This window comes from Protopterus annectens, chromosome 4.part1 (genome assembly GCF_019279795.1).
Source record: "Protopterus annectens isolate FY-2018-M chromosome 4.part1, PAN1.0, whole genome shotgun sequence".
Taxonomy (NCBI): domain Eukaryota; kingdom Metazoa; phylum Chordata; order Ceratodontiformes; family Protopteridae; genus Protopterus; species Protopterus annectens.
In genome coordinates this window covers 463342578-463414666 of record NC_056734.1, presented here as the reverse complement: position 1 = coordinate 463414666, position 72089 = coordinate 463342578, and positions in this window count along the sequence as shown.

Genomic DNA, 72089 nt, shown 5'->3' with positions numbered 1-72089 from the left:
TAGTGCACTTGTATCCTTCTTGTTTTTAACATCATATACGTGTTCATAGATTCTGCTTTTCAATGCCCTCTCCATTTTCCCAACATAGAATCCATTGCATGTATCACATAGAGCAAGGTACACCACTATGGTAGTAAAACAACTTCCTCTCCCTTGAATATAACCTTAGATGCCATCCTATTAGCTAGGTGGGTTTGAGGTGCTTTGAAAATATTAGTACATTGGGAGCACCTCCCACAAGGTGTTGTACCACAACCACCTTCTATCGGTAAACTGAACTTGTTTTCCATAAGATGTTTAATATTCATGCCCACCTTGCTGATAAAAACTGGTTTGTCTCCCACTGCAGTTAACAGATCAATATTTACCCTAAATATACTACAGTTCTTTTTTAATATGTTTTTCACTTCATATGATATAATAGGACTGTATTGCACTATACATGCATGCTCATAAATCTTCATTTCACCAGGATATGTGGGGGCTATATTAGTTAATGAGTAGTTTCTTAACAGGGGCTTATCTTTTTTTCCCCATCCTGTATAAGCCTCCTCAATAATTTGTTCCACCATCTGTTTAGGGTATCACCTTTCTAAAATCAGATCCCTTAATGTGAAAAATTCCTGCCTCACATCACTCAATTCTGAAGTCATGCATGCAGTTCTTATGCCTGTCCTTTGACTAAGCTCTTTTTCTGTGAAAGTGGATGGTTGCTCGTATAATGAAGGTTAATATTACAAAAAGTACTCTTACGAAATATATTAGATTTGAAACCTGTAGGTGTATGGGAAATTGCCGTGTCCAAGTAATGTATACCTCTAGTGTTGTAATTATAAGTAAATTCCAAAAATGAGGTAGTTTTCTCCAGGAAGATTTTGCAACCACCTGGAGAAAACTACCTCATTTTTGGAATTTACTTATATTTACGACACTAGAGGTATACATTACTTGGACACAGCAACTTCTCCTACACCTACAGGTTTCAAATCTAATATATTTCGTAAGAGTACGTTTTGTAATTCTTACCTTCCTTATATGAGCAACCATCCACTTTCACAGAAAAAGAGCTTAGTTAAAGGACAGGCTATAAGAATTGCATGCATGATTTCAGAATTGAGTGATGTCAGGCAGGAATTTTTCACATTAAGGAATCTGTTTTTAGAAAGGGGATACCCCAAACAGATGGTGGAACAAATTATTGAGGAAGTTTACACAGGATGGGGAAAACATATAATCCCTTGTTAAGAAACCACCCATTAACTAATATAGCCCCCACACATCCAGGTGAAACGAAGATTTATGAGCATGCATGTATAGTGCAATACAGTCCTAGTATATCATATGAAGTTAAAAAACTTATTAAAAAAGAACTGGAGTATATTTAGGGTAAATAATGGTGTCTTAAGTGCAGTGGGAGATAAACCAGTTTTTATCAGCAAGGTAGGCATGAATATTAAACATGTTATGGAAAGCAAGTTGAATTTACCGATAGAAGGTGGTTGTGGTACAACACCTTGTGGGAGGTGCTCCCAATGTACTAATATTTTCAAAGCACCTTAAACCCACCTAGCTAATAAGATGGCATCTAAGGTTATATTCAAGAAAGGAAGTTGTTTTACCACCAGGGTGGTGTGCCTTGCTCTATGTGATATGTGCAACGGATTCAATGTTGGGAAAATGGAGGGGGTGTTAAATAGCAGAATCTATGAGCATGTATATGATGTTAAAAACAAGAAGGATACAAGTGCATTATACAGGCATTCCCTCACTTGTTCTAATTTTAAAGGTTTTAAATTCGGTATTTTGGATACTGTGGGCATAAATTTGAGTGGGGGGGGGGTGACTGGAAGAATTTATTAAGTAAAAAAGAGTTGGTTTGGCAACTCAGACGAGCAGCTAATTTTCCACCAGGTATAAATGATTCCTTGACAATACTTCCAGCCATAAAGAAAAATCTATGAAACTTTAAGTATTTTAACATTTTTACATGCATTACTGTGCTTATATTTTTAAACAAATGCTGAAGGTATTTAATATATAACAGTGTTTTATTTGTAAAAAGCTATGTTGGCTTGAATATTGACATCCTGTTTATTTAATATTGCTCATGTGACCATTTTACATGTGACTTTTTTTGACAATACCATTGGCTCAATTTTATCTATTATGTAACATGTAAGAATACAAGAATGAGCCCAACAGCGTATAAGTCCACCGTCTACTCCAAAAAATACACTGCCATGGCTTTGATTCCTTCACAAAGTTCTTTATTTGAATAATTCTACACATATTGAAAGATTGAGCGGTTTCTTCCTTTTGCCCAGGGATTTCATCAGAATCTGTGTCTAATACCATTACCCCCCTTTATATACTCTATAACAATGATGACATCACTAATTAACCACTAAAAAAATTGTGCTTAAAGTGCATTTAAAGTGCACCATACCTCGATTTAAAACCTTCTATTATAAAAAACTTAAAACATTCTAATAAAATACATAACAATTCCCTAAAAAGCATCTTTTATTCACATAATATCTTCCATTCCTTTTTCAACCCTTTAAACTACTTCCAGTTAAAATTTTATTTCTTAAACTCCATTTTTTACACAACATAGGCTTGATAGATATTATTTCACTTAACCCTGGGGTTTGGCTTGCTTGTAGCTTAATTTGCCATCTTGTTTCTCTTTCTTCTATATGGCTTCTATAATCCCCACCCCTAGGGTTTTGTGACACTTTTTCTAAAATGCCAAAACTAAACTCTTTAAAATTCAGGCAGATTGTGGAGTGCCTATATAGGGCATTATTAACATTCTTAGTAGATATTTGGTATGTGTGTTCATATATCCTGTCCCTCAATCGCCTTTCAGTTTTACCTACATAAAAACTGGGACAGGATTTACACATAGCCAAATATACTACTCCTGTAGTCTGACAGTTTCCCTTTTCAAATCTAACTGTAGTTCTTAATGAGTTGTTAATGGTAATGTTCTCTTTTGTATAAATGTACCTACATTGAGAACAGTTTCCACATTTTGTAGTGCCATACACACCCTTATTTTTTGTGACCATTTCAAAAGTCTTTTTTAAATTAGGACCTATTTTATACAAAAAAGTTGGTTTTGAACCCCCTATAGCCCATAGCTTCGGATTATTTCTAAGAATAGCCCAATTTTTGTTAACAATTTTTTTCTACCTTGAATGCTTTACTCCCATATGGAATAACCATAGCCTTCTCATATCTATTATTTTCTTCTTCTGTTTTATTTTTATTTTTACTTTCTTCTATAGCACTGAAATTCCCTAATAGGGGTTTATATTTCCCCCCCATTCACTTCTTACATATCCAACATATTCATCTATAAGTGTTGTTGGGTACCCTCTCTCTTGAAATAATTTTGCTGCTGTCAATAATTCTTTCTCTATGTCCTCTTCCTTGGAAGTCATTCTTGCTATTCTTATTAATTGTCCTTTAATAATACCATTTCTTTGTCTTATTGGATGGTCACTTGAATATTGTAGGTAGGAATTACTAAAGGATGGTTTCCTATATACCTTAGTTTATAAGTATTATTATCTTTCTCAATGTGTGTATCTAAGTAATTTATCTCATCCTCGTTATATTCATATGTAAATTTCAAATATCCTGTACTTTCATTTAGATATTGAACCAATTCTTTAATTCTATTTTCTGAACATTTCCACAAAATAAAAATATTGTCCAGGAACCTAACATATAGATTCATATACTGGAAAAAGTTACTTTGAAAAACTTTACTTTGCTCCCACTCTAACAGCACAAGGTTAGCAAAATTTGGAGCACACAAGGCCCCCATAGCTACCCCCTTGTGTTGCCTGTAATATTCTCCATCAAAAATTATGTAGTTGTTGTCCAAGACTATTTCCATGAATTCCAAAATAAGCTCTTTTTTGTCTTGTCCTAAAGTGGTGTTCCTGTCTAGACTCTCTAGGAACCAATCTATACCTTCTTTTTTTTGGGATAAATGTAAACAAATCGACTACATCTGTAGTTAAGAAAATAATTTCTTGATCCCAAAGCTCATTCCTTATCCTTCCTAGAAAGTCCCATGAGTCTTTGAGAATATACTCTGCATTTATTACCTGCTGTTTCAACCATCTGTCTATTATGACACCAAAGGGATATGTTTTCGACCCACGTCCATTTACAATGGGACTGAAAGTTAAATTTTCCAACCCTTTGTGTGTCTTTGGTATACCTAATATAGTGGTCACTTTTGGATGCCTTACTTTTAAATAATTGTGTAATTCTTCTGTTATTTTTTGTTCTATCAAATATTCTTCTAAATAAAAATCTATTCTTCTGTGGCTGATATTTATCTCATTCACTGAAGATGGTTGGTATGTATTTGAATCATTGAGCATCTCAAATATTTTTTGGGAGTATTCTAAAGCATCATAAAAAACATTCCTCTCCCTTTATATGGCCGCATCACCCTAATAATCTTGTCCTCTTTTATTGATTTTAACACTTCATTTTCTTTCTGACTCAATTTTTTGTTCATAGGTACATGTTGTTCTTTACTTTTCATCCTGTAAATGTCTTCCATTATAGCTTTTTCCAATATATTCAATGTTGGGTCTAATGGTGGGTTATATACACTTTTGTTCCTAGGTTCTATACTGCTGAATCTCCTTTCAATTCTTTTTTGATCTTGAAACAAATAGGCTAAATTTAATTTTCTCAAAAACATTTTTAGCTCAATAATTGTTTCAGTATAATCAAATCTCTTTGCAGGTACAAATTTTAAACATTTCATACACAGATGAAAATGTTCTTTACTTAATTCTATCCCTGCATAATTATATATATGATATCCTTGCATTGTGTATGTTATTCCATCCTGAACAATATTATCTACCATCTCTGCTTTTGTTCCTGTTCCTTTTGTTCCATCCACTTTCCCAATACTCTCTTTCTTCTTCCAATCCCACATCCCATTCTTGTTGATATTGAAAAGATTGACGTTCATAATTTTCTCTATTATAATGTTCATTGTTGTGGTGGTGCTGCGGTAGTGTTGTCGCCTCACAGTAGACACTGTGCGGTTCGATTCTCAGCTAGAGCGTCTTCTGCGTAGAGGCATGCGTGAATGGGCGTACCTTCGTTGAAGGTTGTGTGTCAGGCCTGGCAAGCCGGTATGTAAGAATCAACTGCCAATCATTAACAGACCAGAGTTTCGCTGTGGTGACCCCTAACTGGGAAAAGCCGAAAGACACAAACATAATGTTCATTGTTGTAGGTTTTTCCTTTTAACCCATAGGTTTGTTTCCCTTTATGGCTGTTTCTATTCTTACTCATTAAGTCTCTATTTCCATTTCCTTTTTTGTCTTTCTTTAATACATATGCCCTAATTTCCTTGTACTCATTTAAGTCTCTTTGCATTTTCTTACATTTTGTTTCAAATAATTTATTACATCTAAAATCAATATTGCCCATTTTCCTATAATATAAACCTTCATATTCTAAAAATAAAAGATCATTCTTAATTATTCTATCTAATGTTTCTGCTTCCCCTATGAGCATACTCAACTTTTTGTCATTATTTTTATGATCTTTTCCATCATTTCAATTCCACATCTATTAAACATCTCTACAAATTCAGCAATTAAGTTGTCATCATATTCTAAACCAAAGGGGAACTTGTACACCCTTAGTCCCCTAGGTACAACTTTTTTCATGACACATTCTGATAAATATCCATTTTCTAATTGCAATTTCTTAATTAAAAACATTTTTGTCTCAAAACTAAAAATCATGTCTTTAACACAACCTTCAGGTTTATCAGTTTTACCATAGGTTTAATTTTGTGCTTTATCTAAAACAACCTTGTCTGAAAAAACATACTGTTTTGTTAATAAATTATCAAATCCCTTTTCATGTCCAAAGTCATTATTTTGTGGAACAGTTTTTTCAGAGTTACTCATGTTTTTGAGATGTGTGAATGTGTCCATTGTTATTCCACACACTTCACTCCTTTCTGTATGCCTGACTAGTTCCACAAAACGGATTCTCATCATATCTCCCCTTAGGGAGAATTTCTTTTGGTCTCGCCCCCGTTCTCCTGGCTTCAAGTACCTTTTCATTGCAAATCATTGAGCCTTCTTGCTGTTGTAGGCTCCTAATAAAGCTCCCATTTTCGTTTCCTTTGGCATTCACCTCACCTTCGCCATTCTCTCCTTCCAGCTGTTTGTCTCTCGTCTCCCTTTGAATGACGTTACTAAGTGGCGACGAATGACACTTTCTTTTCAAATGAACGCTTTTACTTTGTTCTCCTGGTTGAGTAAGAAGCTCTATCAACCTAGCAAGCTCCCCTTTCACAATTGCCAACTCAGATTGAACTTGGTTTAATTCCTCTCTTGTAATGGGGAAAAAATTGTCGGTATGTCGTCCAGGGAATCCATACCACACAGAGGGCTCTTCAAATCAACTAAGAATACAAGAATGAGCCCAACAGTGTATAAGTCCACAGTCTACTCCAAAAAATACACTTCAGAGGCTTGGATTCCCTCACAAAGTTCTTTATTTGAATAATTCCACACACATTGAAAGATTGAGCGCTTTCTTCCCTTTGCCTAGGGATTTCATCAGAATCTGTGTCTAATGCTATTATCCCCCTTTATATACTCTATAACAATGATGACATCACTAATTAACCACTAAAAAAATTGTGTTTAAAGTGCATTTGAAGTGCACCATACTTCGATTTAAAACCTTCTATTATAAAAAACTTAAAACATTCTAATAAAATACATAACAATTCCCTAAAAAGCATCTTTTATTCACATAATATCTTCCATTCCCTTTTCCACCCTTTAAACTACTTCCAGTTAAAATCTTATTTCTTAAACTCCATTTTTTACACAACATAGGCTTGATAGATGTTATTTCATTTAACCCTGGGGTTTGGCTTTCTTGTAGCTTAATTTGCCATCTTGTTTCTCTTTCTTCTATATGGCTTCTATAATCCCCACCCCTAGGGTTTTGTGACACTTTTTCTAAAATGCCAAAACTAAACTCTTTAAAATTCAGGCAGATTGTGGAGTGCCTATATAGGGCATTATTAACATTCTTAGTAGATATTTGGTATGTGTGTTCATATATCCTGTCCCTCAATTGTCTTTCAGTTTTACCTATATAAAACCTGGGACAGGATTTACACATAGCCAAATATACTACTCCTGTAGTCTGACAGTTTCTCTTTTCAAATCTAACTGTAGTTCTTAATGAGTTGTTAATTGTAATGTTCTTTTTTGTACAAATGTACCTACGTTGAGAACAAAAGGAACAGGAACAAAAGGCAGAGATGGTAGATAATATTGTTCAGGATGGAATAACATACACAATGCAAGGATATCATATATATAATTATGCAGGGATAGAATTAAGTAAATAACATTTTCATCTGTGTATGAAAGGTTTAAAATGTGTACCTGCAAAGAGATTTGATTATACTGAAACAATTATTGAGCTAAAATGTTTTTGAGAAAATTAAATTTAGCCTATTTGTTTCAAGATCAAAAAAGAATTGAAAGGAGATTCAGCAGTATAGAACCTAGGAACAAAAGTGTATATAACCCACCATTAGACCCAACATTGAATATATTGGAAAAAGCTATAATGGAAGACATTTACAGGATGAAAAGTAAAGAACAACATGTACATATGAACAAAAATTTGAGTCAGAAAGAAAATGAAGTGTTAAAAATCAATAAAAGAGGACAAGACTATTAGGGTGATGTGGCCATATAAAGGGGAGGAATGTTTTTTTATGATGCTTTAGAATACTCCCAAAAATATTTGAGATGCTCAATGATTCAAATACATACCAACCATCTTCAGTGAATGAGATAAATATCAGCCACAGAAGAATAGATTTTTATTTAGAAGAATATTTGATAGAACAAAAAATAACAGAAGAATTACACAATTATTTAAAAGTAAGGCATCCAAAAGTGGCCACTATATTTGGTATACCAAAGACACACAAAGGGTTTGAAAATTTAACTTTCAGTCCCATTGTGGATGGACGTGGGTCGAAAACATATCCCTTTGGTGTCGTAATAGACAGATGGTTGAAACAGCAGGTAATAAATGCAGAGAATATTCTGAAAGACTCATGGGACTTTCTAGGAAGGATAAGGAAAGAGCTTTGGGATCAAGAAATTATTTTCTTAACTATAGATGTAGTCAATTTGTTAACATCTATCCCAAAAAAAGAAAGTTTAGATTGGTTCCTAGAGAGTCTAGACAGGAACACCACTTTAGGACAAGACAAAAAAGAGCTTATTTTGGAATTCATGGAAATAGTCTTGGACCACAACTACATCATTTTTAATGGATAATATTACAGGCAACACAAGGGGGTAGCTATGGGGACCTCGTGTGCTCCAATTTTTGCTAACCTTGTGCTGTTAGAGTGGGAGCAAAGTAAAGTTTTCCAAAGTAACTTTTTCCAGTATATGAATCTATATGTTAGGTTCCTGGACGATATTTTTATTTTGTGGAAAGGTTCAGAAAATAGAATTAAAGAATTGGTTCAATATCTAAATGAAAGTACAGGATTTTTGAAATTTACATGTGAATATAACAAGGATGAGATAAATTACTTAGATACCCACATTGAGAAAGATAATAATATTTATAAATCTAAGATATATAGGAAACCATCCTTTAGTAATTCCTACCTACAATATTCAAGTGACCATCCAGTAAGACAAAGAAATAGTATTATTAAAGGACAATTAATAAGAAAAGCAAGAATGACTTCCAAGGAAGAGGACATAGAGGAAGAATTATTGACAGTAGCAAAATTATTTCAAGAGAGAGGGTACCCAACAAAACTTATAGATGAATATGTTGGATATGTAAGAAGTGAATGGGGGAAAAATATAAACTCCTATTAGGGAATTTCAGTGCTATAGAAGAAAGTAAAAATAAAAATAAAACAGAAGAAGAAAATAATAGATATGAGAAGGCTATGGTTATTCCATATGGGAGTAAAGCATTCAAGGTAGAAAAAATTGTTAGCAAAACTTGGGCTATTCTTAGAAATAATCCGAAGCTATGGGCTATAGGGGGTTCAACACCAACTTTTGTGTACAAAATAGGCCCTAATTTAGAAATGACTTTTGAAATGGTCACAAAAAATAAGGGTGTGTATGGCACTACAAAATGTGGAAACTGTTCTCAATGTAGGTACATTTATACAAAAGAGAACATTACCATTAACAAATCATTAAGAACTACAGTTAGATTTGAAAAGGGAAACTGTCAGACTACAGGAGTAGTATATTTGGCTATGTGTAAATCCTGTCCCAGTTTTTATGTAGGTAAAACTGAAAGACGATTGAGGGACAGGATATATGAACACACATACCAAATATCTACTAAGAATGTTAATAATGCCCTATATAGGCACTCCACAATCTGACTGAATTTTAAAGAGTTTAGTTTTGGCATTTTAGAAAAAGTGTCACAAAACCCTAGGGGTGGGGATTATAAAAGCCATATAGAAGAAAGAGAAACAAGATGGCAAATTAAGCTACAAGCAAGCCAAACCCCAGGGTTAAATGAAATAATATCTATCAAGCCTATGTTGTGTAAAAATTGAGTTTAAGAAATAAAATTTTAACTGGAAGTAGTTTAAAGGGTGGAAAAAGAAATGGAAGATATTATGTGAATAAAAGATGCTTTTTAGGGAATTGTTATGTATTTTATTAGAATGTTTTAAGTTTTTTATAATAGAAGGTTTTAAATTGAAGTATGGTGCACTTTAAATGCACTTTAAGCACAATTTTTTAGTGGTTAATTAGTGATGTCATCATTGTTATAGATGGACGTGGGTCAAAAACATATCCCTTTGGTGTCGTAATAGACAGATGGTTGAAACAGCAGGTAATAAATGCAGAGTATATTCTCAAAGACTCATGGGACTTTCTAGGAAGGATAAGGAATGAGCTTTGGGATCAAGAAATTATTTTCTTAACTACAGATGTAGTCGATTTGTTTACATCTATCCCAAAAAAAGAAGGTATAGATTGGTTCCTAGAGAGTCTAGACAGGAACACAACTTTAGGACAAGACAAAAAAGAGCTTATTTTGGAATTCATGGAAATATTCTTGGACAACAACTACATAATTTTTGATGGAGAATATTACAGGCAACACAAGGGGGTAGCTATGGGGGCCTTGTGTGCTCCAATTTTTGCTAACCTTGTGCTGTTAGAGTGGGAGCAAAGTAAAGTTTTCCAAAGTAACAGTATATGAATCTATATGTTAGGTTCCTGGACGATATTTTTATTTTGTGGAAAGGTTCAGAAAATAGAATTAAAGAATTGGTTCAATATCTAAATGAAAGTACAGGATTTTTGAAATTTACATGTGAATATAACAAGGATGAAATAAATTACTTAGATACCCACATTGAGAAAGATAATAATATTTATAAATGTAAGATATATAGGAAACCATCCTTTAGTAATTCCTACCTACAATATTCAAGTGACCATCCAGTAAGACAAAGAAATAGTATTATTAAAGGACAATTAATAAGAAAAGCAAGAATGACTTCCAAGGAAGAGGACATAGAGAAAGAATTATTGACAGCAGCAAAATTATTTCAAGAGAGAGGGTACCCAACAACACTTATAGATGAATATGTTGGATATGTAAGAAGTGAATGGGGGGGGGAATATAAACCCCTATTAGGGAATTTCAGTGCTATAGAAGAAAGTAAAAATAAAAATAAAACAGAAGAAGAAAATAATAGATATGAGAAGGCTATGGTTATTCCATATGGGAGTAAAGCATTCGAGGTAGAAAAAATTGTTAACAAAAATTGGGCTATTCTTAGAAATAATACGAAGCTATGGGCTATAGGGGGTTCAAAACCAACTTTTGTTTACAAAATAGGCCCTAATTTAAAAAAGACTTTTGAAATGGTCACAAAAAATAAGGGTAGGTATAGCACTACAAAATGTGGAAACTGTTCTCAATGTAGGTACATTTATACAAAAGAGAACATTACCATTAACAACTCATTAAGAACTACAGTTAGATTTGAAAAGGGAAACTGTCAGACTACAGGAGTAGTATATTTGGCTATGTGTAAATCCTGTCCCAGTTTTTATGTAGGTAAAACTGAAAGGCGATTGAGGGACAGGATATATGAACACACATACCAAATATCTACTAAGAATGTTAATAATGCCCTATATAGGCACTCCACAATCTGCCTGAATTTTAAAGAGTTTAGTTTTGGCATTTTAGAAAAAGTGTCACAAAACCCTAGGGGTGGGGATTATAGAAGCCATGTAGAAGAAAGAGAAACAAGATGGCAAATTAAGCTACAAGCAAGCCAAACCCCAGGGTTAAATGAAATAATATCTATCAAGCCTATGTTGGGTAAAAAATGGAGTTTAAGAAATAAAATTTTAACTGGAAGTAGTTTAAAGGGTGGAAAAAGGAATGGAAGATATGTGAATAAAAGATGCTTTTTAGGGAATTGTTATGTATTTTATTAGAATGTTTTAAGTTTTTTATAATAGAAGGTTTTAATTCGAAGTATGGTGCACTTTAAATGCACTTTAAACACAATTGTTTAGTGGAAAATTAGTGATGTCATCATTGTTATAGAGCATATAAAGGGGGATAATGGTATTAGACACAGATTCTGATGAAGTCCCTGGGCAAAGGGAAGAAAGCACTCAATCTTTCAATGTGTGTGGAATTATTCAAATAAAGAACTTTGTGAGGGAATCCAAGCCGTGGCAGTGTATCTTTTGGAATAGTATGTAACATGTACTGGTGTAAAGATTGTTCTTGAATCAGTGTGCTTTATTCTGATGAAGTCTTCTATGTAAAAGATGAAAGTGCTTAATGTTGGTGTGCTTTTACTGCAATAAACAGAGTTCGTATACATGCTTGTTTGGTGCGTTTTCCATTATGTATAATACTCCCAATGTTTTATTGATGTGTGTACAGTGGTGTTTGTAGAGTCTTTGAATTTTAGTTTTCACACAAAGATCATTCCAAAATATATTTATCGTGATACCTCTTTTTATAGCCAGAGCACACAGAGGTTACAGATGCAGGAAAGTATTCAGAACATTTCAAAATTGCTTGATAATGGTCGGGAATCTTGTTTTTTTCAATCTCTTTTTCTTTTAAGATTAGAAAAGAACATCTTGAATGTAGGGTCATCTTTTTTCTCAAATGTTTAAGGTTTCTAATACCATGACAGGAATGGATTACATTCCAAAGTAAGTGACATGACTAAAGTTCATAACCTTATTTTAGTATCAGATCAAATTAAAGTAGAATAATTGCCACAATGAATAAATTCAGCATAATCAGAATTATGGACAATAGTGTTATTAAAAAAAAGGTGATAAGTAGAGTTCCCAAAATGAAAGACAGTGAAACTACAGCTACAATATGTTATGATAGTGAGCAACTTTGTTATCTGGTTGGTTTGGAAGTCATGTGTGTACAAATGATTTTAAACCAAATGTTATGTCTTTTTTTTTTTCTTTCTTTTTTTTGAAGCCACAGTTTTAACAAACTGGCTTGTCTACAGTACCGTAACATTATAACCAAAACAAAAGAAACTTCCTGTTGTGTGCACTATAATCTGAATTGTATTGGCCCACCTACAGTACCCTTCAGCAATAACCAAAAGTGCATAGGTAACCCCCATGCACTACCTCAGAGTGGATTCTTTTGGTGGTAGAAATCATATGGTTGTTTGTGACATCTGACACCACCTGCAGATTGACTTCCCTTTTCTCCATTTACCTTGACTATATCTAATTATGTTACACTGAACAAATGGATGTGACAAAGTACGTTTTCGGATTAGTGTTTGTTTTTCTTTCAGCATTTTGTGTTAGTGGTCACCATAGCCGAACTCTGGTCTGCTAATGATTGGCAGTAGATTTTTTTTTATGGGTGCCAAGGTGCCAGTTCAACACCCAACCTTCAATGAAGGCACACCCATTCTACGCATGTCTTTCAAACACCACTCGACCACAGGGAGGACATGCAGACTCCACACAGAAGGTGCTCCAGCTGAGAATCGAACAGGAGAACCTCTTGCTGTGAGGCAACAATGCTATTGCTGCACCACCGCAGCTTTTGGGATTAGTGTGCACTTTATATATTTATCAGAGCTTTAATTGCTAGAACAGCTACACAGTCATTGCCTATGGCCTTGTGAATCTGTTCTTATTTAAGACATAAGCAACTTCTTCTCTTCCCACTTCAACAGCTGTGTTAGAGTGATGTTCTAGAAGCAGGGCAGAAGAGCCCCTGAGTAGCCACAAACACTAGTGTATAATCTATGCCTTCCCACACATGTTTTCTGGATGTCTGTCTTTAAGGGGTCATTTGCATATATCCCATGTTACCTCTAATGCAAGAGAATTCAAGGAATAACACATTGGAAAGTCTAGCTTGGCTAGATTTTTCTTTTAGTTTTTGATGATTGGTTTTTCTGTGTGGCCTTGATACTCATTGTTTTGGGGTATCAGTAAGTGGGAATTTGTGTTTTTATCTGCTTCTGACTGTTGTGCTGACACTTACTGCTGTGTAATATTAGCTGTGGGAGTAAGAGCTTCCATGTCTCAAGCTGTTTGCACACTTCATCTGTCATGGAGATGAAAATCCTGCAGGTTGAACTAATCAGTTTAGCCTTGTTAACTATTTTATTTTATTGATTTATTTATTTTGTTTTTTGTTATTTTTATTTTGTTTGCTATACACATATTTTCCTATCAGTAAAAGAGTGCTAAAAATAACTAAATTTAACAGGTGAAGAACCTTTCATGGGAAAGCTTATATGTTGTTGATTTTTATTTAAATAGACTGTGTTTTTATTGGTATCTTTGAGCCAGTGGAGATTTATTCTGATTTTTATAAAATGATTCACTGCCAAGATTTTAAAATAGATAGTTTTATTTAAATAAACAAAGAGATCAGAGTTTATTTATTGTGGACTAATCATACCCTGGGATTCAATAAACTGAGCAGGAAACCGTGTCTGTTTCCTTTTAGCTTTACCAGCAGCATGCCCTGCATATTCATGAAGGCAAGCTACTGCTAAGGCTAAGTGGACACGAACACTATTGAGTGCAGGGGGCATGTTTAAGTAGTGCACGTACGTCTAACATGCCCTCTGTACTCAGAAAGTGCCATACAGCATTTTTTAAATGCATTTCAGTGTCCACAGACACTGAAAGGAAATAGAATAGCAAAAACAGTGTCTGCAGACATGAAATAGCTAGGAGATCCTGAAATAAATGCAGGGCCTATGTGACAGGTACTGTCACACACACCCTGCATTGTCAAAGTGCCAAATGGCACTTTGCAAGTGCTTTCAGTGTCTGTGGACACTGAAAGCAGGAAGTCTGGATAGGAAGCAATGCAGGGGGTGTGTAACAGGTACTGCCACACACCTCCTGCATTGTCAAAGTTCTGCACAGCACTTTACAAGTGCTTTCAGTGTCCACAGACACTGAAAGCAGCTATCCCAATAGGAAGCAATGCCACCCCCTGCATTGCGAAAGAGCCATATGGCTATACCCCTCAAATGTACAGGTTTTCACAGAATGCCCAGATGCCTGCCTCATATACCTCTCAACATCCTTCAGCAAGAAATCTGTACAAAGCCATAAATAATGGGGAGACAAAGGCCCAAAAATAGTGACACTTTTGAAATATTGCTCATACAAACTTGGAAAGTTGATAGAATAACAGGTTTTGCATTAGCACAGATTTTCTGAAGGGTATGATGTATGAAACTCAACCTATCATTATGTTCTAACTTAAACCCTGAGGGATTTGTCAATGATTTGCTAGAAAACTGCAGTCATATGATAAATGGACCAAATATATGAGGCAATAAGCTAGACATTCTGCAAAAATCTGTATAGTTGAGAGGTATGCTGCATCATATTTCTGGTGTATTCCCCCAAACATCTGTCCCTACCTGGCAAATAGCAGAGGATGTGAGTCATTAAATAATAACAAACATTTGATTTTAAGACTTCACATCCATCTGAAAACTCATGCTTATGCAAAACCTATTATTCTAACAACTTTCTAAGTTTGTAAGAGCAATAATTAACATCTGCCCCTATGTGTCTCCTTACAATTACCCGTACTGTGACTGACAAGGAGTATTAATATGTGTAAATAAAGTGGGTTTATTAACGTCCTTTCTTTTTTTTCCAGTCTAAGGTATGTTTAAGTGTAGCTGAGCGGGTTTGCACATTAGGGCCTTCTGCTCAGCATTGAATAAACATCTTATAGCAGTTAAATAAAAATGTGTAGCTTAAATCTCAATGATGAGATAGCATAAAGACCCGGCTTTGCATGCAAATGTTCATGGTTCAAGTACCAAGACAGGCACTTTATTTTTATATGGAAAAGCATTGTTAAAATTATTTTTTATGTTAAATTATATAGTAATTGATATTTGTTACCCAGGGTAGTGTAGCAGGTCCAAAATGGGAGTGTGAGTGCATATAACATGTGAAATCACCCATGTATACACAAGGGTCCTATACAGTATAGCCACACTCCAAGGTAATGTAATGAAAGCACATAGGGGGATGCCATGTAAAGTAAATCATATACACTGAAAAATATGTCACTAATGATGAATTAATCTACAATCCTGATATTTTTTTTTAAAACAAAAACTGAGCAATGCTAAGTATTCCTCAGCTATGCTTAGCCGGTGTAAGCATTGCTTAAATGTAAATGCTAAGCAGCAGTTAGCTCAACTAAGTGGATTTGCTCACTGTTAAGCAGTGCTCAGCATTTACCCCTTTAAGCTCTGTTCAACTCAGCTTAGTGAATTTGCGTACCACTTAGCTGAGCTTAGCATTTTCAAAATGGTCCAATAACAGCAAAGGGTTGGAATATGGCCTTATTTAAACTGCACAGGTGGGAATACAGCCAAAACCTGCTGTAGTTGATCTGTGCAGTTACTATGTTGGGTGTTGGTGAAGGAGCATGCTTTCAGGCCCAGCACTGGGGCATTCAGGAGTCCATTGTCATGGCTGGACTCCTTTTAGAAAACCACGATGAGAGACTGGTGCAGGGACAGTACCAGAACTCACAATACAAAGCGGTGGCCTGGGACCATCTTGCATGTGATCTCACCACTGGCATCCCCTGAACTGGTGAGCAAGTACAGCATCATTATGTTGACCTAAAGCAGAGGAAGTGGGTGCTCTTGGCCTAGTGTATCCAAAATGCATGGCACGGAATGCTCCAGCAGTCTGTTAATATCAGTATCAAATAGTTTGTACCAAACACTAGCCTGAGTATGTGATAGACAGGTATACATAATATTTATTTTTCTCCCCTACAGCTGCAGCAGAGAGGGCTAGCAACATCAAAGCCCATGCCAACAGACTGTTAAGGCTGCACCGACAGGCTGGTGAGTTCAAATCTGTCTTGCAGCATATAGTACAAATAAGAAAAGAAGGATTACATTGTTCACTGCCAGTAGGTATACTGTTACTGTGTTAACTGAATAAATAAAGTTTGTCCGACTAATATTGATTTACAGGATATGTAACACTAAAGCATTGTGTCATGTCAATGTAATAAAGTTCCATACCACAAACTGTTGTGTTTACTCTGGTATGTTGTTGTAGGAATATAATGTATACAAGTTCTCCACAGCAAAATATAGCTTTGACAGTATGCATTAACTGAGGTTGTTCAGAGAACCAGCTGTTAAGAAAAACTGTAGATTGTGGAGCTGTAAAACAAGATATAAATGAAATATGAAATATATACTGCACCAGGCTCTGAACCCTGAATAGTGTAATGTATCACAGTGTGTCCCATGCAGCACTGCTGTATGCTAACCTTTGCTTTCCAGATTGTTTTATTTCAAAGAATTAATGCTGTCATGCATGCATCTCAGGATTACAAGGTCAGACTGTCTAAACAAGAAACCAGTCAAACACGAAACAGCAGTGCCCCAGTAGCTCAGTGTGGTGAAAAATAGTTAGTTGTTAATTTTGCACACCCAGACATAGTTCGAATCCAGGGAGTGGTAGTAAGATGTGTGCATATGTACACACAGTGTGTCAGGAATAAATGTGGATACAGTCAGGTAGTGTTAACATATATTTTCTCCACATGTTTTACAGGTAAATAAATGTCGGTAGTAGCTGTATGAAGGATATGCTAATACACCGTGTACAACTGTTCCACTGTCCAAACTCATGCCTGCAAATGACAGCAGGATAGGTACATACAACATGCACTCTCTCCAATACATGTCTCTCAAGTGTCACTTTTTCACGGCTAGTAGTCACTGATGACAATAACCCTGGACACAGACATGAATCCAGGTGAAGTATGCAAGTAGAACACTCACATAACAGCAGTGCATGGTACCCATTCTGTGCCAGACATGTAACCCTGACAAGTACAAGTCCCCTCTCTAGTCATGTACCTACAGTTGTCAAAGTTTGCCCCATACCATTCCAGGTTGACAGTTTAACAGATATGTTTGTTGTTTGTGTTACAGAAGCTATGGGCCATAGGTAGATCTAAAGTGAGGACAGACCCGTAGAGTATTTACCAGTACTGTTGCGAAAAATGGAAGTCAAAACAGTTGTTAATGGACTTTTTGTCTCTCCCCCTACCCCTTGTCTGCATCAATAATTATTCATAATAAAACTAATAACACTGGTCTATGGAACATGGTGGACTCCACTTTAACTCAACTTCCTTTATTAATCACAAGTTAAGTGTTTTCGGTCATAAATAACTGTGGCATTAATCAGAACCAATTAACACTTAAAACAAACATCCTTTTATACTTTCCCTAATTAAAAATACCCAATCAGATGTAAGAACTTCTAAAAATATAAAACCAATAAAAACACCTATAAAGTCCTATACTTTAAAAAAAAACAGAAATGCGCATACATACTTACACTGGTATATGTTTGTTCATAGTCATACATTTTTTAAACACCATTGATGCATTTCATTTACACTTGTCATAATATCCTTTCCTATGCAAGACAACTTTGTAATTCACCCCAGCATTAAGTCCTGGTGCATTGTAAGCATTAAGCAAAATCTGCCACTTCAATTCTTTGTATTCCAATTCCCCTTCTTTATCACCATTAAAATATATGGGAACATTATCAATTACTGCAAAAAATACTTCTTGTTCCTGGAACACACTAGCATATGTTTATACAAAGCATTGTTCGAATCCTTCCTCCTTATGTCATAATAATGCTCATATATCCTCTTTTTCAACTGCTGATTTGTTTATCCCTACATAAAAGTGTCACAGGCTGAAATATATCACATAAGTAGAAGCACAAGAAAGAATCCCTGGAATTTTCAGTGTTTTGTTGTGTGTGTGTGTTAATGTCCACGTACTGTCTCTCTGTCATGTATCTGCATACATTGCACCTAATACATTTATACATACGTCTGAAGCTGCTATAACTACTCATTTGACCTCCTTCTAAAATTTATTTAAAATTCTTTGCTCTTTTGTTAATAAATATGGGTTCCATTCCTAAAACTGAACTGTTTGCTGCTAAAATCCTCCAATTGTTTCTTATAATATTTTTAATAGCTTCACTGTCTAGAGTAAAAAAACAAGGGCATTGCCATGGACCAGTCTTAGTTGTCTACTTGTGTGTCCTTGTTCTCTTACAACATCTGTCCCTAGCAGCTATTCTACTATTTTCAAGGGATACCCCCTATCAATAAACCTGGAATGCAACTCTACCACTAAACCATTCATTCTATAAACATCAGTTGTCAGCCTCTTTAATCTGACCAACTGCCCTTTAACTATATTATGTTTAATATATGTGGGATACATGCTGGAATAATACAGTAAACTATTGCTTGCTACATTCTTGTAACTGATTACTGAACTTAAATTGTGTGCCCCTACTTCCTTAAAAATTTCCAAATCCAAATAACTAACTTTAAAAATGTCCCATTGGAAACAAAAGTCAAGAAAGATGTACTATTATTCATTTTCTTAATAAATTCCTTCAATTCTAACTCTGTTCCCTTCCACAGAAAAAACAAATCATCAATAAATCTATAATAACACATCTTATTTACACCTTCGATAATGGATAATATATGAGTCTCCCAATAAGTCATAAGTAAATTGGTATTATTCAAGGCCATCCTTGCTCCCATAGCAATTCCCCTTGTTTGCAAAAAATGCTCCTTTTCAAAAGCAAAATAATTGTAAGTTAAAATGTTATCTATACACTCCATAATAAATTTACATTCTCCCACTTCAAATTGGTCACTACTAATCAACATGTTACCTACCCATTCTAACCCTACTTCATGTGGTATACATGTGTAGAGTGATTAAACATCCACTGTGACCAACAAATCATCCTTTTCCACCAACTGATCCATAATTTCGCTTAAGAAATCAAAGGAGGCCCAACTAAGGGACTGAGTTTTTTGTACCAATTTAAGAAGAGCTCTATCGACAAATTTTGATATAGGTTCCAGCTTAGAGATGCTTTTGCTGAAACTATAGGTCTATAAGGTTGATTCTCCTCATTTTTATGCACCTTGGGTATTCAAAAAAATGCTCTATTTTAGGTTTCAAAACCTGAAAGAAAGCCATTGTTGTTTCAGAAATAACCCCTCCTATTAAATTTTCCATAAGGCGTGCATCAATGCATTTGTATGCTTTAACAATGTCTAATTTCATAACTTTTTTGTATGACTGTTGGTCCGACAAAAGACTATTTGCACCTTTAATGTAATCAACAGAATTTACAACAACCATGGAACCCCCCTTGTCTGCATGCATCACTCTAATAGAATTATCATTTTTAATGGATATAAAAACATGCATTCTCCTTGTGGGTCATATTATAATATTTCCCACGACTTTTTTTATTTAACAGTTGTCTTATTTCCACTTCACAAATGACCTCAAAAGCTTTAATGCTGGAAATTAAGAGGTTTTTTGTGTGCTTCTACTTATCTGATATATTTAGCTAAGTGTTCAGCCTGTGATGCTTTTTATGTAGGAAAAACACATCTGCAGTTGAAAAAGATGATATATGAGCATTATTATGATATAAGGAGGAAGGATTCAAAGAATTCTTTGTATAAACATATGTTAGTGTGTTCCAAGAGCAAGAAGTTTTTTTTTTTGCTGTAATTGATAATGTTCCCTTAGATTTTAATGGCGATAAAGAAGGGGAATTGGAATACAAAGGATTGAAGGTGCAGATTTTGCTTAATGCTTACAGTGCACCAGGATTTAATGTTGGGGTGAATTACAAAGTTGTCTTACATAGGAAAGGATATTATGACAAGTGTAAATGAAATGCAGCAATGGTGTTTAATAAATGTATGGCTATGGACAAACATATACCAATGTATGTATGCACATTTCTATTTGTTTTTAAAGTATAGGATTTTATAGGTGTTTTCATTGGTTTTATATTTTTAGAAGTTCTTAAGTCTGACTGGGTATTTTTAATTAGGGGAAGTATAAAAGGATGTTTGTTTTAAGTGTTAATTGGCTCTGATGAAGGCCACAGTTGTTTATGGCTGAAAGCACTTAACTTGTGATTAATAAAGGCAGGGTTGAGTTAAAGTGGAGTCCACCATGTTCCATACAGCAGTTTTATTTAATTTTGGTGCACTGGACATTGAGACATAATTTATTATTTTTTTGTTAAATTATCATTCATATATTATGGGTATGTTGATCTCAAAACCAAATGTTGGCACTTGTGTTCTATTATTGTTTATATATTTGATTGGTTGCATGTTACCATACCTTGTTCAAATACCATTGTCGGTGACCTGTTGCCATCAATGTTTCTGGTATGCTGTTACAATGCATACTGTTGTTCCATTTATGAATGTGATCTGTTTGTTATGCAACTGTTTTAAATCTGTTGTATGGGGTTAACTGGAACACCCACAAATGCTGTTGTAGCTAATTTTGAAATGTTTTGTTCATGAATGACCAATATATATTGTAAAACCTCAACACCATTGCATGATTGCGAAGGCAGATCCTAGTGGAATCACCTGTCCTGCCGCATCTGGACGTGGGACCAGGCCCAGCACATCTGGGACCCAACCTGGAACTGCCTCCTCCTGCTTGTCCTGCGCCACCTTTGGGTGGAACAGCCTAAGGGAAGGGGGCCCATTCCCCCCAGGCACAGAAAGAAGAACATCACCCACCATGATTTCTGGGGTATGGTGCACAGTGTCATCTGCATGGAGTTGGATGGATGGCTGTGCCAGATGGAGGACCATCTGGTGCACCTCAAGGGGCAGGCTGCCCCTCCTGTCCAACCACCAGCACAGCCACCTTCGGGGCCATGAAGATGTAGTGGTCACTGCCCATGGGTGGGGACCTCAGTCCTACTGTATCCATTTGGGGGCTCATGGGCTTTGGATTCCCAACCACCCTCCCCATCAAAGATTTTAACCCCCCTCATGTGTCATATACCGCCCCTGTCTTGTCTGTATTGTCTGTCTATGAATGCAACCTATCCTACCCATCCTACCTCTGCAAATATACCTACAGCCTTTTCCCAACATCCCACTCTCACCTTAAAATAAAAAAGGGCATCTGTCTCACAAAAACATCATTGTCCCATACATAGCTCTACGTTTGGCCCATAGAAAGTAACATTAATCAATCTATCCAAACATTATTCTACAAATGTCTGTCAACAACACCCCTCCCTGTGGGGTGCGAGGCTGTAAATTCCAAATTCTACACATTATTCACTGTTGTTGCTGCAGAAGAAATGTAGATCTATGGTCCTTTCCTACACCCATCCTGCACATCTCTAGCTGGTTTTCCAAATGTTGTACCCCCTGCTTGCCCCCATTTCACCACTTTTCTAACATCCTTTTTTCTTTTCTTTAATTAAAATTAGTGGGAGTAAGCACTGCTAAGTGAAGCTAAGAGGACTTAAGAATCTGTTAGCATTGCTTAGCTTCTCGCAAAACAGCGCAAACCCACTTACAACTGATTAAAAGTGCTTTAATCACTCTGTCTCCATCAGCCCTTGTTCTGCCCAGTAACAAAATAATTAGCCTTGCCATGTCACAAACCCAGGACACTACAATCACATCAGCATAACTCTACACCATCTGACCTGTAGGAATGTACAATGTTTTTACAAACATCTCATCATATCATGTACCACACTCATTTAACATAAGGGAAAATACATATCCATAGTACTCTTATTGATATATATATATATATATATATATGTATATATATATATATATATATATATGTATGTATGTATTTTATATATATATATATATATATATATATATATATATATATATAGTCACACTGTATATATATATATCTATATAAACAACATCTTACTGCAAGACATCTGCAAAAAGCCTGACAAGGTGGGGGGATAAAGGGCAAACAATAGTGACATATTTGAAATATGGCTGTTATACACGTGGAAGTCTGCTAGAGTAGCATGGATTGATTTAACATATATTTTCTGATATATTCCAGGTCTGAAACACAAATGATTGTCATAATTTACTGAGATCAATGCTCACATCATCCCAGTGATTTGTCAGAAACCCACAACTGTTATGGGGAACAGACCAAACATATAATCCACACATCTGGATAGTGTCTGAACATCTCGATAATGGAGAGGTATGACTGCAGACATGTAACAGAAGAGAAAAACACTGAGAGCTGCCAACCATTTCACCCAGCACCTTCTGAACCAGAGTAAGACCAACACGACACTACCCCAAATCAGCTCTTTGGAATTACCTATGTATTTGCAAATATGTCATGCACTACATGGATGTAACTGTAGGGAAAAGCAGTCATTGGTGAGAAATTGTCCACCCACAACCATTTGCACCACAGTCACAGCAACATACCAGTACCCCAAATGACTCTTGAGAATAATGACTGTTTCAACAAACATATCCTGATTGCCAGTCACAGACTACACTGACATATACTGCCCCAACTCACAGTCTACTGGGAATCCTGAGGTGTTATAGGACATTTCTCAGTCTGCTCCTACAAACATATACACCTGATAGACCATCAGCATATGTAGTAGCATGTACAGCCAGATAGAAAAGGATCTATGACACTCACATCTGCAACTCTCCCTACTCAGCCCAACAAACATTTACACACAACCCTGGTACACAGTCTTGGCAGTCTGTTAACAAGGGCCAGACATACATAACTCTCACCTGTACAGATTTCCACAGAATGCCCAGGGTGCGGGACCATATTTATGGCCACTGCCACATACCATTTCTGGGAGTCTGCTAAGTCACTGGGATGATATCAGGAGTGCAGTCACTAAATAATAACATACCATACCTCTGAACCTCTTACTGCAAGACATCTGGACAAAGCATGACATACTTCATGGGGAGGGGGCCAAAAAGAAGGACATATCTCACATAATGGTGTTACAAACTGAAACAGTTGCTTGTGTTACAGGGTTTGTTGTAACATAACATCCCTGAAGGATATAATGTCTGAAACACAAATGGATGTCAACATTTACTGACTACAATCCTCACATTATCCTACTGATTTTTCAAAAACAGAAATTGTTTGAGGAACATACCAAACATAACAGGCAAATGTCTCGCCAGTCTGTGGACATCTGGATAGTTGACTGGTATGCCAGAGATATATCACTGTCAGACAACAAATCACACAAAAAATGCATGTCCAGACAAACCCTGTTGATCTAGCAATCTTCTATGTGTGTAACAGCAATACTTACTTACTTACAATCTGTACCCAATTCTGGAGCATTGTACCCCATGTTGTTGGGCTGTCTACACATTTCTTGTTCTGAGAGGTATTTCCACCTACAGTCTGTGAAGCTGTAGCCCCCACACCTCCATAATGTCCTCCACACACAAGGAAAAGGGACAAGGCCCACACGAAGGACTTAATTATAGCACTGTGTTGCTATGGCATTGACTAATGGAAAGACAGCACAGCTGCCCTGGATGCAAGTAGCAAGTGGGCAACACTGACTGGTGCACAGGTCATCACCTGCTCATGAGCATTACCTGCAAAAGGCATGCTGATGCCTATCCAACACAGGTCTGAACCCATCTACACAAAGACAGACTGTGACTACACAAACCTAAGCATTTGCATTATTCAGAGGAATATCTTCAGCATTATAACAGGTATGTCAATCACTTAAGCTTGTAATGGAATGCAGAAGGGGGAATGAAATAATGTGAAATATGAAGTTAAACACTAGGTCGCAACAAGACCTGATGGACTCACATTCTGCTATCTGGTAAATATGACCATTCCTGCTTGCCCTGTCTGCAGTGACATGGATCACAACTCTAGCCCCTGAGTCACCCCAGCAAAGGTCAGCTCATGTATGACTACTACTGGAGTGCCTGTTGTCCAATACTGACTGTGACACTGCTAGGCCAGCTAACTGGGATATTGTAAATATTCATATGTCACCTGTGAATGCTTCTATGATAAATATGCTTGTTTTACAAATGTAAGAGACTTATATAAGGTATGTGCATAGTAAATAACAGGTGCAGAAGTGTATGTTGAACTGTATGTTATATACTGAGCCCATACCTGTCAAATGTCCAGAGTTTTGCAGATTGACCACATCTGCCACATATTTGTAGTCAATGGCTCATACAGTTGTGTATTGTCTGGCACATTACTGGCAGCCTATTTAAAGACTAAAGTCATAACATAATAGCATACATTTGAATGCCAGATGTCATATCCTGTGGAGCAGACCTGTGAATGCGAAACCATCTTTACTGGCAATTAAGTGCGTTGCAGCTAGATTCATAAAGTGTCACTATTTTCCTGCCTTTGCCCACCAGTAATGTTTGCCTTTGTGCAGATGTCTTGCTCTAACAGGAGCTAGGTATTGTAGCATGAAACCCATGTCAATGCAAGCTTACCTTGTCCTGTAGGATGCTGACATTTGTGCAGTCACTGACACCTGCTTTGCAGCTGTGGAGAGCACACTAATCTTGCCAGGTTAGTCATCCCATCATACATTTAGACCCCAAATGGAGAGCTGCAAAACCACAGGAGGTGGAGTTTTAAACATTATCATACACATACACACCTCCAGGCTGGCCAAACAATATGATGCATGGGAGACATCCTAAGTGCAGTTAACAGTCGGCAAAACACCTACTCAAATCATAGCTAGCTAGAGACCTCTAACCATGATTCTGGACACCCACCACACCTATCTGGACTTGCATGAATCTGTCAGAATTCAACCATCTACCCTGCTCCTGGCTGACTTTAACTACCCAGCCATAGTGTACATGACCTATGCCACCCGAACATGAATGCACACAGATTCTTTGGCTTTGTCAATGGCAATGCAGTGGATCATCCGGTCAACACTCCTATGACAGGTGGAAATATCCTGTACCTGGTCCTAACCAACATGAGTAACCACTGTATCACTCCTACAGTGTCATCCTCCTTGGTATGATCTGACCACATAGCCATCACTGTTCAGGTCACCATCACCCCTGCCCCTCCCCTTGTCAGGATCAAACAAAATAAAATGTACACAAATGACTATAAATCTCCTCAGAGCAGTTAGAAGTAGCTTTATAGCCATTGTCCCATCAGCTGGAACTAGCAATAGTGTCCAAGCCCACACCACAATGCAATGTGAGCACCTACATAGCTGTATGGACTCAGCAATACCTGACAGGACAACATCATCCTCCTCAAGGTAGGGTAAATGTCTGTGGTAGACAGCAGCAATACACAAATACCATAATAGGTGGAAATAATTGCTGGACAGGGCCAAGAAGGAGCAGGTGCCTTATTGAAAGCATTGTCACCTTGGTCTGAATAAGCAAATAAGCTCACAGACGAATTACCCTAAGGCTATCTTTGAATGCAAATTGGACACATCCACCAAGGCCAGTCACTAGGCCTTCCACACATATGTCTGCAATCCCAGAGGCAACACCCAAATTTGTTCTGTTGTGATGGTCAATAACCCCACATACACATATGGCATATATATAGCCAACCTGCTGCAAACAGGTGAAGTATAAACATCACCCCCTCCATCCTCCCATCGGTACACATGTGCATGCGAGGCACCTGCCCCCTTCCCCTCATCATTAGGAAGCAGGTCTGTAATGTCTTCTCAAAGGCAACACACAGAAGTCTCCATAGGCCTGATACCATCCCTGGCTGCATCCTACTTGAACTTAAGCATGAGCTCTCAGCTCCATTACACACTGTAGTCAACCAAAGCCTGAGCACTGGTGTCATCCCATCTGCACAGAGGACAGCCACTGTCATCCCTATACATATATGTGAAGCAATCCACTGACCCAGCCAATCATATGCACATCATCCTAACTAGCCTGGTCTGCAAGGGCATGGAAGGCAATATCAAGGACATTATGAACAGGCACATCGGCAACCTCAAAATGCTCGAGCCCACACAGTGTGGTATTGTCAACAGTGTGCATGACCTATGCGGAGATCAGGCCTGTTAAACTTGGTTGACTTCTCATAAGTTGTCAACAAAGTCAAGGATGAGGGGAAGATAGGTAACAATGCCTACCTTCACCTAGCCCAATTCTCTCACAGTAATCCCCAGGCAGTCAGGATACATATGCCTACACAGCTAGGCATCAGCCTGTATGTTACCAGATGGGTAGGTAACTGGCTCAATGATAGCACCCACTCGGTTAAAGTAGTGGAACCCACCTCTAGTAGTAGAGTCTACCAGAGCAGTGTACCCCAAGGATCGGTCTGGGGGCCTCTACTGTTTGAGATATACATATCTGAGGTGCAGAACAAAAGCAGTGGTCTGTGGCTGACCAGGTTTACAGATGCTTGCACGCTGGCCACTGTCTTACATTCCCTCCAAGAGGCCCTCATCCAAATTAATGACTGGTGCAAGATGCATTGTCGCAAACTGAATGCCAGGAGATGCAGCATTTTCTCTGCTGTGGTAGATGTCATCCACACTAATTATGACAGTAATAATGTACCGAGCATGCGATCAGGTGTGAGGCAACTTTTGCACCAAGGTTGGTAGCAACCTGACAGTTTCCCACCGTGTGGGTACCATTATTACCAGGCTGTCTACATGGCCCACCTCACAAATACGGGTATGTCATCCAGGAACTAGGAGGCCACAACATCCCTGTACTCCACCCTTATTCAGGAGTGGCTCGTGCTATAGGACTTCAGGATTGCAGCCCACTTCCCCACCTAGAAAAACAAAAAGAAAACAAAACTGTGAACCAAGAAAAAAAAAACTGTGAACCAAGAAAACAGCTAATTACGAGTCCTGGAACAATGCACATGCAACTCAGATTGCCTTTGTCAGCAGTCTGGATACAGGGGAAGGCATTTCTGCCCTGCAGATACCCAGGAATCTATGTGGTGATGACTGTGCAGAACAGAGGAGCTACAGACTGCTTCATCTGCAAGCAGGACTAATCAGGAAAGAGGTGAGGTGAATTTTGAGCTCTTGCGAGGGTTTAACTACACGGGCTCCTTGGATTTTACTGCTTTATTTGTGTCACAGGTGACTTGAATTTTACTGCTGCTCTGGATACATTTCATGTGTGTCATGGGATATTCTACAACAGGTGTGTACAGGTGTGTGTGTGTGTGTGTGTGTGTGTGTGTGTGTGTGTGTGTGTGTGTGTGTGTGTGTGTACATGTGTTTGTGTGTGTGTGTGTGTGTGTGTGTGTGTGTGTGTGTGTGTGTGTGTGTGTGTGTGTGTGTGTGTGTGTGTGAGTGATGCCCCAGTTGCTATCTACTGGTGGCTAGAGAGAACACATGGTGATGGGTAGAGATATTGAGGCTTGAACCCTGTACCTTGGATGTAGGTGACAAAGACCTGAATTCCCTACCCACTGCCATTTGTAAAAAAATGTTCAGATTTTTGCCTCATATTTGTTCTGTTCCTCATGAAATCTGTGGTTTCTGTATCTTCTTTTTTCCTTGCAAAGTCTGTAGTGCAGTGCTGCACTAGTAGCATTGTTGCCTGACAGCTACAGGTTCTCTGGTTTGATTCTTGGCTGGGGTGCATTCTGTGTGGAGTCTGCATGTCCTCCCATCTTATAAAGATGTGTTTGGTGTGTTTCTCCCTGCTCTGCGAAAATTGGCTTTTGTTCCAAGTCAGACTAGTTTCCTGGTTAACAAGTGTTTAAAAATAACAGGCATTTGAAATTCAGACTTTATATTCTTCAGAAAGTACATGGTAACACAAAACCTTTTATTCTAGCAATTATCTAAGTTTATAACATGGATATTTGAAATTTGTCCCTATTTTTGGGATTGTATTTGTCCAGGTATTTTGTACTAAGGTTGAGAGCTATGGTGAGAACTGAATTCACTGAATGTTTGGGGGCTGTATTCTCTCATTATTGGCTTTGTCCACATGTTTTTTGCTAAGAGGTTGAGAGCTATGGTGAGAACTTTATTCACTGAATATGTTTGGGGGCTGTATTCCCCCATTATTGGCTTTTTTCAGGTGTTTTGTGCTAAGAGGTTGACAGCTATGATGAGAACTGAATTCACTAAATGGTAGCCATTTAAGTTTCAGTCTTCCTCTCTTTCACAAAATAGCTGATTTGGCATAGTGGTATGTAACTCTGACTGTTTTGCCCAGGATCCCCTGGGTTCAAGATGTGGCAGTGAAATGGATGGTGGTAACACAGCATTTTATTCTAGCAACTTTCCAACATTATACAAGCAATGTTTAAAATGTGACCCTGGTTTTTGGGCTTTTGCCCCCCCCCCCAGAAAAAAAAATGGCTTTTTCCAGATTTCTTGTGCTGCAAAGTTCAGAGATACAGCTGAGTGTCGAGTAGATTTTACAAGGAGCTGAGAGCTGCAGGGGAACAAAAGTTTAGTGCTACTTATGCTGAGTCAGCTTGCATTGTTAATAACACAACAGGTAGTATACTTGCTTTTGATGCAGAAGGCTGTGGGTTCTACTCCCACAGTCAGTAGATGCATTGCTAATACTGTACTGTGTTGTAAAGGGGGTGGATGCTGCAGTCCTTTTTGATGAAGATACCTAGTAGGTATGAACCTGTTATCAGTTTGACATACATTCCCTATTGCGATATTACTAGCTTATCATTTTTTTAATGCATGCAACATAGGCAATTTATTCCTAAAGAGCAACAGACACTTTATTTGTAGATGAAACAATGACATAAAGTTTTTGCTAGCAGCAACCTCTTCATTAGTTACAGATTTCTTTAATGTGGAATTATTTAGATGACTTTTACTACTTCAGAGATTGTGCATATTTACTGATACTGTTGGACTGTAGAAGGTTGAGTAGACTTTTATGATGGAAATGTTCTGAATTGGGCAGTTTTGTCATTGGTGCATTCATTTTTTTTCATTGTTTACTGGAAAAATGTTCAAAACAATAAATTTAAAATGCCCTCTAACAACTGTACTGTATTGCACAAGGAATATAATTTAATACAATCAGAAAGGTGTATGAAAGAGCATGTGTATGTTTCGTGTTCAACGGGCCTATGATTTGAAAACAGCCCAAAGTTAATCTTTATCTGCCACTGGCAAAATGTATTTTCTTTGAATGTGGGTTTCAATGTTGTTTCAATGCATGTGAGTTTCAAGGGCAGAGAAGTTTTAATGCTAAGTCTGTTTTCATTGTGAGACTGCATTGCTTTGTTTAGCAGATATCGATTAGGAATAGCACGCTGAAGCTAGACCCAATGAACAAACTTTAATCCAAGGTAAAAAAACAGTTACACACAATACCAATGCTGGTCCTTGTGCATGAACACAGATCACTTTGTTAAAACCTCTACAGTATCAATACTGGTCCTTGTGAATGAAATATCATTAACTTAAGCACTTTTGTTTCTGTCGAATCAGAAACTTCCTCAGAATATCATCATGTTTTATGAATGGGATTTTATAGTAAACCACAACCACGCCTCCAATATAAAACATCCAATGAAAGTCACTTTTTGATACAAAAACATTAGCATCCTTTAAAAAACATGAGTACAATGCATTATATTCATTCACATAAATACATGCTGTATAGAATTAAAATGAATAAATAAATAATTACACATTTTAAAACTAAATAGCTACCTCTCTAAAGCTTTTAACTTTAAAAAACATGTCATAGATAGAGAATCTTTCAAACCTCGCCATTCTGTAGCATTGGTCCTGATTCGCCATAGTTTTAAAATGTGTAATTATTTATTCATTTTAATTCTATACAGCATGTATTTATGTGAATGAATATAATGCATTGTACTCATGTTTTTTAAAGGATGCAAATTTTTTAGTATCAAGCAATGACTTTCATTGGATGTTTTACATTGGAGGCATGGTTGTGGTTTACTATAAAAATCCCATTCATAAAACGTGATGATATTCTGAGGAAGTTTCTGACTGGACAGAAATGAAAGTGCTTAAGTTAATGATATTTTATTCACAAGGACAAGTATTGGTACTGTGGAGGTTTTAACAAAGGTATCTGTGTTCGCGCACAAGGACCAGCATTGGTATTGTGTGCAACTGTTTTTTTACCTTGGATTAAAGTTTGTTCATTGGGTCTACCTTCAGTGTGCTATTCCTTTCACAAGTTTGTACTGTGTGCTTTGAGATATCTATTAGGGTTTGTGCTGTAAAATGCAAAATAAAATTTTCAAATGAAATCCAAATCATTGCAGAAGTAAAGCAGTATGCACATTACACTGTTTATGGTAAATGGGGCAAAATAACCAATGAATGGGACATTGGAATTGCTGTAGGGGGGAGGCTCCATTTGACCATGATTTTGAGGGGAGAAGGGCAGCAAACTCAAACAGGCCCGGTTAAACTATACCTCTCAGCTGTCCATATTTTTGCAGAATGAATAGATATTTGCTTCTTATTTTTGGTTTGTTCCTCATAAAATGTGTGGTTTTCTGGCAAATTATTTAGGAATGAAGTCACTAAATGACAGACATTGAGTTTCAGACATCATAACCTTCAGAAAAATGCATGCTAAAGCAAGACCTATTATTCTATCAACTTTCTTAAGTTTATACAAAAGCAATTTTTAGTAGTGTTTGTATGTTCCCCCAATATATTTGCCCTTGTCCAGATTTCCTGCATTAAGAGGCTGAGAGGTGCATACAAATCGCTTTATAGAATTAGGAATATCCAAACCTCTCAACTGTCCCCAATTTTGGCTCAAAATGTTGCTCTTCCCTAATAATCCCTCCTCAAAATAACAATTTTGGAAGAAAATGTGGAGGGTTTACAATTATATATAACTGTAATGATCAGAGTTACAGATTACTTTTATTTCAGAAATGCATGTAGATGCTCTTATTTTGTCAGCTGCTCAAGTTAACAGTGTTACTATTAAAAAGGTGTCCCTTCTTTGACAGGTTCCCAGCTGTATTGTGTGGCAATTTTATATTTTTGCATCACATTTTTGGTCTGTTTTTCATAAAATTGTGGTTTTCTGGCAAATTAGTGGCAAGTCATTAAAGACTGAAGTTAGAAAATAATGGCAGACATTTGAGTTTCAGATTTCATACCCTTAGTTTCAGATTTCATACCCTTCAGAAAATTCATACTAATGCAATACCTACTACTGTTCTATTATCTTTCTAAGTTTATAAGATCAATATTTAAAAATTGTCCTTATTTTTGGGCCTGTGTCCCACTTCTAGTTCTGTGTATGGCTTTGTCCAGATTTCTTGCTCTGAGGTTGAGAGGTATGAGTGCCAGAGCCATCACTGTCAGACAGAGACATTTCAAATTGTGACATACATGTTGCACCCCACTCCCCATGTAGTGACTCTGCATGTGTCCAAGGAAGGCAAGGAGCAGTTATGCAGTGTAAGTGTGCAGAGTAATCCCCCATCCAATGAAGACCACAAGTACAACCATGGCTTTTCATCTGTCCTTGATTTTGCAGAATGTTCTGGTTTTCTGTCATATTTTTTATACTGTTGATTTATGCTTCTTATTATTCAGAAAATGCATGCTGTCACCGTGCCCTGTTGCTCTGTGTTTTAGTAGCAATGATTTAATAACCATCAGGTAAGCTTGTCTGAGATTGTAAGATGCAAGTAAGCTTTAATAAGCATATTGTTAAAGAATTACCAGCATTGAAAGCCTTTTCATTGTTGCCATGCAGAGAATATTTACATAACTAGATAATATATAAGCCTTGGGTATTGAAATGCATATGACAGTATTTGTAATAAAGGACAGGATTACAATATTTTCAGAAGCTCATTACATTTGTTGGAGACTTGCAGTCATCTTTTGTTGGAGACTTGCAGTCATCTTTGCAGGCTTTACCCGTAAACTGAACAGAATGCCAATCTATCATGTGTGGTCCATAACTTGTGCAGGAATCCTTTATGCAATTTATCTTGAGTTTGTTTCTTGTTTGCTGTTCATTTTTTTCTTTGATCATGCCTTCCCCATGAAACAAGTAGATAGTTGTCAGGCAGAAGGTCTTTTCTGGATAAGAAACATTTTTACAAGTGGGAGTAGGACAAAGATTGCTACTTTCAGCATGTTACTTGGCAATTTTATAAAGCTGAATATAAATTAGAATTAGAACTGCAGTGCAAGGAGTAGTGGTTTGAGTTGAGTGCTGCTTGTTTTTTTTTATATTTGATTTTGACTGGCATTCCAGTAATGTATTTAAAAAGTAATTTATTTTTTTCATGCCTCACAACCTCTGTTTCCATCTTGATATTAAAAAAGTTGTCATATAGCCAATGCATTGAGATATTTTTTTTCTTCTACACTTCATTTTGTCTTGATTGGACTCTCGTAATGACTGTTTGGTCCCTAGGCAGCGTATTTAATTAAAGTTCCAGTTGTTGTGGTTTTGAGCATAGCTCCACCCCTTTCTAGTTGGCCACACCCCATCCCAGTGGCCCCACCCATTCAGCTGTCTCCTGCAGCCCCTATTTAATTTGAAGTCACCAGCCGCCACTGCCCTTATCAGATGCATTACCAAGTACAATGGCTCCTTTGGTATGTACCTTGCAAAGCAAATGCAGCAGTTGCAGAGACCACAGAGGTTCTTGACCAGGCAAACCCAGGGTCTGCAACACCTATCCTATAAAGATAGGCTGAAAGCTCTATCCCTGCACTCTGTCTCATACAGACTGATCATAGGTGACCTATGTCTGGCATACAAGGCCATTTCCAAACCAGCCTTGATGGTATTTTTGCATATCTGCAAGACAAACCCCACTCAAGCAACACACATGCAAGGCCGTCACCTAGTCTGTGACATGTATAGTACTTGTTGACTGGATAGTGTAGTGTCCCACACAAACACTGTCTGTAAAATACACTCCCTCCCCATGTCTAGCAGAGTATGTGTATAGCCCTCCTGAAGAAGGAGCTGGACAACTGCATGGGAAATGGCTAAGACACCCCTGGGATCCTGTGTGCATCCCAGTTGGACAGGGGAAACAGGTGCTGGCTTTGAAGGGATATGAGGAAACGTCTGGGCCAGGCTTATGAGGGCATCAGGGCCAATAGTCTGGTATCATCTTATGAAGCTATGCACCTAGTACTTTACATATTTCCTGTATGTATTGCAGACTGTCCTGTAATGTTGTCTGAAATTAATCCCTGTGAGTCTGAACTGTGTAGGTACTGCAGTGATAGTGTATACTCTTTTTCCTTCATCATTTATCATTACATATCATTACACCTTGTCATTGTGTGTGGTCTGTATAGCAATAAGTCAGTTCTTACAGTACATGCATATGCACTTGATGACACTGTATAGCTCACTTCAATAGCCTTGGTCTTGATCACAATTACCATTCTGCTAATAGACCCATCACACATTGTTTTTTGTCACCCTTTGTTGTGGGCCTTACAGTAGCTGTGAAAAAGATGGATTGTGGCAGGCAGAACTACCGTAAGGTCTGTCTGAAGGACCCATAGGTGTCAAAGCTGTGCCAGACTGTAACAGGAGTGTGTGTGTGTGTGTGTGTGTGTGTGTGTGTGTGTGTGTGTGTGTGTGTGTGTGTGTGTGTATCAGCAAACATAATACTGCAGGGTATAAATTTACATATGTTGCCTTCCCCTCGCAGGTGAACATGGAGGTTAGTGTCTCTCCCTCTCGCAACCTGATGTCAGTGTCTTAGCGGACTCCCATGATGATGGTGGTCATAGTGAGGCACAGGTGGGGTTACTGGGGTCTAAATCTGTGCCATTGTTTGGTATCCCACTTTCACCCACCATGCCCCACACACAGTCAGTATGTCCACACATACCCAGTCCCAAGCAGCCACAGATAATGAACAGATGGAGGGTGGTGGCATGGAACAGGCTAGTGTGTTGACCATGGTGAGTGTGATTGTGGACTCCAGCCATAGTCAGAAAGCAGGTAAGGTCACACACAGACAGATGGACAGGGGTGCTCGACAAAGGACTGCTGCCCATCAAGCCCCTGTCTCCAGTGCCACAGCAGGTGTCACCAGATGCATGTTATGGTCTGTCATTGAGGCACAGGTGCGTACTTACTGCAACACCAGACAGATGCTCAGGGTCATAAATGCAGCACTTCCTGCCATGTGTGACAACCTCCACGGCATTTGTGATGCCGTATGTCATCTTGCCGATGTTGTGGATAGACAGTGGGGTGAGACATTGTCACTACTCCACTGTACAATGCCTGTGCTTGAGTATGTGTTGGCAGTAGGGCATCGACCAGGTGGACATAGTTCAGCAACATAATCAGCTCAGAGCCCACATGGCCATGCACATTCACAGTGCTGAAGTGCCAGTACCAACAGTACTACTTAAGAGAGGGTGCTGTCCACACCACACTGGAGCAGGCCATAGGCACATTGTCCTGGCCAGTCCTGTCAGGGACTCGGATCAGTCACCATCAGGGAGTAGTACTACATCTGTCCTTGGGCCTGGTGGTGCCAGTGATTCTCCTGGCAGAACCAGTTCCCACATCCCTGCTAGTAGATGGTGAACCGTACATCTTGCCATGTACGTTTCATGGCTCTCCAACATAGCCCTGTGTCAGGCATCTACCTGACTTGATGGTGTGCAGACAAACATGCATCCCTATCATAGGCTGGTCACCACCAGACATGCACAGCTCATCTGCACAGCCCAGTTGAACACCACCCCTCCAGACACACACACACACACACACACACACACACACACACACACACACACACACACACACACACACACACACACACATACAATGTCAGCCATATATCCCAGACTAGGCCTCTGGCAATTCAACACCACACCCCTGTGCATGTGATGATACTTGTGCCAAAACCCTGTTGTCCTACCATCGATGCATGGACATGCTCATATGGGTCTGATGCACAGGGTGACTATAGTACAGTGTAGCAATGACATGCTGTGTAAGGTGCTGTCTGCTGGCAATAGTTATGGTACACATTGAGGTGTATGTACCTTGTTAGCCATGATGCACTATTGCTGTTAGTACTGCTGACTGACTGTAGTGTCATGTACTGTAGTCTGGTTGTGTATCAGGTGTCTTTCTGTCTGCAGGCTGTGGGCCTGCTGACAGTAGCAATGATGAGTAAGGTGGAGTGGAAATAGTGACTTTTTTATAGCAAGATACAGCTGTATATGTATATGTCTACCAGGTTTATTTGCATGCAACAGTGTGTGAGGAGCAATTGTGGCAGACAGTGTGACCTTGCATAGATACCATTGACACAGTCACCTAGTATGCATACATGTCACCTGGGTGTTATGTAGGACCGCAGGCTCAAACATACAGAGGAGGTTACTTGAGTACTGGCAATAGATCCCTCACAAGCTTAGCCATTATTTTAACTGCAACAGATTCAGCTATCAGCACCTGTTGCCCCTGCCATTTCTGTCCCATCCACTCAACTATCATGCAGTTGATGAGGGTATGCCTGGTACTGTGTATGACAGGTTTGGGGTCTGTATTCCTGACACAGGTCAGCCTGTGTTAGTCTAAGCTGACAGTCACCAACATGTATGTCTGTTATCTCATATGCATGTCTGGCCTGTCATGCTGGTAGTGCACACAGAGTCTTAGTCCTGTACATGGGACAGCTGATGAAGGGCCCCTACCTGCACAGTCTTATGAATGATAGCACTAGATACATAACACAAATAGCACAGTGGTACTGTAGTGTGGCAGTGTCTGCCACTACTATTGAAGTGGGTAACAATTGCAGAGGCTTTTAGGATTGCCAATGGTGGGTTCAGAGGCCCTTAATATGTTCGAGCCATCTGACACACACACACACACACACACACACACACACACACACACACACACACACACACACACACACACACACACACACACCACACACTGTTGGATGGGGACATGCATTGAAACACACATGCACATGGTGGTGACACTTCTCAAAGTACATTACCTACCCATCTATTCATGCACAATACACAGTGACATGACCATTGCATTCACCATGGTGGCTTGGTGTTAGAAACTGTGTAACTGTGCTTGTACAGTGGATGACATTTGTATGGGCTGACACTAGGTTGGCAATGGGGGAGTTCACTGGGTGAAAGAGGCACACAAAATAGTATAACCATCACATATACATACTAAAGATAGCCACAGGGGCTGTGCATACAGAAACACATACACAGATGCCAACAGACATATTAGTAACCCTATGTATCCACTTGTATGTACTATAGTGCTGCGTACACATAACATGCTCCACATAGACATAACACACAACCTCTTACAACAGGTAATCTTGCAAATGCCTTCATGTATGGTGGGATAACCCATCAGACATAGAGATTGGTCTCATCTACAACTCCTACCAACCTGCACAAGTGATAGAGTGACAGACTTTGCATCAGCATGATGTGTCAGTCAGGTATGATGTCTGATGCTGGCATGTGTGTCACTACGGTAACTGTGCCATATTTGGCAATGATAAAACAAGAATGCTTATTGTTAAGGGACACAGACCATGTATAGGTTGCAAACATGTGGATAGTCCATGTACATCTGTACAGATGACTGGTATGGGCCATATAGTGTTACATGGTGCATGTGAGGCAGATGCCATTAACAGGCTCTTTAAAGTAATGACATGGGTAGGGGGTCAACAGGCCTTAAAATTGTATAGACTACACATTCAGCAGCCACAAGGGATATGATTTACATACACGCTCCAGGGACCTAAACCTCACCACAACAATAAATAGGATGTGATGGAGGGATACGTTCCTGTCCCAAAACTTCCCATGCTCTGGAACAAGATTCCAATCCACATTAGGCAGAGCTCCTCACTAACCCTCTTCAAGAGAAACCTTGATGAGTGGATGGGAAACAGAAAGTTTACCCCAGGGATCACTTTAAAGCTCTGCTGGACAGAGGCACAGGGAACTGATCTAATGGGTGGTGAAAGACAACACATTCTGGCTAGGCTTATAAATGCCTTTGGGCAGATAGCCTAGTACTTACCTATGAACCTATGAACATATACACTACTGTAGTTGTCAGTAGTGAGATTAGAGCCCCTACCACTTTAATTATTTCCACTATAGTATTACATGGCTATTGCACATGCCACAGAGCTTAGAGGGCTGATAAATGTATACAGATATATCTATGGTGAATGGCATCAATGGTATGTGTACTGAGTGGTGATTCTCACACACAAACACACACACACACACACACACACACACACACACACACACACACACACACACACACACACACACACACACACACACTCTCTCTGCCAAGTTTAGAAACCCTACTTATCTAGTTATGTGTACTACAGTGCTATGCAGTTATTACATGCACCACGGAGCTTATAGGATTTAACAGTGTCACAAAGCATGTCTAAGGTGATTTACACCAAGAGTCCTTGTAAAGTATGTCAATGGGAAATGTACTGGGTGGGAAGGGCATCAAAATACATTACCCTATAAACATACACACTTAACAAACACCTTCACACACACACACATTTGCCACAACTGAGTATAGAACCCCTGCCTATCTAGTTATCTGTACTATACTATTACTTAGTTATTACATGTGCCATGGAGCGTATAGGGTTGAATGCTTTCCAAAGGTACTTCTAAGGGCAATGACATCAGCAGGACTGCTAAAGTAGGGCACTGGGAAGTGTTGTGGGTGGGAAAGTCCTCAAAATACTTCATCCTACAAACATACACCTTTGTCAAAACTGGGAATAGAACCCCTGCCTATCTAGTTTTTCTAGAAAGTATTCTAAGGCCCCACCTAGAAACAACTTAAACTTTATAACCATGACTATCACGCAACTAAGTCTAGTCTGTCTTCTCATAATTCTTTACAACACCACAAGTTATCACTCTAGCAATATCCCTAAACTTAGTAGCACAACACTGCATTATGCACTCTCTTGTATACAGACACCACACATTATAATAATATCTGCCCACAGTTATTTAAAAACTACATAACGGACCAATTCAGGACTAAACACACATGCTTTCATTCCTACTCCAAAAAAACACAATACTTTCTCACACTCCTCACCAAACTCCAACATCTATATAACCATTTTAACTCCAGGCTCACCATAAGTGGGTATATCCACCCCAACCCAGGCACAAATCCATCCTGTCCAACTCAAACTGCTCCAACACAAATGTCAGAACATAACATACCCACTTTCTTCATCCCTGGGCAAATCAACAACAGCAGCAAAACCAACCATCTTTTAATGCTAAATATTAATATTAGAAGTATCAAAAATAAAATACCTGAACTCCAGGCCACAATAGCACACTACTCCCCAGACATAGTTGCTTTAACAGAAACCTGGCTAAATAAAAACATAGCTAACTCAGAAGTTCTCCCTACTGGCTACAATATCATTAGACAAGACAGACCACTTAGTAAAGGGGGTGGAACTGCCTTACTGTACAAGTCAAACTTAACTGTCCGTCAATTACCAAACTCCTACCCCTCCCCAATAATTGGGACATACTTATCTCACAACTTCAACTTCACCCTAAAAAGGTCATCACCACAATTGTGATCTATATTCCACCTGGTAATACACCTGCTAGCCTTGAAGACTTCTTATCCTGGTGTTTTTCCACATACTCACAAGAAACCCTTATTCTGGGGGACTTCAACCTAGATTGGTTCACCTGTATATCAGAACCACTAAGTAATCTAATAAATCTCCATGGCTACCAGCAGCTAGTCCAAATACCAACCAGATGTGATAAAAAATCTAAAAGGGAATCCATCCTTGACTGGGTCCTAACTAACAACCCCACAATGTACCCTCACACAGGCAGTCTCCCAGACACCTTAAGTGAAACAACATAATATACTTTATACGTAGCAGAACAAGCATATGCAAAACCACTAAGTATATATCCACTAGAAACACACAAAAAATCTCTCCTGAGGTCCTCAACACTTTACTGTGTAACTGTGACTGGACCCCCCTAAAAACCTTCCCACTTGACCAGGCTGTAGCATATTTCAACAAACCATTTCTACAACACCTAGACACTGTCACTCCATTGCGCAAAATCAAGGTTAGAACCTCTACAAACCCCTGGCTCAGTAAAGAAGCCAAACAAATCCTCAAGTCCAGAGACACTGCCTGGCTTTACTATCAAAAAAACAAAGAAACACAAAGGCTAACTAAGTACCAAGAACTGTGCAACCATGCAAAAAAATGCATTAGGCTGGACAAAAAAATCCTACTACACATTACAAACTAAATACCAACACAACCCGCAAAAATTTTGGAAAAATGTAAACCAGCTACTAAAATCCACCCAAAAGGCTACCCCCAAACCAACCACCCCTGACACTAAAGTTCCCATCGAAACACAATTCAACTCCCACTTTGTGAACTCAATTCTATCCTTAGTATCACAGGACAGTTTCTTCATCACTATCCCCCTCAACACAAATAACACTAATACAAGCTTTACCCTCAATACAGTTTCCACCACTTCAATCAAAAGCATGCTCTCCAAACTAAAAACCTCATCAAAAGCAGCCGACCTACTCCCCAGCTATTTCTTGAAACTCACAGCAGATGCTATTGCTATCCCAGTCTCCACTCTCATAAACAGATCAATTGCTGAAAACTATGTGCCCAAACTCTGGAGAATATCCTATGTTACACCCATACATAAAGGCGGGACCTCCACTGAACTTAATAACTACAGACCCATTGCTTTACTCTCCCCCCTGGCCAAAATCATAGAAAAATGCATCCATACCCAGATGCTAAACTATCTCCTCGACAGCAACATCCTGTCACCTACTCAGCATGGTTTCAGACATGCCCATAGTACCACTACAGCCCTCCTCTGCTTCACAGACACAGTAAACCATCTCAAAAATGAAGGCCTACAAGTGTCAACTCTTTTTTTGGATATGTCCAAAGCATTTGACACAGTCTCACATCAAATCCTGCTAAACAAACTAAACCAATATCATCTATCAAATTTCACTCTTACTTGGTTCCAAAGCTACTTAACTGACAGGTACCAAGCTGTGAAATGGGAAAATTCTCTCTCCTCAGCTGCCCATAACTATAGGAGTCCCACAGGGTTCTATCTTAGGACCACTACTATTCACAGTCTTCACAAATAACCTCCATACATCCACACAAAATGCATCTATAATTCAGTATGCAGATGAAACTACCTTAATCTGTGCTGCACAAAACATTCCCACCCTCCTGCAAACAACTCAACTAGCATTCTCTGATGTTGAAAACTACCTTACCAAAGCCCAACTTATCCTCAATCCAAAGAAAACTCAGCTTATGATTATAACCAGTTCTAACAAAAACACTAACAGTCAATTCACTATCTACTCCACTAATGCTACTCCAATTGCTCCAGTGGCACAGGCTAAGCTATTGGGAATAACCATAGACTCCCACCTAAAACTTGATAGTCATCTCAACTTAACTATTAAAAAAGTACATGACAAACTGGGGTCGCTCTACCGTATCAAACCATTTCTTACCAACAACACAAGATCAGCCATTGCTTGCTCCCAAATTCTATCCACCCTACTCTATGCATCTCCCATTCTGACTAATCTCAACAAAACTGAACTAAGCAAAATGGAAGCCTGCTATAACAGAATTTCCCACTTTGCTGCAAATTGCTCATATAGAACTCATCACTGTACTGCTTTGAGACAGCTCCACTGGCTTGAACTGCCCAACCTCCTAACCTACAATCAGCTCTGCCTCTGTCATTCTATCTATTACCTCCCCAATAAGTGTCCTACCCTCAAAAACCTAGTACAACATCACTCAGCCAAAAGGCCTCTTAGATCATCAAGTAAACTACTACTAGAAGTCACCAACAGCTACAATAGCTTTGGAGATGCACTATATAGTAGTTCAGTGGCTAAAAAATGGAACTCTGTCCCTACAGGCATTCAAAACACATCATCCAAAGCCTCCTTTAAAGACCTCATCAGGCAACATCTCAAGGAAAGTTGGCAGTGCCATGATTGCTCCCCAGGCTAGTGAAAGTGGATAACACATACATACAAAATCTAGATCACTTGATAATAGTTTTCAATCTTACTCACAAACACTGGTGAATCTACAATGTATGTACTGTACCTGTGTACTATGTATGTATTCTATCTATGTTCCAAATTTCAGCTGTACACCACAAATCTATTAATTACCTTTATTTTTAAAATTAATATTTTTTGTTTGTTCTCTCCACTGCAACTGTTTATCTACTGCATACTACTGTAAAAACATGTCTCCTGTAATTTGTGTGTACACTGATTATGTCTAAGTAACTAAATGTGTCTGTAATTTTTCTTTGTGGAACTTTTCTCCCCAGGCCTCTGCTGAAAAAGGGCCTTTTTGGATCAGTCAGACACCCCCGGTTAACAAATGTAAAATAAAAAATAAAATAAATAAAAAAATAAAATAGTTATTTGTACTATAGTGTTACACAGTTATCGCATGCACTACTAAGGCTGACAAGTCCCCAAAGGTACTTCTAAGGTGAATGACATCAGCAGAACTGCTACAGTAGGGCACTGGGAAGTATTGTGGGTGGGAAAGTTCTCAAAATAGTTCAACCTACAAACATACACACACTTATACACACAGATTTGCCAAAACTGGGAATAGAACCCCTTCCTGTCTAGTTATTTGTACTATAGTGTTTCACAGTTATTGCACATGCTATAGAGGCTAAGTGCCTGAAGGTACTTCTAAGGTGAATGACATCAGCAGGACTGCTAAAGTAGGGCACTGGGAAGTGTTGTGGCTGAGGAAGTCCTCAAAATACTTCAACCTACAAACTTACACACACATTTGCCAGAACTGGGAATAGAACCCCTGCCTATCTAGTTATTTGTATTACACTGTTACATAGTTATTGCATGCACCACTGAGCTTATATTGTTGGGTTGTGCAAAGGTACTTCTAAGGGGAATGACATCAGCAGGACTGCTAAAATAGGGCACTGGAAAGTGTTGCAGGTAAGAAAGTCCTCAAAATACTTCATCCTACAAACATACACACACTTGTAACCACACACACACACACACACACACACACACACACACACACACACACACACACACACACACACACACACACACACACACACACACACACTTGCCAGAATGGGAAATAGAACCCTTGCCTATCTAGTTATTTGTATTACACTGTCACATAGTTGTTGCATGCACCATGGAAGTTATGGGGCTGGGGCTGTGCAAAGGTATTCTAAGGGGAATGACATCTGCAGGACTGCTAAAGTAGTGCACTGGGAAGTGTACTGGGTGGAAATGGCCTAAAACTGTTTCACCTACAAACAAACAAGCAAATAGACATGCACACACACACTTACATTTGCCAGGACTGTTATTAGAACCCCTACATATCTAATTGTTTGTACTATAGTGTTACACAGTTATTGCCTGCTCTACAGAACTTTTAAGACTGACAGGTGTCCAATGGTACTTTTAATGTGAATGACAGCAGCAGATCTTGTGAAGTAGGACAATGGGAAGTGTACTGAGTGGGAATGGACCCCTAATAGTTAAACCTATGGTCTCACACACACACACACACACACACACACACACACACACACACACACACACACACACACACACACACACACAAAGGCAAGTGATGTGATATTATAACCCCCACCTCAGCACTATTACACAATGGAGCTCATCTTCATGCTGGCACATGCGACTGGGTATGACCGGTATGCCACTGTCCATAACAGGAAATCAATCTATGCCATTCAGAGTATCTGTGTGTATGACTCACTTTTGTGTGTCCTCCTCTCTCTCTCTCTCTCTCTCTCTCTATATATATATATATATATATATATATATCACTGTCTGTCTCTCTCTTACCCATGTCTAAGTGTGTGTAATGCTTGACATATTGTTATTTGTTGCCCATATATATGTCTGTGTATCACAAGCAATAGATGCAGATATATCACATATGGACCACCTATAGCTAGCTGAGGGTAATCATGTCTTATAGGTGTGTGTAGGGACAGTTAAGGTGTACATAGCTGTCTGCATGCAAAGACATATATGCACAATACAGTTATATAGTCTGATGTGGGCTCCAACATGGCCTATGATTCTCTAAGTGTAGTAACATGCCCAGTATGACCTTCTATAGTGAGAGTGGGACTCCATTCTAGAGATAGTTGTAGTCCAGTCTGGGGTTTTGTGTGCTAAAGCCATACCACTCAAAAGTAAACAGGACTTTGCTAGAGGTACTAGGTTTGTTTTAGCAGACATTTTCTGACATATCTGAAGTCTGACACTGGAATGTATTGTGTCATTATCTAGTGACAGACATCTTCAGATCATCACAGTGCTTTACCAGAGGAATACAAGATGCATGATGCACAGACCAATATTATGAGCCCGACTACATACATTCTTGCCCAAAAAGGTCAGTTGAGAGGTGTGGCTACAGCCAGTTGACTGATGAAGCTGTGGAAACAGTCCAGCAACTTGGTGATATACTGGCTGGGGATCTCCTGCTTGTGTGGTATTCTTCTTACCTGAAAAGTCATATCCTGGAGTGAATGCCTCTCAGTTTTTTGCAGATTGTCCAGGTGTTTGTCTAGAGGTTTCATCCAGTCTGCATAAACTTGTGTTTTTATGGCAAGCTAGTTGCATAAAATTGAAGACTGATGTTACAAAATAATGACAGACATTAGTGTTTCAGACTTCATAACCTTCAGACAATTCCTGCTAATGCAAAACCCATTATTCTACCAACTTTCTCAGTATTGCAGGGCAATATTTACAACACATGCCTATCACTGGGGCTTTGTCCCACTTTTATTTATGACCTTGTCCAGATGTCTTGCTGTCAGAGGTTGAGAGGAATGGGTGTGGGTGTAGAGTGCATTCTACTGTGCAGAAATGCCCATTATATGTGTAATATATTCCACATAGCACTGTGATATCCAGGTATGTCAGTGGCAGAGCAGTACAGAGTAATGTGGTGAACCACTGACAGACAGTTGTGTATAGGTTGATAGGTTGCTATGATGTTAGTAGGGTATTAGCCCAGAAGCCCTTATAACCCATGTAGATGAGAGCGTAGCCCATGTTATGGCATGTCAGCACACAGAGCCCCTGTCCAGCAGGGACACAGGTGGAATCACAGGACTGTATTTTGTTTCCCGTGCACTTATACAGAGAGCACATCACTAGGTGTATTGAGGCGCTTGGCTTGCTGTTGGCAGGAAGTGTATTTCACAGATGGGGGAGTATGTGGTACACATATCTGTCACACCAATAAGCCATACTGATATCACAGCCCAGGTTGATGCTGCACCTACAGGTTAATGGAGTGCGCCTTGAGTTCCAGATGTGCAACAGTCCCATCAAGGCCAGGTCTGGATTGCTTTGTATGCCAGACAGGGGTCACCTCACCAGTGTCTGTAAGTAACGGTGTAGAGGTAAGGGCTGTTAGCCAATCTGTGTAGGGTAGGTATTTGGGGTTTGGGTTAAGGCCTTAGTGTTTGCAAGACCCTGGTGTGTAGAGTCTACATGGTCTGTGGTGTGTAGGTTTATGGAGTTCTCATGTGATTTTGCCTCTGAGGTATCCATTGTTTGGGTTTTTGTTTTGTTGCAGACCTCCACTTACATGGGTGTGTGGTGTGTATTTGCAGGTGATGTTTACGGACTACTTACACTGCATGGCACCTATGTTACTGCACAATTTGTTCTGGTGTGCACATTCTCCATTTGTCTGGCCAGTGGTTCCCATTCACTTATGTGTGTTTCTTTGTCCTTCTGTAGTCCAGTCAGAGGCTTTGGCCACAGTGGCTGCTGTTATGTATTTGTACTTCTGATGTGAGTGGGGTACATGCCCTTACATCATACACAAGGTTGTGGACTTCACATCTCTGAGTATACCTATTTAGCAGGTTGTCTATAATTGTACCACTCCATTTGCTGTGGTCCTTAAACGGTTCGTGTTGCTATATGTTATTATGAGGCTACATGTGTACCTAGCTGTTATATCATCACAGACTGATATCTGGACAGGCTCAAATATGACATTCAGACAAAGGCCCACACATGGGGACAGGGTGCTAATAATGTTCTGCCAAACATAGATAGTTGGGGGACTGGTTTGGTAATTGCTTGTTTACTCTGATGGGTATGATGTCTGCTTCCCCACTGTCTGCCATTGCTGTTTTTCTTGTTTTGCAAATATTTGGCAGGCAAATGCAATATTAGGTCAAGCAGAACAGATATACAATGCTTACTTGTGCTCCTTATGTGACAACCTGTGTCATTCCAAGGGTATGGTTGTTGACCTGTGACATGTCAGTGCTGACACAGAAAGGTGGCAGCCTTTTATAAACTGGCAGTACACTGACCCTCAGGTACCTGCTGTCCTACTAGGCACCCTACCTCTCAACTTCTGAGAGCCAGACATCTGGACAAAGCCAAAAGTAATTGGGGGACAGAGGCCTAAATATAGAGACCAATTTTAAGTATTGGCCTTACAAACCTAGAAAGGTGATACAATAACAGGTTTTGCATTAGCATGCATGTTTCTATAGGGTCTGAAGTCTGACCCTACAATCTGTCATTATTTTCTAGCCTTAGTCTTACGTAATTTGCCAGTGAATTGCCAGACAACTGCTTTTTCATGATATACAGACCACAAATATGATGCAAACCTCTGGACATTCTGCAATAGGTCTGTACAGCTGAGAGGTATGGTAGGCACTGTGTAGGTTACTCCAAGCTGTGTGCTCTCCATATGTGTGGCCCCCTGTCCATGACCTGTCCAGCTTTCCTGCATTAACAGATAATGATGTCTGGACAGTGTGTACAACTACTACTGTAGGTGTAGCTGACATGCAGAATAGTTGGCACTGCATTTCTTGGAATATGGCCCTGTCAACCACAGTACTGTACCTAGGCCACTACAACAAAACAGCCAGGAGTAAGTGCTGGCCACATCCTGACATTATTAACCACACATATACATAACTCATTGACCCCTGCATATTGTGGACATGCAACAAGTTATCATGTTGACTGGGAAAGCCCTGGCAATGTGTTCTCTGCTGCTATTAACCTACAAACATACATGTTACTCCATTTCTATGGGAATATGGGTGTGGCTGGGCACCTGTCAAATGTACACATTTGCACAGACTGTGCTATTTGCTTTACATCTTGGTTCCATTTAGCATAGTATTGTGCCCTGTCTTGGAGACTAGTGGCATATCACTAAAGACCACAGGTCAGATTGTAATGACATACATTTGAGTTTCAGACTTATTGCCCTTTAAAGCGTTACTGCAACTGCAAGACCTGCTGTGCTATCACTGTGTAAGCCTGTAGGGGGATATTTCATCATTTTTGCCATTTGTGGGCCTGTGCCAGACATTTCTTTATGGTTTTCTACAGCTGACTTGCTGGGTGAAGCTGAAGGGTGAGTATGGGATCCCCACACTGACATCCATGCCTGTGACCTATGACCCCCCCAGTTAGTTGCCCCCCCCCCACTTATACTGCAGTGGGATTTGTCAGCTTGGGTACTACTAAATAGTGTGGGGAAGCCAGTATTGGGCAAACATTTCCTGGTGTCCCACATAGCTGTCAGTTGTCTGCTGCTATGTCAGCAGGCCACCCCATTCCCTTGCATGCATGCAGCAATACCATAGATATGCTACCAGAACATACTACTCCATTCATTTATAGTTAAGAAGACTGACTTATCTTGTGCCTACGGCACTTGTGAGGATGGTGCTTGAGGGCTGCCTATGTCAGATGCAAACAGTACATTGCCTGTACATGGTAAGTTACAGGTAGTGTGATGTGTGTGGCATCCATTTTACTGTGTGTGTGAGTCAGAGAGAGATGTCAGTCCCTGGGTCCCTACAGTGTCAGTGTGTGTGTTATGCATTGCTTCTTTGCCAAGGCCAGGGGATACTGGGCATGCCTCCATCTGCCTACAGGAGCTGGCTCAGGGGGTTCCTCTTCCAAGTCCCTCTGCGCCTGTGAGGACCTTGGCAATGGTGGAGGGCTATGTGGCCCTTCCCTGTGCTGTTCCTGCCACAGCTGTTTCCACAGGCTCATATTATGCAGCATGGCACATGCTATGAACATGTGAGCACATGTGGCTGGAGAGTACTGTAGGGCTCCACCAGACATATCAAGGCACCCCAAACACATGCTCTAGAATGATCCTGGTTTGTGTGTGTGCCTGATTATGCCATCTTTGAGTGCGTGTGTGTGCATTTCTGATGGGTGTCATCATCCATGGCTCCAGTGCATAGCAGGATCCCCCACCAGATGGCCATATGGGATGTCCTCCCTTGCAAATACCTGGTAAAGCTATGAGGAATGCCAGATGTGGGAGTTGTGGTAGCTTCCAAGGCTGCAAGCACACACATTAATGATAATGCCCTGGGCATTGCACATGACCTGGCAGTTGGTGGAGTAAAAGCCCTTGTGGTTTACATAGACCATACCCTGTTCACCGGGTGGTGCTTTGATGTGGATGGCAGTGCAGTCTGTGTCACCCAGTACCTCCGGTTAGTCTGTTACATGGTGGAAGAGGTGCATATTGCTGGTCTTCTCCTCACGGGTGCTGGGGAATAAATGTGCTCACAGGCATGTGGTAGCATGGGATCCAAGAACTGGTGGAGTACCCTGGATGCAGATGCCTGTGAGACTCCCATGATGTCCCCAATAGGTCTTTGGAAAGTACCTGTAGCTAGTATTCTTAAGGCTACACATACCTTGGTATCCACTGGGATGGGTTCCCCTTTGTTAGCTCTGGGTCTGAGGTGAGGCTGGCTCAGCTCAATGAGTTGCTGAAGTATGTCCCTGTCCACCCTGTAGAGCTGTAGTATCTCCAGATCATGTACCCCCTGGTAGGTTACCCTGGGACTGAACACTCTTCTCCTCCTAAATCTGGGCCGGGTTGTCAGCATTATCCTCCTCACCACCCTCAGCCTCTAGCACATAGTGATGTATCAAACTGACAGGAGCCCCTAACATTTTGTCCGTTAAAATTCCCCCGAGAACTCATGTGTACACCAATGGTGCAGAGTTTGTGGGAAACAGATTGAAAGGTGTTTGTATAGTTTATACTGTTGTGCTGCAGATGCTGCCTGTATGATTGGCTGACTATGATACATTCCACCTGCCAGCTATATTATTTGTACTTGATTGCTTTTATTCTGCTATTTCACATTTTTTCCCTTCCCATTTCTGACCCCTTTTAAGCCCTGTGGTGTGCCATGCAAACACAATGACCAAATGTAAACAGTTCTGCTATTTCCGGGCTTTTTTTTTTTGTTTTTTTAGTTTGTTTTTTTTGTTTAAGTGCCGGCGCACGCTGCACAAACCTGTTTAGCTAAAGTAAACACATTTTAGCAGAAATGGCCCTCCCCTGGATGTGAACATGCTCCTCATGTCATGGAATAAGTAACTACAGCCTCAGACACACCCCCTTGCTTAGCTGTGCTTAGCTAAGCTCAAATGGAAGCTGTGGAGCTCCAATGTGCTTACACCAAGCATGACAAACCCCCTTTTCATGTCAGTTACTTCTCCTGCTTACACCACTGCCTTATAGCTCCTACGTGGTTAGGTGCATCCAGACAATGGTCTCCCATTTTGCTATTCAGTAATTTTTTTTCATTTGCATAACCCACTACCTTAATCCTTTGTTACACCAATACACCAGAGCCTTTCTCCTTAGCAACCAGTGTTATCTGTTATTGTTTTGATTCTGCATGCTACCCACTATAATGGCAAAGTGCAGATTTCACTTAAAATTGTCTTTTCACATTTTTTTAAATTTTCTGCATGATCTCATTTGTGCTACACTTAAATGGCAGAAATTGGCCAAAAAAAAACTTTTATTTTCATACTTTTGCAACTGTTTTCCATGCCAATGAACACATATTTGGCCACTGGCATGCCTAATAGTCATAATACATGCTTTACTTTTGAGCTGTCATGCCCCCATTTTGATTTTTGCAGAAATGTACACGATCAGTAACCAAATACATTTCTGCAACAGATACTGCTCTGTCACAGATGCCTGCTTGCTTACTGAATCACTAATTCAGCTCATTTACATGGTTTTCACCAGCAAATGAGGTAATCAGCATTATTCAGTGGTGTCCATCCCAGAATAGTTCTGGCAGGCTCATGCACACCCCCAGCGTTGTTTACTGAATCGCTCAGCGGCCATATTCTGTGCAGAAGTTGCTACACTATTCTGGCACAGTAAAATTGCTTTATTGAATCCCAGAGTGTTAATTGTACATATTAGAAGCACATCTGGTGAATAACATCTCTTTTAGAAGTCTATTAGCGGTATCCTTCTGTTTTCAACTATTTAATATGTATGTATGATGGCTTAATCAGGGACATAATCCTCTCACTATCGTGAATACTTGAACATTACAGTGATGAATGTATTTATGTATTTATTTATTTATTTATTTATTGGCATTTGATTACTAGGAAAGTCTGACTAGGTAGAAGCCTATTTGCATTGGAAGCTCATGGAGAAAAGCTCCAAATTATTACAAAACATTTAAGAACAATAATTTTACAATCTTTAAACATAAAACAAAAACATTTGCAGTTTAAATAATTAGAACAAATTAAACATAACAAGAAAGCATTGGTCAAGATTCCATACAAGTTATATGACAATCATTTAATATTTAGAGAAATGTTAGACGGTTTGTAGAGAAATTAAAGGTAAGTTAGTCTAATACAAACAGGATTTGCTATATGAAGTGGGGGAAAACAGGTTTATGGCATATTTAGAGAGAAGTTAGGGAAGAAAATTAGATAGTAGTAGTAAGGAAATAAATGAAGAAGGGAGAGTAAGGAGGTATAAGGAATGAAAAGGTACGTGTTCACATTTATGGATATAGTTTATCCTGGTTATGAGCAAGATCAGAGACAGATTTTAGACAAGAAGTCTTTCAGAGAGGTTTTGAAAGATGGAAGGGTATGTATTGACCTGATGGATACAAGAAAAGAGTTGCCTGGAGCCTTTTACTAGTACAGACAATGCCCAGCAGATTTGATAGGCTTGTAGACAGGTAGGAGTTTTTGGTCACTGGTTCACAATGACCAAGTGGGAACATAGCTGTATAGAATGTTTTTTAATGCAGGACAGGCAGATGGATGCTTTTATAGGTTTTTTATTTTATAGGTTGTCAGAAGCTGTGTATATGTTAGTTGATGAGGCAGTTCTTACCAATTTAGCCTTTTTAGTGCTATACAGTGGTATGTTCTGAAAGGGGTATTTGCTGCAAATGTATCAACTTTGTTATAGCATTGTTCAAGTTTTAATTTTTGTGAAGCCTGGAGATTAGTGAGGTTGGGAACACACTAAAGAAGTGTGGATAGGAGACAAATAGTAGCAAGTGTAGTTTTAGTTGCATTGGTGAGAAAGGTTCTGGCTTTGTAAAGCACCCCTTGTTTTTGAAGAGTTTTTTTATGCAGTTTTGTATATGCAGGTCGAATGTAAGATTATCATCCTCTGTTACTCCTAATAATTTGCTATAAGAACTGAGTTCAATGGTTATATTATTAAGAGAGAAGACTTTAAATTCTGTTTTTTTATGAGAGAAGGATTTGTGGAAAAAAGTAGTAATTTGGTCTTTTTGGGTTGAGCATGAGTTGTAAGTTACAAAGTTATGTTTCAGTGGCTGTTAAAGCTTCCTGAGTAATTTTTGGAGGTGTATCATGTTGTTAGATGTCCAAATGAGAGTGGAAATATCCTTGTATTGTATTATTGTGGCCTGTTGTGTGGACATATAGAGGGTGTTGGTGAAAATGTTAAAGAAGAGGGGACCAAGGATAGAACCATGTGGTACACCGGTGGTGACTGGGAGGTAAGGAGAGAGCATGGAGTGCCATTTTACTGACTAATACCTACTGGACAGGTAGCTTTTGAACCACAGAAGGGTGGGCTGAGAAAGACCTAGTGAGGACATTTGAAGTAGAATTTGAAGTAGAAGTTAGTTGTGATAAATTGTGTTGAAGGCTTTAGATAAGTCTAGAAAATAAATCTTTGCTAGCAAATTGGAAGTCTTATATCAAGTTTCAAGTGTAGGAGAATAAACTAACACTGTCATTTGTACAAATGCAATGAGATTGATGCACTTAATGGGAGACTAGTTGTGGCATTATTCTTTATTTCAAGCTTCTTTGCACTTGTTAATCATCATTGTCATCATCAATTAAATTAAAGTGATGCATATACATCAAGATATACAATCGGCATAAAAGTATTACAACTGCAGCTGTCTTTGGGATAGTATGGCCCATAATTTATTGGACCAGTAAGATAAGTATCTTTGGAAGTGGTAAGAAAGCAACGATTATTTTACCAATGTGGCCTGTTGCAGTTCTAGTTAGCAAAGGACTGCCATACTTATTACTTGTTATTAATGGCTTGGTAGTATTTTAAATGCATTACTAACAGACTGCCACAGTGGTGCAGCGGTTAGCATTGCCGCCTCACAGCAAGAGGTTCTCTGGTTCAATCCTTGGCTGGGGTGCCTTCTGTGTGGAGTCTGCATGTCCTCCCTGTGGTTGCGTGGGTTTTCTCCAGGTGCTCCAGTTTCCTCCCAAAGACATGCTGTAGGTGGCTTGGACACTCTAAACTGGCCCTAGGTGTGAGTGTGTGTGTGCCTTTTGTGGAAGGTTGGGTGCCGGGCTGGCAACTCGACACCATATAACTCCACTGCCAATCATGAGTGGACAGGTGATCTGCTGTGGCGACCCCTAACCAGGAAAAGCCAGAAGAAGACTAACAGACTGTTTTCTATGACTTCATGTACACTATGTACACAGCTCATATATTACACAGTATATGACAGGCACACTTTAAATAATAACTAATGTGTAGTTATGAACACTGCTTAACAATCTATTTGGCAGAGTGTGTGCACCATTTATAACAATGTACAGGTAGAACGTATTCATAAGTTACAGCAAGAGTTTTAGATATGTAAATTAAATGATAAATGATACCACCGAGACATTGTTTTCAAATGCTACCCCTAATTAATCGAGTAAGCAATACATAGATAACTAAATAATTAAACATACTTTACATAATTCCTAAATTTACTTCTCATACTATATCACTGTAACATGCACACACACACACACACACACACACACACACACACACACACACAAACATATATATATAAATATATATGAATATCTATATATATTTATATTTTATATATATATATATATATATATATATATATATATATATACACACACACACACACACACACACACACACACACACACACACATACACACACACACACACACACACACACACACACACACACACACACACACACACACACACACATGTATAGGTTCATAGGTAGGTACTAGGCTATCTGCCAAAAGGCATTTACAAGCCTAGCCAGAATGTATTGGCTTTTGCCACCCCATTAGATTAGTTCTCTGAGCCTCTGTCCAGCAGAGCCATTGAGGTGATCTCCGGGGTAAACTTTCTGTTTCCCATCCACTCATCAAGGCTTCTCTTGAAGAGTGTTAGCGAAGGGCTCTGCCTAATGTAGATTGAAATCTTGTTCCAGAGCATGGGAAGTCTCTGGGACAGGAATCTATCCCTCCAGCATATTCTATTTATTGTTGTGGTGAGGTTTAGATCCCTAGAACGTGTGGCTCAAGGGGATATGATTTTCTTTAGGTGGAGCATGTCCATCAGTTCTGGGTTGGACATAGCCTCGTACGTCAGGCAGAGATCACCTCTGAGTAGGCGGTATGCAACCGAGTATAGCTGGAGTTTCTTCAGTCAAGCTGCATAGGGCATCTGTTTTAGGCCAGTGATCCTACTGGTGAGGTACTTCTGTGGTCTTTCCAGCTGTTGCAGGTGTCTTGTAAGGTACATCCCAAATGAGGCATTGTACTCTATGATGGGTCTGATGAGTGATGAGTAGAGGGGCACAATGACCTCTTTTGATCTGGATGCAAACCCTTTTGTGATTAGGTGGGCCACATAGAAGTATTTTCTAACCACTTTGGCAATGTGATTATCAAAGGAGACATTACTGTCTACTTGGGTCCCCAGATCCCTTATTAAGTCTTCTGTATTTAGGGGGCTACCACCTATATGGTAGTTTGTGGGTACTTTGTTTTTTCCAAAGGGGATGAGTATGCACAATTTGGCATTTAGCTTGAGGCCATGGTTCTGACACCAGGTATCTGTCTCAGTGAGATCCTTTTGGAGGATGTCTGTGTCACCCGGAGAGTCAATTATAGCCCCTAGTTTGCAGTCGTCTGCGAACTTGGTCAGCCATAGTCCTCCTGTGCTTGCCTGTACCTCTGAGACAATAGTACATCACAAAAGATCATACGTGAACTTGACTGATAAGATTGAAATACAATACATGTAGTTTAACAATGAACCTACCAAACTGAGCATAAAGAACCTCTAAATTCAATCAACTTTCTAACCAAACGTACTAGAAATGTAAACAACAATATAGCACATCAACGACATATCACTACAAAACAAAGTATGAAAACAAAACTCATCTACACACTTTGCATACTCTATTTTATATTTGAAATACAATGACCCAGATCCATCCTCACTTACCTGCAAAAAAACTCCCTCCCTTCCCCAAGAGTTTACAACTGTCTCTTAATGTGGGGGCCCAACATAGGGGTTCTGTCCTCACACCCCCTTAACATATATACTAACTCCAATAAAACCGCAGAATCCTTTATAAACACATTCTATGAACACCTTCAGGAATGCATGGATCATGCGATCCCAAATAAAACCAAGACCCAATCCTCCAAAGGCAGACGTCCTGTCTGGTGGACCCCAGCCATAAACAAACTATACAATAGAAGGAGGAAGCTACTAAATGATAGAGCAAAATCCCAAAAAGGGAAGGCATCACTGATCAGTATTAGCAAAAAACTACGGGCACTCATAAAATTGTCTAAGGCCAGCTTCAAGAGAAAAATTGCACAGAACACTAAGGATAATCACAAGGCTTTCTTTAGTTATGTTAGGAACCTGGGTGGTAATTCCCAGATATGCTCAGAATTAGTCCAAAATGACAAAAAATACACTGAACCCACAGACATTGCCAACATCCTAGTTGACAGGTTCAGTGCAAACTTCTCCCACCAAAAGGGCAAATATCTATCCCAGCAGAGTGCTGCCCCTGACATCTCAGATGCTCAGGTAAGAGCCGCCCTCTCCAAAGCAAAAACACAGCATCAATGGGACCAGGCGGTGTCCCGGGCTGCGTCCTACATGAACTCCAAGAAGAGCTAAACCCAAACATAAAACTACTGTTCAATCTCAGCCTTACTACAGGATATGTGCCCAAAGAGTGGCGTACAGCATCAGTGGTCCCTCTCCATAAAGGTGGTGCCTCAACGGATCCTGGAAACTATTGCCCCATAAGCCTGACTAGCTTGGTCTGCAAAGCTATGGAAAGGATCATCATGGACCTCATAAATAAAAATATTGGGGACCTACAGACACTGGATCCTACCCAGTTCGGCTTTGTTAAGGGCAGAACCTGCCTCTTAAACCTGGTTAATTTCTTTGAAACAGTCACCAAGGCCATTGACGAGGGGAAGGTGGTCCACACAGCCTACCTGGACCTCGCCAAAGCCTTCGATACAATACCCCACTTGGGCATCATAGATAAGCTCACCAGCTTAAATATAAACCCCTATGTCACTAGATGGATTGCAAACTGGTTCAAGGACAGAACCCACATGGTTAAAATTGCTGGAGCCATGTCAGACTCCAAACCAGTTACAAGTGGTGTCCCACAAGGCTCAGTCCTGGGACCTCTCTTGTTCGGTATATATTTCTCGGAGGTACAGGCCAACACGGAAGGACTGTGGCTGACCAGGTTCGCAGATGACTGCAAACTGGGCACCATAATCGACTCTCCAGCTGACACAAGCATCCTCCAAAAGGGCCTCATAGAAACAGACAACTGGTGCCAGAGCCATGGCCTCAAGCTAAATGCCAAAAAGTGTATAGACATCCCTTTGGCAAAAACAAAGTGCCCACAAATTACCACATAGGTGGTAATCCATTAAGTACATAAGAAGTAATTAGGGACCTGGGGCCCAAGTTGATAGCAATCTCTCATTTGACAACCACGTGGCCAAAGTGGTTAGAAAAACATTTTATATAGCCCACCTAATCATGAAGGGATTCACATCTAGATCGGGGAGGTCATCGTGCCTCTTTACTCATGCCTCATCAGGCCCATAATTGAGTACAATGCCCTTTTGGGATGTACCTTACCAGACACCTGCAGCAACTGGAAAGACCCCAAAAGTACCTCACCAAGAGGATCAAAGGGCTCAAACAGATGCCATATGCTGCCCAGTTAAAGAAACTCCAGCTCTACTCAGTGGCATACTGCCTGTTCAGAGGCGATCTGTGCCTGACGTATAAAGCCATGTCCAACCCGGAATTAATGGACATGCTGCACCTCAGAAAATCCAAATCCCATCAAGCTACGCGCTCGAGAGACTTGAACCTCAGCACTGAAATAAATAGGACATGCTGGAGGGACAGATTCATAACCCAGAGGCTCCCTTCACTCTGGAATAAAATCCCAGTCCAGGTTAGGCAGAGTCCCTCATTGATTCTCTTCAAGAGGAATCTTGATGAGTGGATGGGAGATCGTAGGTTTACCCCAGGAATCACTTCTGTGTCACTGTTAGACAGTGGCACAGTATACTAACCTCGAAAAAGGGCATAGCAAAATAAATTTAAAATGGGTGGCGAAAGCCAAACACATTCTGGCTAGGCTTATAAATGCCCTAGGGCAGATAGCATAGTATGAACCTATGAACCTATGAACCTAAAATACAAACACACACGTGTGTGTGTGTGTGTGTGTGTGTGTGTGTGTGTGTATGTGCTTGAGTGCGTGTGTGTGCGTATATGTATTTTAAAGATTGTCTTTATGTTATTTATTTCAGACAAGCAAAAAAAAAGTAACTAGAGGGGCTGAGAAAACCACAACGTGCAATGACACAAACTGAATGGTACAGTGCAGACTCTACTAAACTGTTGCACAAACTGTGACAGTGCTTAACATGAAAAATAATCAATGTGAAATAATTTCTGACTCAAGGGAAGAGAGGTCTAGAGTTTGAAAGTAGTAAGCAACAAAAATGTAATTCATAATTTTTAATCTATGTTCATGTGTTAGCAGGAATGTCTTTCTGTGCTTTATACTATTGATTACTGCTGGCATCCTGAATCAATGACAACTAATGCCTTGACTAAATGATCTTTTTTCTTTTAGGGACATAGACTAGTACTAGTCTAACTGCCCTGGTGGACCATTTTAAGCTTAGCTGATTATCCCATACGAGAATCAAACCCTGAATGTTGTGTTTGTAAAGTAAGCACCTTAACCATTATGCCAACCTCCCACCATCCTTCCACCATCTAAGACCACTTCAGCTGATTCTGGAATCCTTTTTATATTTGATAGAAACAAATATCATTTACTGATCTTGGTTGCTGTGCCTATTTCTCAGTGTTATTCAGCAACATCTGTGAGCCAGTAACTTACAAGTTGGTGAAATATATGACAAATGACCAACCATGGAAATGCAAGGAAAATTCAAAGTAGAATCAAGTACAGCATGTTTTGATTTGGGTTGTTTACTACAGACTGTTACATATACTTGTGAATTTATGCTCAAAACTGTCACTGTTAAGTGTGAAAACTGGCGTACCCCTGTAGTACAAAGGATTTTTAAAATGCATATGGTGCACACTTGGTAATGTATGATAGCTGAAAGCTATCTCTAGGGCAGTACTAGATCATTACATGAATGGCTTTTCTTCTCTGTTACTTATTAATTGGGATTATCTGAGGCAGAAAATGGTGGACTGATGTTCATGTGGCATTTTTACTGAGGCATCTCATTCTTCAACTAGTAAAGCAGTCTTGAAGGTTATTTCATTCATTCATTCATTCATTCATTCATTCATTCATTCAACTACTCATAATTCATTCATTTTGTATTCTCTTATTACCCACATAATCCAATGCAGGGTAACAGGAGAGAAGGAGTCTATTCCAGCATTTAGTGTTTGCAAGTCATAGAAATATATCAATACTAGGGACACAAGCAATCACAAGTCACAGACACACATGCACATGCACATACACTGACACACACACACACACACACACACACACACACACACACACACACACACACACACACACACACACACACACACGCACACACACACACACTTACCAACAGGTGCTTTCAACCATTTATTTTGCTGGACTTCATCAGATACATTATTGCACACGTATACTATTTACCACATCATATGACATATAATGATTAAAATCCTTTACAACTCATTAAATATTAAACATAACAAATCTTTCAATAACATACATACATCACATTCAAAAAATTGTTAAAACAATAATAATTAAATAATTCTTATTCTTATGTGAAACATTTTAGTATGACTTTATACTCACTAGCCATTTTTGTCCTGATGGGAAATATGCTATCTACAGTATGTAACACAGCATCTAATTTTTGTCCAGATCAGTTTTGAAATCCCATCCCTTTCATCCAGTTTCAAAAGACTTGCATTTCTTTCATTTCCTCCAAAATCAAATGTTTCTATAAAACACTATAGGTACTTCTCATTTTAATAGCATTCAAATGATCTCCAGTTCTTAATTTATTTATCTAATTTATTTATTTGTCTTTGTTTACCAGGAAAGTCCAACTGGTTAATATCTATTTTCAGCGGAGGTCTGAGAAGAAAAGCTCCATTTACTTAAGCTGCATTATACTAAGTTCTAGTTAAAAACAGAGTAGTTACATTTCTATTTACATTTATATACAAACAGTACTTACATTTATACATTCTAACATTTTACAGAGGTGAAAACAACAAATTAATAAAATCAAAGGAAAAAAGAACTCCAGTGACTGCAGTACCTCATTTTATTAAAACAACTTTAATGCTTTCATCCTAGGTATAATGGAATTGTTTAGAATACTCCTCCCATGAAACCTCACTGCTTTTTATAGTACTAAAAATCCAAATGTCTTAACAATTAAAACTTAACTGTCAAAATTTAAAGAAACATATGAGAAAATAAACACAGTTAATTTTCTCATGTTACAGATTAGCACTAGACTAATTGCCCTTCAGGACCATTTTAAGTACAGCTAATCACCCTGTGTGAGAATCAACCGCTGCACATTTTGGTTGGAAGGTAAACACTCTAACCATTATGTCAACTTCACTAATAAAGTGCATTTGAAAGTTTTCAATGGAGATTGACGTACAGTGTGGAACAGGAAATTTACCATTTTCCTCGCTGTACTGCAATCTCAAAGATGGTATATTAATTTAGCAGGGGGTGTGAGGGTGCGGGGGGACTTGCCCTCTTGCAGAAATGTAAAAAGCATTTTTTTGTTTTTATTTTTGTTTATAACAATTTCAATGTTTCAAAACGGTCTTGACCATTTGTAGTTCAAAATTTTGTAACTTCGAGCTTGTAAAGTAAATCTATATATATATATATATATATATATATATATATATATATATATATATACTATATATATATATATATATATATTATATATATAGATATATATATATATATAGATAGATATATATATATATATATATATATATATATATATATATATATATATAGATATAGACAGACATACACACACACATGGACACTCACACACACACATAAAACAATAAAATGTGTGCGTGTGATCTATATATGTATATATATATATATATATATATATATATATATATATATATGTATATATAAATAGATACACTTCATAATCTTGAAATACTGAAACACTGAATTTCAGTATCTCGAGAGCATGACAGCAAATCCAAAAAACACCAAAACTACAGAACACTGACATTCAAAATCCAAAACAAACCGCACACAGCACAATACACATACGTACACCAAAACACCCACATCACAAAATACACAAACAAAATTACACACATACATAAAGTAAACACATAAGCAGGGGGGCAAGCCCTCCCTGCACCCCCCACCCCCTAATTATATATACTAACTCCAAGATTGCGCAAACAAGAAACAACAGCAAACTCACACGCACATTCTCCAGACCCTCGCACACACACATCAAACATATCAGCACACTCACATACACTCTAACTCCCATTCAAAACCCTTACAAAATGCTCACTTACCTGACATAACACCTAGATCCACACATGGAACTGCTCACCATCAACACACAAACCCGGAAACAACATAGCGTAAGTCCATAACCGCAAATTTGATTATGAACTTTCGCTAGTCTCAACATTCGGCTTTATAGTCTCGAGATACTGAAATTTGACATTTCAGTATTTTGAGATTATAAAGTGTGCCTATTATATATATATATATATATATATATATATATATATGTGTGTATATATATATATATATATATATATATATATATATATATATATATGGACACACACACACACACACACACACACACACACACACACACACACACACACACACATAAAACAATAAAATGAGTGTGTGTGTGTGTGTGTGTGTGTGTGATATATATATATATATATATATATATATATATATATATATATATATATATATATAGATATATATATAGATATATATATAGATATATATATGTGTGTGTGTGCTCTTTCTTTAAAAGTTGCTTTCTCCCAGAAATCCCTCTACTGTAAGAAGAACAGCACACTTTTTTATCTTCAATATGAGTTCAGTCTGGGCTTTTCTACCTTTACAACCCCTTTACAATCTATATTAGGAGGGTTAGGAGGGTGGCCTAATGGTTAAGGTGTTTGCCTTACAAGCACAAGGTACAGGGTTTGAATCTCACAGGGGATAATTAGCTAGGCTTAAAATGGCTTGCAAGGGCAGTTAGCCTAGTACTAATCTATGAACCTATGAACCTATATACATACAGGTGCACACACACACACACACACACACACACACACACACACACACACACACTCATAATATTGACCTTATGAAATGTTGAACTGCATATGGTTGAACCATATCAGCAATGCTTCACAAAGTTGAAAAGTAAAAAACAACCAAAAACTGTCTTTCTGTCAGGGATAAGCCCCTCTGTACCTCCCTACTCCCAGCAAATAATATAGATGAATTCTGAGATTGAACTACAGTAAGGAAAAGGGTAAATTTCTCGATCCCCCACTGTACTGTGATCTCAGTACAACCACTTTAATACTTTGGAAAGCTGATCATATGGTCTCGACCATATGCAGTTCAACTTCTTGGATCATTAATATTCTGAAGGGGAAGCAGTCACAGTAAATCATTGAAGAGTACTCTTTCCATAGCTCATTTTATCAAAAAATAGCACAAAAGCTGACTAAAGAGACAGAGTGTGAAACAATTAAAATACATATTGCCACCTTGCATCCCCATATTATCATCATCGTCATCAACCCCCTTTTCCCCATTTTCTACATGTGGCTGGAATGTCATGTTAACTGTCGTCCTCTCTCTTGACTCAATGCCACTTTCCTGCCTTCTTCAACACTCATACCTGACTGTTGTAAATCTTCTCTCACACAATCCATCCCTCTCTTTGCTAGATTCCCTCATTTTCTCTTACCTTCTTCCTGTCTGTCCCAAGTCTTCTTCACCAGACTTCCTGCTTTTTTTCACATGTGCCCAAAGCAATGTAATCTGTTCTTGATCTTTTCTGCAATTGGAGATACTTTGGCGTCTACTCTTATGTCCTCATTTCTTCTTCTGTCCTACAATTTGCATCCTACCACCTTTCTCAGGCACATCATTTTCAATGTCTTTCTCATCTGCTCTGCCTTTACTGCCCAGGTTTCTGTACCATACAGTAGTACTGGTTGCACCACTCTTTTTTACATCTTACTTTTTAGCTTCTTTGGAGTTCTTCTGTTATACACTACACCTGACACTCTATGCCACTTTGCTGCAGCTCCTCTGATTCTAGCATTGACTTCCTCATTCAGACTTCCCTTTCCCTCAACTGCTCCTCCCAGATACTTGAAGCTATTAACCTGTTCCACTATCTTCCTTTCTATCTCAATTCTCGGCTTTTTCTGATTTCCCCAATTTGCTGATATTACCACTGTCTTATATGTACATATTTTCATTCCATGTGTTATCAGTTTTGCATTCAATTCCCATATCCTTTGCTGAAGTTCTTACTCAGAGTCTGCCTCTAATGTCACATCATCTGCATACAGCAGATTTGTTGATTTGTCCCGTCAGACTTGTTTGCTAATATAGTCCATTATCAGTGTGAACAGCAGTGGGCTCAGACCTGAACCTTGGTGCACACCCACTCCCTCTGGGAACCCCTCAAACAGACCAAATATTGTTCATACGTGAGTCATTGAGTCATTATACATAGCCTGCACTAATGTTTCTGTGAGTTTGAACCACCAGAGTACTGCCAAAATCAGCTTTCTTGGGAGTTGGGACCTTGTCATATGCTTTCTTTAAGTCTAACAATGCACAGTTGGACTATTTCTAATCTCCAGCTTCTTCTCAACTATCTATTGCATTGCAAATATCAGGTCAGTTGTACTGTATCCAGATCTGAATCTGCATCCCCACACCCCCATTATCTTAAATATACCAACTTTGAGAATGCACAATACTTTTTATTATTTTTGTTTAAGTTTTGCTGATTTACATTAAATGAGTTTCAATAAGTTGAGTTTTAGATGAAATAACATACTCTATATAGACTGATAGATATAGATATCTCAGTGCAGGAACACTCACTGGTGCCTATGGCAGGAATATCTGTCCAGGGAAGGAGCTATATTGAATGCTATGGTCATGAAGGCCAAATAAGATTTGTAGCACATATATTTAATTAAAGGAAGAGTGTGGCACAGGGAGGAGATCCAACAGGTGTGGTCTGTCACAGGAAGCAACAACTCTAGCCTCACCTCAGAGGCCTGCAAGATTTTTCATTTTTTTAAATGTGTTCTCTTTTGTACAGAATAATTCTTACATTTTTTATCAGCTATAGCCATCAGATTTGCTTTTAGTAAACCAGACTGGTCTCTACCTGGTTATGCTTGACCCGCTCCCCCATCTCGAATGCACTGCTTCATAAGGTAAATTAAATCTTTTCTATCACTCCATGGTTATAACTAATCTACAGCAGTTTTTCTCATGGCTTTCCAAATGACTAAACTAACATAAAGCTATGCTCGATGCTATGCTAAGTCCACGGCCTGCTCCTCTTGGTGACTCAAACATTCTAGTAGATCATTTTAACAGGAATCAATTGCCTATCAAATCAGCTAAGCAGTTAGCTACACTGTCAATCAATGAATGACTAATGCAGTGGCACTGTACATATTATTATTTGTCTGTGTTTATCATAATAAAGATGATGTCAGTCTATGAAATATCAGCAGGTTAAATATTAAAGTATAATTCAGACATCACAGTGTGTTCAGAATGACACATTATATGAGGTATACTGGGAAAACTTTTTGTGTGAAGCATTTTTCTTCAGTTTTCTAAGCTTTCTATATGCTTTATTTTATTTTACCTTAGCCTTCCAAAATAATACTTTCCTCAGTCACTAGGTGAGTCATACCTGTAAATCTACAGATATTTAGTAGGCTATGTATTATATACAGGAAATGAAAAGAAGAAAATATTTAACATGTTATAGTCATTTGTTTTGTTAGTCATCTAATATCTTGAGACTAGTCATTAGAAAAGAAAGCAGTTATTCTGATTTATACATCTGAAAGCCCACTGGACGAAGTAAATATATTTGCTTAGCTTGTTTTGGTATGCTAATTATTTGCTTCCTGACTACAGATACATTGTGCAATGAGTAAAGAAATTTCAGAGATTTGTTTTTAGGCCAAGAACAATGTAAGAAAATCTTTCAAATGAAGTAATGAATATTGATGCAGTTACATCTAAGATGCAGATATCTGAACCGTCGCTCTAGCAGTTCAAGGTAACAGCTTTTTCACAAACTTGTGTTAACTTTCTGTAGTTAAAGAAGCCTTTGCCACTCTGCATATATAATGCATTCTCACATACATGAAGCTAGCAGAATGAGCCCTTTTAGTCCACCTACTGTCTGATATTTCTAGCCAGCACCTAGAGCAACTACTCTTCCCTGATGGTGCATGTATCTCAAGCTCTTTTGAAAACATCCATTAATTTGGTGATAACTGACATTTCATGAGCTCATTCCACCAACCACGTTTTATGTGCAGAAATACTTCCTTACCTACAGGAAATAAGGAGCATACCATTCACACTTAAAACATGCACCAATACCGCTAACTCCTTATCTGTGAAGTACAATTTCCTCTTTTATATGCTCACTGCAAGAAAAGGACACAGACAAGCTCAGCACATACAATAACAGTAAGAGATGCCATTGCTATTTTACTAAGAAGTTTGCTACTAAAGTTTTACACTAAGCAACATTGTCCAGACTTCAGAATTTTGCCTACTCTTTCCAACTAGCACAGCATAGTGTTTTATTCAAAGGAGGATTTTGTGTATCAAGCTGTTATATTAAAAGGGAAACATTTCAAATAGCATAGACATTCCCTGAGATTCATTAAACTCCAAGCAGGAATAGTGCTGTTCCTGCATGGAGCGGATCGTGCCAGTGCAGCACAGCAGCGCGCCTTGCATATTCATGAAGGTGCTGTATAACCTGCACATGCATGATCCATGAATGAGTGCAGGAGGTGTTTCCAAGCATTGCTCGCACAGTAAACATGTCCCCTGCACTTTAGAATTGTCATACAGAAATTCAAAAGCAACTAACAGTGTCCGCGGACACTGTTATCACCACAAAACAGTGTCTGCAGACAAAATACATATTCATAGGTTCATAGGTTCATAGGTTCATAGGTAAGTATTAGGCTATCTGCCCAAGAGCATTTATAAGCCTAGCCAGAAAGTGTTGGCTTTCACCACCCCCTTAGATTAGTTCCATGTGCCTCTGTCCAGCAGAACCATTAGTTCCCTGTGCCACTGTCCAGCAGAGCCACTGCAGTGATCCCCGGGGGAAATTTTCTATTTCCCATCCACCCGTCAAGGTTTCTCTTGAAGAGTGTGAGGGGCTCTGACTGATGTATATTGGAATCCTGTTCCAAAGCATGGGGAGTCTCTGGGACAGGAATCTATCCCTCCAGCATGTCCTATTTATCACAGTGGTGAGGTTTATATCTCTAGAGCATGTGGCTCTCTGGGATTTGTTTTTTTTAGGTGGAGCATGTCCATCAATTCTGGGTTGGACATGGCCTTGTATTTCAGGCAGAGATCACCCCTGAGTAAGCGGTATACAACCGAATAAAGCTGGAGTTTCTTGAGTTGGGCTGCATAGGGCATCTTTTTGAGGCCAGTAATCCTTTTGGTGAGGTACTTTTGTGGTCTTTCCAGCTGTTGCAGGTGTCTTGTAAGGTACATCCCAAATGGGGCATTGTATTCTATGATGGGTCTAATGAGTGATGAGTAGAGAGGCACAATAACCTCTTTTGTTCTAGATGCGAACCCTTTTGTGATTAGGTGGGCTGCATCGAAGGATTTTCTAACCACCTTGGCAATATGATTATCAAAGAAGAGATTACTATCTACTTGGGTCCCCCAGATCCCTTATTACATTTTCTGTATTTAGGGGATTACCACCTATGCGGTAGTTTGCGGGTACTTTGTTTTTACCAAAGGGTTGACTACGCACCTTTTGGCATTTAGCTTGAGGCCATGATTTTGACACCAGGTATCCGTCTCAGTGAGACCCATCTGGAGGGTGTCTGTATCAGGTGGAGAATCAATTATGGTCCTTAGTTTGCAGTCGTCTACGAACTTGGTCAGCCATAGTCCTCCTATGCTTGTCTGTACCTCTGAGAAGTATATACCAAACAGGAGGGGTCCTAGGACTGAGCCCTGGGGGATGCCACTTATAACCGGTTTAGAGTCGGACGTAGAGCCTACAACTCTCACCATGTGGGTTCAACCCATTTCATGACATAAGGGTTTATGTTAAAGCTGGTGAGCTTGTCTATAATACTAGAATGGGGAATGGTATTGAAAGCCTTTGTGAGGTCTAGTTAGGCTGTGTGAACCTCCTTTCCCTCGTCTAATGCCTTGGTAACCATCTCAAAGAAGTCCACCAGGTTTAGGAGGCATGATCTGCCCTTAACAAAGCCATACTGGGTAGGGTCCAAGGTTTGGAGGTTCCCAATGTCTCTGTTAACGAGTTCCATGATGATGCATTCCATAGCCTTGCAGACCAGGCTAGTCAGGCTTATAGGGCGATAGTTTCTGGAGTCCGTTGTGGCTCCACCTTTGTGGGGCAGGATAACTGTTGCTGTGTGCCACTCTGTGGGTACATAGCCTTTAGAGAGGCTGAGTTTGAACAGTGTGTTTAGGTGAGGGGTTAGTTCATTTTGGAGCTCTTGTAAGACACAGCCTGAGTCACTGTCTGGTCCCATTGAAGGTGTGTTTTTGGCTTTGGATAGAGCTGTTTTAACCTGTGTGTCGGTGATTGATGGGGCCCTACATTCTTCTGATATGGTTATGGGCCCTTTAGGAGGTGAGAGGGGGGTGAAGTTTGCACTAAACCTGTCTGCCAGAATGTTGGCAATATCAGTTGGTTCAGTGTATTTTGTGCCATTCTGCACTAACGCAGAGCAGATCTGAGAGTTTGCACTTAGGTTCTTGACATAGCTAAAGAACGCTTTGTGGTTATCTTTGGAGTCATTGGCAATTTTTCTTTCGAAACTAGCCTTGGATGATTTAATGAGGGATCATAGTTTTTTGCTGATACTGATCAGGGATGTCTTTCCTTCTTGGGATTTTACTCTTTTCTGTACTAGTTTCCTCCTTCTGTTGTATAGCTTGTTTATGGCAGGGGTCCACCCGACTGGTTTCCTTTTCTTGGAGAAGTGAGTCTTGGTTTTACTTGGGATAGCACGATCCATGCATTCCTGCAGATGCTCATAGAGTGCCTTTGTAAAGGTTTCAGCAGCTTGGACAGCATTGTCCTTTAGCATGGGGGCTGTGAACCTTTCCACCTCGGTCTTAAGTAACATGAAGTTTGCTTTTGAAAAGTTTTTCATGGTGGTTTCCTTGATTGGGGCTGGGGGCAGAATTTGGATATCCAGATGATTAGTCTATGGTCTGATCTAACCAGCGAGGGGTTGACCTCCGGTGTGGAACAGCGGTCGCCCATGTTGGTGATGACCAGGTCCTATATGTTGTTCCCTCTGGTGGGGGTGTTGACCAGTTGATCCAGGGCGTTCAAGTTTATAAATTTTAGGAAGCGTTGGGCAAGGGAGTTAGTACTTGAGTAGTTCTCCCAGTTTATGTTTGGGTAATTGAAATCACCCAGTATTAGGGTGTTTGGTAGGACCTTCATATTTCCCACTGTCTCCAGAAATGTGGAATGGGGGTCCTGGGCCATGGTGGGTGATCTGTAGCAAGCTACAATTTGGATTGCAGTTTTGCCCATTGTTAGTTGCACATGGATGATCTCTGATGCATTGTGCTGCGTCACTAACCTGGAGGTGTGGGTATCTTTGATGAATATGGATACATCCCCGCCTTTTGTGTTTTGGTCCTGGTTCTGTGGCCGAAACGTATGGTATGAATTATAGCTTAGTAATGCTGGGGTGCTCTCAGGAGCCTTAAACTAGGTTTTTGTTACTGCACAGATGTCGATGTTCTCCATACTGAGGAGTGTCTCGAGTGCATGCATTTTGAGGTTTAAATTTCTGGCATTGAGTAGCATTACCCACAGTTTTTGGTTACTTGTGCTATTTATGGTGGTGGTTTTGTCTTTTGAGCCTTGCCTAAAAAAGGCACTATGGGGGCAGCAAGAGCCTTGGCCAGTATTCAAAAGCCTAAGGGTGACAGGTGCAAGCCATCTCTTGCGAAGCAACGTGGCTTGTCAAGCATGTCATCCCAGGTGGACAGATACTGAATCCCCTTTGAATGACACCAGAAACTTAGCCAATTGTTGAAATTGATATTTTTTTCTTTATACTGTGGCATCATTCTTGGTGAAGGCAGGATGCTACTCAGGGTCAGGGTCATACCGGCCTGGGCTACATGATCAGAGAATTCGTCCATATCTCTTTTCATGTAGTCCAGGGAGGTACGTCTCAGGTCATTCACACCAACATGGACAATGACAGAGTTGTATTTGTACTTGTTCTGGAGTGACCTGAGTGCTTGTGTTATGTGACGGATCCTGGCACCCGACAGGCAGCTAACTGTAACCTTCTCCTTGTCCAGCTTAGTTAGTGGGACATCAGTGTGCCTGACTATAGAGTCGTCCATTACTAGTGTGTTGGGTATGTTATTTTGCGTTAAGGGCTGTGATTGCATGGCACACTGATTATGTGTTTCATGGTTGGTGATGGGGTGTGGAGGTTGCTTGGATGTCTGCTTTGGAGGTCTCTGTTGCTTTTGCAGATTTTTATTTAGAGCCTCCGAGTATGTTTTCATGTATTCATGTGTGTTATTTGCCAGTGTTGATTTATTAGGTCTATGTGATACTGGTGATGCGCTGCAAGTATTACCCTTCTCCTCTTGACTGTCAGTTCCAGTCTTGGGTTGAGAGAGCTTTGCCTCCAGTTTAGCTGTATGATTGCATCTCTCGCATATATTAGTGTTTGGTGGTAGGAGGAGAGGGTTGTCTGTTTACATGAGGCAGTTGTAACATTGCCTCAAAATGCCCAGATTCACCAGTTGGACTGGAGAGTACACTGGAAACTGCCCTTTGGACATGCCTGAATAGGTAGAGTAAGCTGTTTTTCTGATTGGCTGGTGGGGACGAATAGAGAGCCTTGTCCTTCTGGACAATATAGGGGGGTCTAGTGCTAGGGTTAATTAGTGCTTGACTGTGAAATGAATGGTTTGAATGCTAAAGTTGAAGGTTTGTCTAGTGTCAAGGGAAAAATTGAAGCGTAGACTTCGTGGAGCCGAGAATAGTTTAACTCTAGCTAAACGGCGCCGCCCAGTGCGCAAAACCGCACAAATGCGGTTTTTATAGCAGGGAAGTGAAAAGGATAGAAATTAGCCTAAAATGGCTGATAAACTACTAACTTCTGGGCTGAAACCACTCCTCCAGGGTGCAGATAGGCTCTTCAAAGCTCCCCTCTCTCACAGGTGAATAGAGAAACTTCCTTCTATCCAAGTAAGGTATGGGCAGCACAGAAACTTGTAACACAGCCCAGGATTCAGCAATAACATAAAAACTGGACTGTATTAGTTCAGAAAGGAATTAAAAAGTATATATATTTTCTTTGTTTATTTTTTATTTATTTATTTTTTTTAGAAAATAGAGCAGATACAATCAAAATTAGCCCAAAATGGCCAATAAACTACTAACTTCTGGGCTGAAACCACTCCCCCAAGGACAGATAGGCTGCTCAAAGCTCCCTTCTCTCACAAGTGAAGAGAGAAACTTCCTTCTATCCAAGTAAGGTATGGGCAACAGAGAAACTTGTAACTCAGCCCTGGATTGAGAAATAACCTGAAAACTGGACTATACTAGTTCAGAAAGGCGAGTAACAAGTATATATATATTTTTTTTTCAGAAAATAGAGTAGATACAATCAAAACAACACTTTAAATGCACAGAAAAGGCTATTGCACTTTAGTGTGTAGCCTACAATAGTTAAACAGATTATTTAAACACAAAAATGACAATTCAAGTGCAGGTAGCAAATAAGTGCAATATGTAGCAATAACAAACTTTTTAAATCACAGATTCACTAAAAAAATTGGCGTTTTAGGCGGAATTAGTTAAGACAGCAAGAAAAGTAGAAAAATTATACTTAATCACTCCAAAGTCACTCTTTTGTCTCTCTGCTGCTGTAGACTCTGCAGAACACCTGGAAGGCACTTGCTGAGTGGGATACAAGTGCAAAAACTGCGCAAATAAGGTTTTTATAGCAGGGAAGTGAAAGAGATAGAAATTAGCCCAAAATGGCCAATAAACTACTAACTTCTGGGCTGAAACCACTCCTCCAGGGACAGATAGGCTGCTCAAAGCTTTCCTCTCTCACAGGTGAACAGAGCAACTTCCTCCTATCCAAGTAAGGTATGGGCAACAGAGAAACTTGTAACACAGCCCTGGATTCAGCAATAACCTGAAAACTGGACTATACTAGTTTAGAAAGGCAGAAAACAAGTATTTTTGTGTTTTTTTCAGAAAATAGAGCAGATACAATCAAAATTAACCTAAAATGGCCAATATGCTACTAAATTCTGGGCTAAAACCACTCCTCCAGGGACAGATAGGCTGCTCAAAGCTCCTCTCTCACAGGTGAACAGAGAAACTTCCTTCTATCCAAGTAAGGTATGGACAACACAGAAACTTCTAACATAGCCCTGAATTCAGCAATAACCTGAAAATTGGACTATACTAGTTCAGAAAGGCAGGAAACAAGTATATATTTTTTTCAGAAAATAGAGCCGATACAATCAAAACAACACTTTAAATGCACAGAAAAGGTTATCACACTTTAGTGTGTAGCCTACAATAGTTAAACAGATTATTTAAATACAAACATGACTTACTTCAAGTGCAGGCAGCAAATAAGTACAATATGTAGTAATAACAAACTTTTTAAATCATAGAAATACTAAAAAACTGGTGTTTTAGGCAGAATTAGTTAAGACAGAAAGAAAAGCAGAAAAATGATACTTAATCACTCCACTCACTTTTCATACCTCTCAACTGTACATATTTTCACAGAATATCCAGATTTCTGCCTCATAGTTTTGTTGTGTTCCCTCCTAACATTTGAGTTTAAGACTACACATTATTCATTAAATTCATACTAATGCAAAACCTATTATCCCATCAACTGTCTTAAGTTTGTAAGAGCAATATTTAAAATCAGTCCCTAGTTCCCCCCATCATGTTAGGCTTTGTCCAGATTTTTGGTTCTAAGAGGTTGAGAGGTATGATTAGAATACACATAGAATCACAGCCCCCCACAATGGTCCAGCACAGATAATGTCCACAATGGTATGCCAGTATACATGCTGGCATACCAAATAAGTAAGCATGTTCCTGAGAGGAACATGTAAAATAATACATGTATGATGTAATTGTTCAGATGTCCTGCCCAAAGAGGCAGAAAGCAATGTGCATACCCCTAAAGTAAATAAAAATAAAACACATTTATTTTATTTTTTTCCATCCCCAATAAAGTTTAAGCATAGCTGAGCAGGTGTGCTCATCTTGGAGCTGTGTATAGCATAGCTGAAACATCCGAAGGAGCTAAATAGAAACATGCAGCCAAAACAGTCAAGGTGAAATCGTGTAATGGTTAGAGTGTTTGCTTAGCATGTAGTAATTCGTGGTTCAAGCCCCAATGCAATCCATACATTTTTATATGTGAAAACAGCACTAAAAGTATATTTTTTATAAATAGGTAGTGAATAATATATATTTGTTAACCAGCAAATGTGAGGTGTCAGTGTAGTACAGATGTGAAACCCACATATAAACACAAGTGTCCCATACAGTATAGCCACAAAAGAATATAATGTAATGAAAGCACATAGAGGGATGTTATGGAAGGGAAACATACGTATCATAAGATGTCATAAAGTAGGAATCAACCCCACAATCCTGATATTCCATAAAATGAAAGCGGAAAAAAGCTAAATTGTGCGCAGCTATGCTTAGCCAGAGTAAGCATTGCTTAAATTTGTATGCTTGACAATAATTAGTGTAGCTAAGCGGATTTGCACACTGGTAAGCAGTGCTTAGCATCTACCCCTTTAAGCAATTCTTATCTGTGCTAAGCGGGTTTGCTCATTGCTTAGCTTAGCTCAGCATATTCAAACTCGGCCAATCAGTGCAAAAGGAGGGAATACAGCCCTATTTAAACCCCACAGGTGGGAATACAACCATAACCAGTTGTAGCTGATCACTTCAGGCGCTATGGTTGGTGTTGGTGAAGGTGTGTGTTTTCCGCCGCAGCGCTGGGGCATTCAGGAGTCCAGGGTCATGTTTAGACTCTTAATAAAAGACCATGAAGGGATACTGCTGTGCAGGACCAGTACCAGGGCTCCCAATACAAAGTGGAGGCCCGGGACCAACTCGCACATGATCTCACCAGTGCCACTGGCATCCCCTGGACTGGTGAGCAGGTCCGGCACCACTTTGCTGACTTGAAGCATAGGAAGAGGGAGGTATTGAACCAGTGGGTCCAAGATGCATGGGCAAGGAATATCCCAGCTGTGTGTAAG